This window comes from Anolis carolinensis, chromosome 3, assembly GCF_035594765.1.
Source record: "Anolis carolinensis isolate JA03-04 chromosome 3, rAnoCar3.1.pri, whole genome shotgun sequence".
In the NCBI taxonomy this organism is placed as follows: Eukaryota; Metazoa; Chordata; class Lepidosauria; order Squamata; family Dactyloidae; genus Anolis; species Anolis carolinensis.
In genome coordinates this window covers 201,179,088-201,251,176 of record NC_085843.1, presented here as the reverse complement: position 1 = coordinate 201,251,176, position 72,089 = coordinate 201,179,088, and the positions used below count along the sequence as shown (strand labels likewise).

At 40.0% G+C, this 72,089-nt stretch overlaps 1 protein-coding gene across 1 annotated transcript; it reads right to left on the bottom strand.

Moving 5' to 3' along the window:
* Positions 1 to 41,467: 41,467 nt before the first annotated feature.
* glrx3 (glutaredoxin 3) lies at positions 41,468 to 70,216 on the bottom strand. Its single transcript, XM_003218576.3, has 11 exons — positions 70,001 to 70,216; positions 65,886 to 65,994; positions 58,389 to 58,463; positions 57,687 to 57,888; positions 53,985 to 54,157; positions 52,473 to 52,534; positions 52,226 to 52,283; positions 50,891 to 50,943; positions 49,814 to 49,853; positions 49,638 to 49,730; positions 41,468 to 41,723 (listed from the first exon to the last, which is right to left on the bottom strand). The coding sequence occupies exons 1-11, from the start codon at positions 70,108 to 70,110 to the stop codon at positions 41,673 to 41,675; spliced, it is 1,026 nt and encodes a 341-aa protein (XP_003218624.1). The 5' UTR covers positions 70,111 to 70,216; the 3' UTR covers positions 41,468 to 41,672.
* Positions 70,217 to 72,089: the final 1,873 nt, after the last annotated feature.

Here is a 72,089-nt window from a genome sequence, read left to right as displayed (position 1 = left end):
TATCTAAGGTGGTTAATGTTCCTTACATTTCCCTACCAAGCTGAAAAGATACAGATCAGTTTTATGTGTACCTACCTACTCTAGAATAAATCAGTCAACTTCACTGACTGCAAACACTGTTCCATTTTATGCAACAGCTTCCCAGGTTTTTAGTGCCTTCTTATCACTCCTTGCAAACAATAACAGATGTTCATAGGCAAGATAGTAGCACAAAGTAACAGAATACAAGTGATTCAGGAAGAATAAAATTCAGGAGGACTGGTACACAATTATTTCAAGACCACTTTCAAACATTTAGAATTATTCATTGTTAAAACATTAACCTATTTATTCCTATTGTTGATGCTTGGGTTATGGTTTCCTAGAAACCAATAATAAAACACAATGTAGTTCCTTTCCATGCCTTACTCTAGAAATGATATAGTTCGATAATAAAACACGTGCTTCACTTACAAATATTCCATGTTCCTTATATTATCACCTGGTTGGAAAAGACTACTATCTGAAACCTTGGAAAGCTACCATCAATACTGACTTAGATGGATCAGCAATCTGATTTGGCAAGACACAGCAGGAACAAGATGCTGAGAAGATAGTTTTGTTAGTAGAAAAATCCAATATGTTTTGAACTTTATGTACTCTTGAGACTTTCTTCAGACAACAAATTAATACATAATATCAAATGATAAGTTTTGTGGGTTTCTTCTTAAAGTGAATTTGTATGTAAGTCAGAGTGGGTACATTTTTAAAGTGTAACTTCAGCCAAAAATAGATAGATAGATAGATAGATAGATAGATAGATAGATAGATAGATAGATAGACAGATAGACAGACAGACAGAAACACAGACAGACAAGCTTTGGAGATCACAGGAAAGGGCTAATTCCCCTGTGGTGTTTGTTTTGATGGATGTGTTCCAATTCAGGAGATTTCTCTTCACTTTCCGTCCTTGTGATAATTGGATTTTGAAAATTTTGGTTTGTTGTGGAAACAAGGATTAGTGAGAAAGCTTCAGCTGAGACACCTTTCCCCATGATAACTCTTCCAGGGATGAATTTTCCTTCCTCGCAAGCGTGACTCTTAGGGACAAGAGACAGGGCCTTCTCAGTAGTGGTCCCTCAGCTATTGAACTCCCTCCCTAGTGAAATTAGAGCAATCCCCGCTCTCCTGACATTCAGGAAGAAAGTAAAAAAGTGGCTATGTGACCAAGCTTTTGGACAGCAACACTCATAGTGCAATAAGATACTGAGGAATAGTGAACGGACCAATGGAACGACTACAGACTTGATTTTGGATGGCGTGATTTTAATAACTGTTTTTAAATCATATTGTTTATTGGTGGGGCTTAGTAAAAATGTTACTGTATTATCAATGTTTAATTTTATGCTTTATGTCTGCATGTTATTTTATGTTTATGTTTGAATTTGGTTAGGTTAATTTATAGTTATATGTTATTGTCTTCTCATTATCTTTTGGTTTTCACATGTATGTATAGCATTGAATTTTGCCTTTATAATGTTGGAAACTGCTTTGAGTTCCCTTGGGGGAGAAAAGTGGTATTTAAATGTAATAAATAAAATAAATAAATAAATTCCTAGGGATATATTTCTCTCACTTCCGGTTGTCTCACTCCCGTTCTTAACTATGAGTGGTTTTAAGTCAGATTTTTGTAACTCAAGGACTGCCTGTATCAGTAAAATTTAAAATCAAACATCATAAGTTTATCAACCACAACTCTTAAATAATTCACTGGATAAATGAAAAACATCTCAGCCAAAAGGTAGCCCCCTATCTACAGTCAGCCCTTCACATTCACTGAGATTAGGTATGCTGTATTCCCACAAATGTAGGGAAATGGGTGAATTTTTAAAATCCTATTCTTTTTATATGAAATAGCACCTCTCTAGGAATCTCTAGAGCTTCCAGCACAATTCCAATGTCTAGCAATGTAGAGAGTCCCCTAAATAACATTTTAATCAAAGCCATGAATAATCAAAACCTCAAAAGTCATACCTGTTAATGTGGGATTTGTGTATTGGTAGTGTTTAAATGAAATTTGTGTCTAGCATGTATTGCATGTATTGCATCATCCAGAGTATGCTATATTCTGTAAAGAGTTAATGACTGAGAAGCTGTGTTGACCTTGATGTGTCTGGGGAGTATCCAGACTCAAGTGTGTTTGTACATTACTGATTGCGTCAGTTGAGATCTTGCTCTGTTCTGAGTTTGTGTCTGCCTAGAGTGAAAGCCAAGCCTGTGTTCGTCTGCAATTCTGTTTTGTCTTGTAAAGTAAAACTTTGTATATACTTTTTAACATTGTTTCTGACGTCTCTTCGTTTCTGCGCTCCATTGACAACATACTACTGCTGCTACACTGCGAATTACTCTGACAATACCAACAAATATGAAGGGTCAAGCACCCAAGATATATTTCTATGAATTCCACGATTTTAAATACCAGTGAGCATTATTGTGATTAAAGGATCACATTGGGGTTTTTTTTTTAAAAAAATCACACTTTCAGAAATAGGATAAATGAGCTTTGAATATTTATTTATTCATGTATTTATTTAGCCATTCATACTGCAGCAGCCTATCTGCTGGAGGTGCCTAAGTGCTATATTAGCTGCATATATTTGTATCTTGAAAATTATGAGGAAAGGTTTTAAAAGAACATTTTCTTTGCCTACCAGAAGACTTCTTCAAATACTGCTAGGAACTTCATTCCTTTATCACTGTTCCTTACATATAATAAATCCCCTTTCCGGAATATATATTTCTGATATTGTATATTTTCCTCCTGGTTGCCACATCCTCAAATAATAAATTCATAATTGTGCAAATTTTATGTATTATTTTGATAAACATAGGTGACTTTTAGAAAGGCTTCCTAGGAAACACAGCACAAATCAGTCGTATGTAATGTTAAGCCTTAGGCTGAAGGATTTCTTTACTTGCATTGCAAAACACATATATACATTCACCTTGCCTGAAGACAGTTTCATCTCTATACAAATTAGTTTTGATACACTTCTGCTGACGATTATTCAAACAAGATGCAATGGTAAGAATCAGAAATGTATAGCAGCTGTAAGATTTAGCTTGGACTCCTAGTTCAATCTTGAAAACAACTTTATTTATTTATTTGCTTCCCTTATCCTGGGTTTGAAATCTCCTTCAGAAATCTTTGTATTCCCACTGACCTGAAAACATTTCCCCCTATTTCTCAGAAAATTGGAAGACATCATAAACCTGTCTGAAGAGGTTATCTCTACCACATAGCACTCAAGAGTGAAGCAGATTGGTCCTATGCATTTATCAAAAAAATTTCAAGGGGAACAAAAATAACTCTTTTATCACTGTTGTTTAAACTGTTTATACAGCACAGCTCAGAAGATGAAAACATCAACATTTCAGAAAGATGTGTTTTGTGGAAGAGTAGTGTTGAAATAGATCCAATTATGGACACAAAAGTCAGTAAAGGCATTGAGAAACTGGAATGTGTCCAGATCAAGACGTTAAAAGGTTTGGAAACCAAGCCCTTTAAGGAACAGCTGAAAGAACAGATTGTGTAGAATAGAAAATTGAAATGTGAAAGATAGCCATCTTTACATTTTTGAGGGAAAGCCCTATAAAATAGGGAGCAAGCTTGTTTTCTGCTGCTCTAGTGACCAGACCACAAACCAGTGGCTTCCAATTATAAGAAAATAGATTCTACTTAGATGTTAGGAAGAATTTCCTGATGATAATTGAACTGTTCAGTGATGGAACCTATGGGTTCTCCTTCTTTGGTACTCTTTTAGGAGTATTTTACTTGTGTATTTCCCCCAAGTAAACAGAGTTGGGTTAGATGGGCTTTGCAACCTTTTTCAGTTCTACGATTCTATTATTGTTTTTGTTTAATGAGTAAACTGCAACATACTGGAACTCGGATATCACTAGGGGAAATGACATAGGTAGAAGATTTAAATAAAATCTTCCATCTGTCATTCCTGGTGGTCACAGTGGCCTGCAGAAGTGGCAGCCAATCAGAAAGCTGCCATATACACACATACACACATATATACAAACACTGACTCTTATTATATACTAGCTTCGGAACCTGGCGATGCCCGGGTCATTTGAGAAAGGCATTGTTTGCCTTTGTTCCAAGTGTAGTGCAGATCCAATGTCAGCTGGGTTCAGTGGATGGGGATGAACTACAACTCCCATATGCAAGTCCCATCGTCCATGGTCCATCCCCCTCCAAACAGCACCAGGATGTAGAGTGGGTCATGGGGGCTCTGTGTGCCAAATATGGTCTTGATCAGTTATTGATGGGGGATGCAGTGCTCTCAGGAAGTGAGTGAAGATACTGCAAGTCCCATCATCTGTGGTCCAAACTCTTCCTAACCGCAGTGTAAAGTGGGCCACATTTGGATCTGTGTGCCAAGTTTGGTGTAGTTCCCTCATTCATGGGCATCTCAATGGTCTGTGGGAAGTGAATCGGGTAAAGGTGAATCCATGGTCCATCCTCCCCCAAAGTGCTACAGCATGAAAAGGGTGTCATTTGGGATATATGTGCCAGGTTTTGTTCAGTTCTGTCCTTCCTTGTAGTTGCAGTGATCTCAGGAAGTGAGTGAAGGTACTGCAGATCCAATCATCCATGGTACATCCTCCCCCAAACTGCACCAGGGTGTAAAGGGGGTCACGGGGGTTCTGCCTACCATGTTTGATCCAGTTACATCACAAGTGGGTGTAGTATTGGTCTGTGGGAGCCAAAGTGATTGAAAGTACTGCAAATCCTATCATCCATGGCCCATCATCCCCCAAATGGCACCAGGGTGTAAAGTGGGTCATGGGGCTTATGTGTGCCAAGTTTGGGCCAGTCAGTCCTTCCTAGTGGTCGCAGTGGCCTGTGAAAGTGACAGTCAATCAGAAAGCTGCTACATACACCGCCACATACACCGCCACACCACCACACTGCTGCATACAAACACTGACTTTTATTATATACTAATTTTTGGACCTGGCAGTGCCTGAGTCATTTGAGAAAGGCATTGTTTACTGTGTTCCAAATGTAGTCTCGATCCAATGTCAGCTGGGTTCAGTGAGTGTGGGTGAACTACAACTCCCATATGCAAGTCCCATAATCCATGGTCCACTCCCCTCCAAACAGCACCAGGATGTAGAGTAGGTCATGGGGGCTCTATGTGCCAAGTTTGGTCTTGATCAGTCATTGGTGGAAGTCACAGTGCTCTCAGGAAGTGAGTGAAGATATTGAAAGTAACAGTGATCTGTTGGATGCAAAGTGTTTGAAAGTACTGCAAATCCCATAATCCTTGATCCAGCTTCCCCCAAATTGCTGCAGCATGTAAAGTGTGTCATTTGGGATATGTGTGCCATGTCTGGTCCAATTCTGTCATTCGGGTCAATTGCAGTGGTGTCAGGAAGTGAGTGAAGGTACTGCAAGTCCCGTCATCCTAGGTATGTCCTGCTCCAATCTGCACCAGGATGTAAAGGGGGTCATGGTGATTATGTGTGCCAAGTTTGGTCCAGTTCCATCACTGGTGGGCATCACAGTGGTCTGTGGGAGTTGAAGCGATTGAAAGCACTGCAAATCCCATTGTCCATGGTCCATCCTCCCCAAACAGCACCAGGCTGTAAAGTGGGTCATGGGGGTTATGTGTGCCAAGTTTGGGCCAGGTTCGTCATTACTGTGGCCTGTGGAAGTGGCAGCCAATCAGAAAGCTGTCACATACATACAAACACTGACTTTTATTATATAGATAGATATAGATTATAGAGATATATAGAAGATATAGATAGATAGATAGATAGATAGATAGATAGATAGATAGATAGATAGATAGATAGATAGATAGATAGATAGATAGATATAGATACAGTGTTCCCTCGCTACTTTGCGGTTCGCTTATCGTGGCCTTGCTGTTTTGCAGTTTTTCCCCTCTCTTTGTCCTTCTCCCTCACACAGAAATGGCAGAGGCTCTGCTGAAACCGCCCAAGCTCCTCCTCCTCCTCCTTCTCCCTCGAAGCAGATGGCAAGGAGGGGATGGATGGATGGATGGATGGAAAGAGTTTTGCCAAAACACTTAAGACAAAATGTGGACACCACAACCGGCTCCAAAGTGAACCAGTCCACTGCCAAGATGGGTCACCACTGCCACCTCCTTTTCCCTAAGCTCAGCAGTGCAGGGAAAAGGGAACAGAGCAGGCCTGTGTCATATGCACACCATCACTGCAGTAGATGGCCACAGAGCTCTGATGGAACATCCTCTTTCTTCTCCCTGGTCTAGCAGGCTCCTTTGCTGATGTCAGCAAAAGAGCCTGGTGACATCCAGGAGCTCTTCCAGATTTCAATGACTGTCTGGCAGCATTGATAGGGACAGTAAAGGTACAGTGACAGTTGAGTGTGGCTGAACTGGTTTCCCTCTGCTACTGGTAGATGGACATGGAGTTTGTGGATGTCTGTGCAGCCAGTCCAGAGTACTGCTACTCTGGGATGACCCCAGATTTAGTGATAAGTCTAGTGTCACCCTTCTAAATCTGCTCTTCCCTCTCCTTCCCTGATGAGATGTATCAAGGAAGAATAAATGGGTACTGCATAATTCTGTGTATTTCAAAAACAGCTCTTATAAAGCAATTCTGCACCAGCAACTGTATGTATCTTTTAAGATTTCTTTTAATAAACCAACCTAAATCCAGTTGTTGGCCCCAGGTAAAGTAGATCCATTTAATCAAAACAATTTAACCTATGTTTCGACTTGTGAAGGTCTCAGTGGGCTTAATCTATTTAGCACTAATAATTAGATTTAGTTCCAAAAGCTGTGAGTGATTTCCTTTTTTAATTAATATATTGTGTAAATCATTATGTGAGTAATCTGTTAAATTCACACCCATTGGGTTACATACAATTCAACATGACAAAGCGGAAAATCGTCCTCAACTAGATGATATTATTTCCAGTATTTCCCAAATTAATTTTTAAAGGTCTTATTTCAAAATTACACAAATCATGCTTTCCTTGTGGTCACATATATTATTTTCTTGGGGAAAAAAACATGTGAAAGATAATGCTAGCTCTTGAGTCTTCTGTCTCTATGAGATGCGATCTTTACTCAAATCCAATTCTGCTCACAGACCATAAAAGCCCTCCAGCTCTGCTTTAGATCAGCTCCATCCTGCCATACTGTTATGCTCACTTCTATCAGGTATGCATGCCTTTAAGGAAAATCTCAGCCATGTCACTCCTTCCCTGCTGGTCACTGGGTTGAGATCTAAGAGGCATGTGGTACTAAATGACTGCACCACAAAGCTTTTCAAAATGTGTTTTTGCAGCATTCAGTCTCACATCAGTATGCTCAAGGATACCACTTAGATTTTAGTCAGCATAATACAGAAATGGAAGAAGCAGCCTGTTTGCAAAGGAGTAGAATAATGTCTTTGTCACCTAAGGCTTTGAAAAGAACCCTTTTGTTTACTGGATTGAAAGTGTTCCTGTTGCCCAAGTTTTCAAGATCACACCAGACATTCAGACCATTTTGTTTGGGGCACCTTTCGACTAGGTAGCTGTCTCTTCAAGTGCTCAAGTATAGTGCTGTATCACTCACCTCCATTATGGTATATCACTACAACAAAACATAGCCATAAAGCTTCTGCAGAGATGAAGGAAGTTCAAGGAAAGTTAGATGATGAAAGATAGTCTGTTGTTCAAGAAAGCCGCTCTTGCTGTTCCTAAGGGATTCACAACCATCTGGCTCACTATTAGTTTGATTCATAGAGGAAAACAGCAGCATAGCAACAGTTTGGAGGTTTCTACAGTACAAAAAAAGAACAGCAGAGAGAGGGTAGGAAAGAAATAAGCTATTTAATAAAGGTAAAGGTTTCCCTTGACATTATGTCTAGTCATGTCTGACTCTGGGGTTGGTGCTCATCTCCATTTCTAAGCCGAAGAGCCGGTGTTGTCTGTAGATACCTCCTAGGTCATGTGGCCAGTATGACTGCATGGAGTATCGTTACCTTCTCGCAGAAGCGGTACCTATTGATCTACTCACATTTGCATGTTTTCGAACTGCTAAGTTGGCAGAAGCTGGGGCTAATAGCAAGAGCTCACTCCGCTTGCCAGATTCAAACTGCCAACCTTTCAGTCATTAAGTTCAGCAGCTCAGTGATTTAATCCACTGCACCACTGGGGATTCCAAGCTATTTAATAGTGGATGTTAAAAGAGCTTCAATAAAGTGAACTTGTCCTGTATCTAAGGGAGATGAGAAATCCAATTATATTCTGCGTATATTATTATTTTATTATGACACAGCAAACAAGATAGATATGCCGTATTTCATATCACAAAATCACAAGTCGAACACTTCTCAAGTGTCTAGGACTGTGTGATGTATTTTCGGATGATGCGTGCAGATCCCAGCAGGGTGGCCTTTTGCAGTTGGCAGATCATAATTTTGTCAATGTCTATGGTTTCCAAATGCCGGCTGAGATCTTTTGGCACGGCACCCAATGTACCCATCACCACCGGGACCACCTGCACTGGTTTCTGCCAGAGTCTCTAAAGTCTATTATTATTTATTATTATTATTATTATTATTATAAGACAACTAATGGGCAGAGATGTTTTACACAAGTCACACTCTCTCATCCTTAAAGTAGATGATAAGGCATTGAAATGATTCAAAGCGCACACCTGCCAGAGCCTGCAGCCAAGTGTCTCTTACTCTAGACTAGAAACAGCAGGTAAGAACTTGAACCCTCCTTAAAGCATATGCAGGAAAGGGGAGGCTGGGTGGGCAGCCCCATCCATAATTGTCCGATTTTCAGTGCCTTTAACCGAAAACAGATATCTACCCTCCTGATTTCAGAAGGCTCCCAAAAATGGATTGGAGCCCCCAATGAAAGCCGGGACACAAAAATGGGGCAAAGTTTACCCTGAATGCACAACTCTACCGGAGACTGCAGTCATGAAATCAGAAGAAGATTAGGACCTGCCAGGGCAACTAGGAAGGAACTAGACAATAAAGTCTAAAGATATATAATTGAATATTAAAGTTAGATTGTACGGTTATGAAAGCTGGACAGTGAAGAAAAGCTGATAGGAAGAAAATAAAATCATTTGAAATGTATTGCTGGAGTTTTATTAATACTGTTAAAAAGATAAAGTAAGCCTAAACTCTTCCTAGAAGCCAAGAGGATTAAACTAAGTCTGTCATGAGAATATATGAGTCTCTAGAAAATACAATTATGAGAATACATGACTCCCTAGAAAAGACAATTATGCTTGATAAGGTAAAAGGCAGTAGGAAAAGAAGAAGAGTGAATTACATGTGGCTAGACTATATCAAAGAAGCGACACTGCTGAGTCTGCAATTCCTTAGCATGACGGTTAATAATACAGTGATTTGGAGGTCTTTCATTCATATTGACATAAGTTGAAGTCAACTTATGGCAGTTAACTACCCTATCACATTGAGAAGAGAAAGCATGGGTGACCATCCCTTTAAAGGAGAGAATCACCCCCTTTGGAATTGTGCTTCCCCATCAGACTCACAAGTGGAAACTTAAGAGCTGGCAATACATTCATCTTACATTCATCACAAGATCAGTATTACTTTTTTTTAATCAGGAGAAACAGCAGCATCTGAAAACCAAAAGATCCCTTGCCCTGCCCAAAGCGCCTTACATTAAAAGAGACTGACAACAGTTTAAAAACACTTCTTTTCATGGGATCCTATGGTTCTACCCCAAAGCGTATAGAGTGCAAGAGACAATATTCCAGGATAGAACTATTGCTTTCCATGAGATCCTATTGCTTTTCACTGAACCTCTCAGGGTACAAGAGGCATTGATCCAGGTTAAAACCATTGCTTTCCATGGGATCTTATGATCTGCATCAAACACCAGAGGAGACAAGAGGCAGGTTAAAATTATTGCTTTCCATGGGATCCTATTGATCTGCATGGAATCCCAGAAAATAGAAGAGGCAGTGATCCAGGTTAAAACATTGCTTTCCATGGAATCCTATTTATCTGCATTAAATACCAGAGGATACAAGAGAATACTGACAGTTGGGCAATGAAACAGGATAGGAAACTTTGATGGTTCCCATTACACCTGTTTTTCAGTTGTAATGATAATGAGTAAAGTGTGATAAAAGGACAGAATTCTAAACATGATTGCTGGCCTGTTTTCAGAGTTCCCTCCTTTCAGGACATTCAAGCCTCTTTTCAACACTGAAACATATGAGCTCCATGTCTCTCCATGCTTAAAATGAAACTGAAGTGTCCTATGAGGGGAAAATTTCTTAATGTGATGAGATTGATTGCCAGGGTTCCCTCCTTTCAGGACACATCTGCCTCTTTTCAACCATGCAGGGCTATGCTATGCATGACAGCCAAAGTAATTTAACTCATGTGATGAGCTAGGTGCCTCTCCATGCCTGAAAAGAAGCTAAAGTGTCCTACGACTGGGAAATTTCTCAATGTGATAAGGACCAAAAAAAACTCCTCCAACACTAGATGGTCTCCAACAAGGAAGATCTGACATCATAACTATTTCTCCTAATGTGACCACCAAAAATAACTACTTTTTATGCCAGGTAGCATTTAAGCCAAAGTTTTTCAGAGGTGCTGCAGACCAGGAAATGAGAAATAATGACTGCGGTGGTCTCCTAGTCACAGGGTTCATGGAGACAGGCAGCTGGAGAAACCTTCAAGACCCTGCCTCAGTGGCTGGTCTCAAAGCAGCCAACAACTACAAGAGTACTATAATAATCATGGATGATCATAAACATGAATCCTAATGATAGAGAATCATACGTTTGACTTAGTAAAGGTAAAGGTTTTCCCCTGACATTAAGTCCAGTCATGTCTGACTCTGGGGGTTGGTGCTCATCTCCATTTCTAAGCCGAAGAGCCGGCGTTGTCCGTAGACATCTCCAAGGTCATGTGGCCGGCATGACTGCATGGAGCGCCGTTACCTTCCCGCCGGAGCGGTACCTATTGATCTACTCACATCGGCATGTTTTCAAACTGCTAGGTTGGCAGAAGCTGGAGCTAACAGTGGGCGCTCACGCCGCTCCTGGGATTTGAACTGGGACCTTTCAGTCTGCAAGTTCAGCAGCTCAATGCTTTAACACACTTCGCCACCGAACAGGATTCTAGCTATTGCTGTTTTCCTTCACGTTATTTCTGACCTATGGTGACACTAAAGCAAACCTATAACAGTGTTTTCTTGGCAAGATTTATTTATCAAGATTTATTTATCCATAGACCACCAGTGGTCCCGCAGCCTCATAGTTACTACACCATTGTGATGAGAGTGACTGGTCTCATGAAACTCTCTTATAATGCCAAGGCAATGGGGATGTCGGGAGGGGAGAGGCTGACTACCCATGAAAGGTAGGACAACAAGCCTCCTGACTGCTTCTGCTTCTCCTCCTCCTTCCTTGAGCGAAGCTGTTCCATGTGGCGCCTGGAAGCGGGGGCGCCTTGGCATTCCTGGGGTTATTTGTGGTGCTGATTCAGAAAATTGCACTGAATGGACCACATCCACTCTAGATTATTAAATATAATTTTCTGTGGAGGGCAGATAGCGACTCCTGGATGACGTATGTTCTGAATCAGAACCTAGAGCGGATGTGGTCTGTCCAATGCAATTTTCTGAATCAGCACCCCAAATAACCAAACCAAATCCAAAGTTGACCAAAAACTGATTCACAACCCTTTTGGTACTAATGTTGGACAATGATCCCTGGTCAAAAAAAAAAGTTGAGAACCACTGATCAAGAAGTTTGTCATTGCCTTTCTCTAAGGCTGAGAGATTGTGACTTGCCCAAGATCTTCCAGTAGGTTCCTTGGCCAAGCAGCAATTGAACCCTGATCTCCCAAAGTGCTATCCCCATGCTCAAACCACTACAACAAATGAATAGCAAAAGGTGACTTTAATTCAAGTTTTCGATGCTACTAGTCCTCAGCTAATATGCTACTAATTCCCAGGTAATATTACTGGAGAATGAAGCGAATTTCACCAAGCACCTGAAACAATATATGCCTGTTCAACAAAATGTTTGGAAGGCATCCCAAAGACAGGATTTCAGCATAGGGAAGATTCTGTCCTGATTAGTGACCTATCATTAAATTTATTAATCTATTATTCAGATAGTTACTAACACGTTCTCAGAGCAAGTCACTAAGTAAAAATACAACAGGAAGGCCCATATTCTGTGTTTGGAATTGGTAAGAAGGGGAATGCTCACAAATGTGCATGTAGACACACACAAACATAGAAATTCTTAATTCTCTCTTTCTGCTATTCTCTTTTTTCTCTTTCCTTCCCTACCTTCTACCTATATTTGTCTCAGGGACACCTTCAAAAAATCGTATCACTGTTCATGTGTTGGGTAGTAATTTGTGGTGTCAAATTGCATAGAGGGAAGCTAACATTTTTCTCCTCAGTTAAAATCTCTTCCCCTATGTCCCCATTTTAAAAACTAAAAAACGTAACTGCCATGCAAGGGGAAAGTTCTAGGTCAGGTTACAACACACCTGGTGAAGTTTAGCCTTTTCCATCTGTAAGCATGATTCATATTTATTGCATCAGAACACAATGAGCTAGTGGTGTGAGCTTGTGGCTGTGCAACAGGAATAACTGCTCTGGTCTAGTCACAAGATAAAAAGAACAGCTTGTGTTTATTGTTCCAGGACATTCCTGCAAAGATAGTTAAAGAAGCTCATAAAGCTGTATTCCATTTGTTCAAACCTGCTGAGGCAAGCATTATTGACATTCCATATGTGCCTGCCGCTCTTTAACTGAAAAAGCAGGAAGAAGGAAGAGGGGGAATATAAGAAAATACAGGAGTCTTTTCCAGAACTAAATATAAATTGCTAAATTTATATTTAGTTCTGGAAAAGACTCCTGTCTTTCCCATCCTACCCAATGGTGTTACCCTCTGTTAAGGTGACACATGCATGCTATAACTTTATTTATTTTATTTATTTACAGTATTTATATTCCGCCCTTCTCACCCCAAAGGGGACTCAGAGCGGATTACAATGAACACATATATGGCAAATATTCAATGCCAACAGACAAACAACATATATAGACAGACACAGAGGCATTTAACCTTTTTTTTTCAGCTTCACGATTCCGGCCACAGGGGGAGCTGTTGCTTCACTGTCCACTAGTGGCTGTACTTCCTTATTCCCTTCCTCGTGTTTTGCTGGCAATTTTTATGATGTTGTAAATTAGTTAAATTAGCCTCCCACATAAAGCGTACCTAAATTTCCCTACTTGACAGATGCAACTGTCTTTCGGGGCTGCATAGGTCAACAGCAAGCCGGGCTATTTAATGGTCGGGGGCTTAACCCGACCCGGGCTTCGAACTCTTGACCTCTCGGTCAGTAGTGATTTATTGCAGCTGGTTACTAGCTAACTGCGCCACAGCCCAGCCCTACATCCCTTCATCCTAGAACTGGCTCTCCAAAAATTCCCCTATGCAATTTACTACAAGAAACTAGGCTCTTAAAGAGCTTAATGTGTATAGAAGGCAAGTTCTGAGAATGGGATGAGTAAGGACTTCAATGGGTCAAGGATTTCCCAATCCTAGTATAGATATAACTTCTAGATGGCCCCATTGTATGGTTTATGATGAGACAGGTTAGGATGAGACATTATTGCTGATGATGAGCTCTATGGATGAAAAGGTTCACACTAAGATGTTTATTCTCCTGAATTCTTCAATTTAAGAAAATGCAAACCTAAGACTTGCTTGCACACAAAGCAATGAATACATGGCCACAATTTCACCTTTGTAACAAATGAAATGTATCAAAATGTAACGTTATTTTGCTATTGAAAATATCTTCCAGAGACATGCTCAAAAGTAGACATCAGTCATTATGACTCCCCAGAATTTTGATTGGTATCTCTTCCTCTAGGACCACATCTGTATGAGTCATATTGCTCTATTGGATATCTGCCCTGAAGTAGCCCCAAATCAAACACATAACTGCTGAATCCAGGGCTGGTCGACCTCCTCCTCCTTGCTGGTTATGTAGTCAGGCACCCCATTCTGATACTGACAGGTGATTGCAGTGAGCTCTATAGTTGGTAGGGAGCAGCCACAGCCATTTGCTTTCCTTGTGTCAGAGTCTGCAGCCTTTCTTCTAATGTGTGGTCAGAGGGAGAGATGCAAGTCGTAGTCTGTCCAAGGAAAAGGGGCAAGCAAAGCAAATTCCAGAAGGTCAAATACACAGAGTGTCATCGAAAAGTCCAAGTCCGAAATCCAAAGAGTGTGGTCTGAGTTTCATAGTATGAGGGTCACCAATAAGATTACCAGCTGTAGCACTAAAACAACTACTCTGTTTCCCCCAAAATAAGACGTGGTATTAAATTAATTTTTGCTCCAAAAGTTGCATTAGGGCTTGTTTTCAGGGGCAGTGATATTTTTCCAAATTGACTTTTTCAATGAACTATATCTAGGGCTTAGATATAGTTCATTTAAAAAATGAACTATATCTAAGAACCCCGGTGGCGAAGTGTGCTAAAGCACTGAGCTGCTGAACTTGCAGACCAAAAGGCCCCAGGTTCAAATCCCGGGAGCGGAGTGAGCACCCACTGTTAGCTCCAGCTTCTGCCAACCTAGCAGTTTGAAAACATGCCAATGTGAGTAGTTCAATAGGTACCGCTCCAGCTGGTAGGTAATGGCGCTCCATGCAGTCATGCCGGCCACATGACCTTGGAGGTGTCTACGGACAATGCCGGCTCTTCGGCTAAGAAATAGAGATGAGCACCAACCCCCAGAGTCAAACATGACTGGACTTAACATCAGGGGAAACCGTTACTTTTACCTTATCTAGGGCTTATTTTTGAAATATTGCTTATATTTTGAGCATCCTCAGAAATGCTAAAAAGGTCATGATAGGTCTTATTTTCAGGGTAGGTCTTATTTTGGGGAAAACAGGGTATTGCTTCCAGCAAAGAGCTGTTACAAACAGCAGACCTTTATGCTGCTTCTGAAAAGACCTTACAGCTGCAAGATCCTCTTTTGAGCCAGCCAACTGGACCTTCACAGCTGGATGGAATCAACCCAAAGCTGAAGCTGGGTAAAGAGAGTTAACTCCTGCTCTTTCTCTGGAAGAGGCTCATCCTGCCCAGACAAAGGTGGCTCCATTCCTGAAGGCTCCTGCTCTGCAGTAGCAATCTCTACAGTCTTGCGATGGTGATAAGGAGGAGGGTTTTCTCCCAGAAGCAGAATTCTGCTTCTGGGAGAAAACCTTCCACCTTATCATCATCATCATCTTGCCCCAAGGTCCTGACATCCTCCACTAGCCAGCACAGATAAAGGGTGATATCCCCACCCCCATCACCCTTCTCCTGACCACATATTTGCCCTATATCTTTATCATAGAATCATAGAGTTGGTAGAGACCTCGTGGGCCATCCAGTCCAACCCCCTGCCAAGAAGCAGGAAAACCGCATTCAAAGCACCCCCGATAGATAGCCATCCAGCCTCTGCTTAAAAGCCTCCAAAGAAGGAGGCTCCACCACACTCCGGGTCAGAGAGTTCCACTGCCAGACAGCTCTCACATTGAGGAAGCTCTTCCTAATATTCAGGTGGATTCTCCTTTCCTGTAGTTTCAAGCCGTTGTTCTGCGTCCTAGTTTTCAGGGCAGCAGAAAACAAGCTTGCTCCCTCCTCCCTGTGACTTCGCCTCACATATTTACACATGGGTATCATGTCTCCTCTCAGCCTTCTCTTCTGAAAGCTAAACATGCTCAGCTCTTTAAGCCGCTCCTCATAGGGCTTGTTCTGCCGACTCGTGAACATTTTAGTTGCCCTCCTCTGGACACATTCCAGTTTGTCAACATCTTCCTTCAATTGTGGTGCCCAGAATTGGACACAGTATTCCAGGTGTGGTCTGACCAAGGCAGAGTAGAGAGGTAGCTATGTGCACAATTTCTTTAATTTCTGTATAATATTTACATTGGCTTTGCCTCTTTCTATCCATTCTATATGTCTTCCATTTTAATTTCTTCTGCTTTATCCTTCTGTGTATCCTCCCAAATGGGGAAGAGGGATATTAACAATGAAAATGTTATCAAAGAGAAGGATGTATTTAAAAAAAGAAGGTGCAGACAAAAAATGTTACATGAAGTATGAGCATCAATGGAAACTAAGTGTAAGCAAAATGTCACAACAGCAATAAAAATATTGTGAAGACAAAAATAGATAAAAGGTGATACAGTAGAGTCTCACTTATCCAACATAAACGGGCCGGCAGAATGTTGGATAAGCAAATATGTTGGATAATAAGGAGGCATTAAGGAAAAGCCTATTAAACATCAAATTAGGTTATGATTTTACAAATTAAGCACCAAAACATCATGTTATACAACAAATTTAACAGAAAAAGTAGTTCAATACGCAGTAATGCTATGTAGTAATTACTGTATTTACGAATTTAGCACCAAAATATCACGATGTATTGAAAACATTGACTACAAAACCGCGTTGGATAATCCAGAACGTTGGATAAGTGAGTGTTGGATAAATGAGACTCTACTGTATTAGCATCACCTGTTATACATTGGATTACACCAAAAAAGATCCAATCCAGCTGTCCAAACTGATGCAAAGCTCCAGAACAAAATCAGGTTAAGACAAGAAAACCTTGGATGCTCACTGGAAGTCCCTGTGACAACTTAATGTACCACAGTTTTTAATATTATAATTTGTGAGTGCAGTATTAATTTTTTTCCAGTTGCTTGAGAGTTACTGACATTTGAATTCCAGTTAACTGAGAGTCTAATGTACCTTTTCACTGTAAATTCAAGACAATGTCACCATTACGAAATAGATAATTCATAATGACACAAGGGAACATCTCTTCTCTCATCATCTATTTTCTCATCTACAACAAACTAACCCCTGTGCAAAATGCCAAGCACAGAAGAAACAGGCAATAAAGATAATGTCATTCTAGATAATACAACAGTGCAAGCCCTATTTCCACTACACTTCTGCTCTTCCCAAAGCAAATCCTAGAGTGTAAAACATGCAGTCTTTTGCCATTTGTACTGGTCAGAGTTCCAAAAAGCATAAACTGCCCCAGAGATTAACCCCTTGGCCTTGTTAACAGCCTTTGACTGATTGCTCAGCTGCTTAGAATATGATTAAATTTTCTGAGAGTTTCTATCAGCATATTGAAGTAATGTCAATTTAAATACTAACAGAAGGCTGCTTAGTGGCTTATTCTAGCATGTGTCGACACACTGCATCAGGAGAACCTGATCTGATATGGAACAGAGCAAGCAGGGTAGAAAATTATTTATGAATTTTTTGTAACAGCCAAAAGATATTTTTGCTCTGTATTGCAAAGCATTTGCATGTTGACTTTCTGCATCTGGACTATGTAATAGAGTCTTATGGAGAATGGCTCCCTAAATATTTAAAAAAATGTCATTTCAAGTTTGGGAAGGGCAAGCAAGAATCAAAATAAGGTTCAAACATGATGCTCCTCTTCTATTAGTGGGTTTAAACATGTTGTACCATTGTGTTGTCGAAGGCTTTCATGGCCAGGATCACAGGGTTGTTGTATGTCTTTCGGGCTGTGTGGCCATGTTCCAGAAGCATTCTCTCCTGACGTTTCGCCCACATCTATGGCAGGCATCCTCAGAGGTTGTGAGGATGCCTGCCATAGATGTGGGCGAAACGTCAGGAGAGAATGCTTCTGGAACATGGCCACACAGCCTGAAAGACATACAACAACCATGTTGTACCATTGTTTCTGCCAATGGTTTTATCTAGCATTGCACTTCCACTTGTAGACTACTTCCTACATGAATTCTCCCTACTTTATGTTCAAATTCTATTCTAGAATGCTAGTGGAAAAAGTAGATTTGGGATGGCAGGTAAATAACAGAAAGGAAACTTCTCTGAGTCTGTGCAAAAATGAGGAGCAGTCCCACATCATTTGTTTTATGACTGTACATGCTGCACAAGTTGGGCTACTATGTTCTGATGGTGGAAGTAGCAGCCACCATTATATAAGTATGGCTTTCTTTACAGATGTGGGAGGGATTGATACCTTGAGAGAATCATGAAAAAACAGAATATTTACCTATGGTTTATGCAATCCAGTTATGACTATCTTCATAGTTATTGTCAATTGGATCAAAATCCATATACCCGATTCGGAAAAAATCTTACACACTGACATACAAGATTTTTGATCCATTGGACTGTAAACACCACAGGGCATCCCCATTAATCTGGTGCTCAGCCACTAAGTAGGTAACCTTTAAGGTAGATGCAGTTTGAGATAACAGCTTCTCCATTACTTTACAAGTATCTGTTGCAAAACATAACTTTGATTAAGGTAAAGGATTTTCTTTTGGATATAAGAAACGAAAAAACATCAGGCAAGGTAGCAAAGGTTACTATGTTTTAAAAGCTCAAGCATTTCATCATGACAAGGAAATGTGGTGCTACTTGACATAGCAAAGGTTTCCTTAGCGTCAATATTAACTGTTTCATCTCAGCCAGAGTTTGGCTGTTTTGTAAAATGTCTGACCAAGGGCTCTTTCAGCTATGAGTCATCTGATTCTTACAAACAGTGGAAGAGCTCCAGTATGAAATCAGTTCCATGTTTCTGAGCTTTCCTGGTGAAATCTTATTTTTTCCACAAGAAAAATCGACCTTTTCTAAAACGGACACCTAAAATAATAACTTGTTAATTATTTATTTATTTATTTATTTATTTACAATATTTATATTCCTCCCTTCTCACCCCAAAGGGGACTCAGGGCAGATTACAATGAACACATATATGGCAAACATTCAATGCCAACAGACAAACAACATATATAGACAGACACAGAGGCATTTAACTTTCTTTCTAGCTTCACGATTCTGGCCACAGGGGGAGCTGTTGCTTCACTGTCCACTAGTGGCTGTACTTCCTTATTCCCTTCCTCGTGTTTTGCTGGCAGTTTTATGATGTTGTAAATTAGTTAAATTAGCCTCCCGCATAAAGCATACCTAAATTTCCCTACTTGACAGATGCAACTGTCTTTTGGGGCTGCATAGGTCAACAGCAAGCCAGGCTATTTAATGGTTGGGGGCTTAACCCGACCCAGGCTTCGAACTCATGACCTCTCGGTCAGGAGTGATTTATTGCAGCTGGTTACTAGCCAGCTGCGCCACAGCCCGGCCCAATGTTAATGTTAATGCTTGCACATTGATGGCACCATGCTCATACACCTGCCTACATCATTCTCAGTATCCAACTGTCACTTCCTCCAGTGCTGGGATGAGTGAGACAATTATCAAAGCAAGTAAATGCTTACTTACAAAACTATGTATTCTAGACATCGTAGAATAGTGTCTCCCAAACATTGGTTTTTCATATATTTTAGTCTTCAGCTCCCAGAATTCCTTATTGTTGGCCAAGTCTTTAACTTCTAGGAGTTTGAGTCCTTAACACTTGGAGGACCAACCTTTGGGAAGCATTGCCCTATAAGCTGCCCTGCTGTCCATGAGTAAGATGGAGGATCAGATCTATCTAACAGTCATTTTCTGTGGGTGAAATGCAGGGCATGTGCCATCTTACTCATGGGCAACAAAATGCCTAGATCAATATGCTTGTATTTTCAGTCTAGTTCTAGGATACAGAAAAATGGACAAAAGTTATTTCACCAAGTGGCCTGATCAAATTATGATGGGAAAGAAAGTAGAAATGGGTTAACATGTTTATTTAATAATGATTAAGATAGAAAATCTATTCCAATTAACTGTACGTTGAATTGGGGGAGGGGGGTATATTTGAAACACTCAAGTCCTCTGGGAGTGTCTACTCCAGCCAGTTAGAACTTGACTGGCATCCATCACCCAGAGGACCTTTTCATCATCTGCCCCAAAACTGTGGAATGACCTGCCAGAAGAAATTCTACAGCTAAATGAGCTGTCAGAATTTAAAACACAATTGAAGACTTGGTTGTTGTATGTTTTCCGGGCTATATGGCCATGTTCCAGAAGTATTCTCTCCTTCTGGAACATGGCCATACAGCCCAGAAAACATACAACAACCCTGTGATCCCAGCCATGAAAGCCTTCGACAACAAATTGAAGACTTATCTCTTCCAGCAGGCCTATCCAGTCAGTTTTTAACTATGAATTTTAAATTCATATTCTATGTCTATTATGTTTTAATCTTTGTTTTATGTAGCTTAATGTGTGTCTTTAGTAGAAACATGTTTAATAGGTGCTTTTATGGAATGTCTTTTATTATGATAACGTATTTTAGCAATATTGTGCCCCATCTCAAGCCATAAAGAGAGGTGGGTAATACATAAAGTTGTTATTGTTATTATTATTATTATTATTATTATTATTATTATTATTATTATTATTTACATTAGTATTTCAGTTTACATTACTATACTCAAAGTATTACTACATAAAGGTAAAAAAAAACCCATCTGTTATTTTATGCCATCATCACATAGCACTGTTTTGAGCTCCAGAAAGGAAACAGTAGTGTGTAGTTTTGAAAATTCCATTTCTTATCCATCCTTTTACTGCCTTATAATCTCCTTATCCTCTTGCTTTCATTAGCTCACTGGAGGAACTTTTAACAATCTTCAGAGTGATAACCAGCAAAAAAAAAAAATCCCAAAATTAAGAGGGTAATTTTTCTGGGACAGAAGAGAAGTCTCGGTGCAGAGTCCACTGCAGGAGGACACCTTGGTTATAGAGAAGAACATCAAGCCCTTTCCATGCTGCTCTTACCTTTTATGATGTAAATCATGAGGACAAACAAATAAAGTAAAAAGGGTTTTTATAGGCACAGTCTGCATCACGAAACATAAACACAAGACTGACTACCTCATCAGATGGGCAAAATTGCCCGTCATACAATGCTTCTTCACCGGCTCCCACAACATAGATCTACTTCTGATGGGGTTCCATGGTACAAGTGAAGAGGGAGTGTTATAAGCCACCACGGTGACGATATAGGATTTTCTTGAATAAAGAATGCTCAGAGTTCTTTTTTATAGGTACCCCAAAGACAAAAGAGTTGATTATGACAGTCCACAAACAAAAGTAACTACCAATACTTCTGGAGACAGCCTGAAAAATAGAGTGGCAAGAAGTCATTTTGGCACAGAAATATATGCAGGAAGTGTAGGGCAAACAGTACTATGAGCCAACATATTGTGGCAGTATAGTGAAAAAGCTTTGCTAAATCTAGGTAGATTGCAGAGAATATAAGAGCATGCCTGATAATACAGTGAAATAGCCTCCACCAAACACAGACAGACACACGGCAAGCCAACTCAGGAACATCTATAAGCACAGACTGTCATAAAGGAGATAAAAGCCACCCTCTCTATGCCAATCAAGGGAAGCAACATGAAGAATTGAGGCTAGAACTCCAGAAAGTGTATGAAAAGAAAGGCTTGTGTTTATCATCACTAAATATGATCATTTGTGGCAAATGAGATTACACACTCCTGAACAGGCACCAAAAATCTTAATGGAGGTTGGGAGGAGGAGAGGAAAAAGCAGAGGAAAAAAGAAAGAGTAACGGCATCTCTTACAGCCATGCCATCTTCATGCACATCTTCATGCCATCTTCATGCCATCTTCATGCATCCATCCTTCATGCAGTGAAGCATAGGAAATAGGGAATCCATATCATAAAAAGGGGATCAAACTGCACAGCAATAAATCTTCATGCAAGATTAATAATCCTGGAGTGAAATAACATGGGTAATAAGAACAAGGAATGCACCAGGACACTACCAGAAGTAATGAGCATCATTTGGGTGAAAGCAATATAAACTGTGCAAAATAGCACCTATAAGGATTCTCCCAGCATTAAAGCGGTACTATCCTGTGCTGTGTAGATACACTGAGTGTTTTATAATAATCAATTCCAGTTGTAGTAAGAGCACAGGATAGACATGGAAAAAACAACAACAAACCGGGATGGATCCAGAACTAAATGAAAATGAATTTTCTCTAAGACAGGATATAATCTGGATCCATCTCACTTTCTTCATTCCAGTTCCTATTCTGTAAAGTGGGAGTTGTGATAATAATAACTCACTGGTTTATGCTAAGGACAAAAAAATAAAAGTCGCAAAGCATTTTCTTTGCTGTTGAAATGTTTGTTATTAATATATAGCTAGTATTTTAAATTATGAGTTCATATAAGCCTGTGAAAGCACTTGGTGGTATAATTCTTTTGTTAGATGTTTATTTATGGAGGATATGGTTTGTGGCATTATTTTTTTCCCTCTGAGAACAGTCATTCTTTATGTCAGGATCACTATTCACTGGGGAAACTTTCTTTCTCCACTGTTTTCCTTCCCAAAATGAAAAAATATATTCACTCTGACAGCTCAAACTAGAGCGCAAAAGCCCCATCTAGTGTTGCTCATATTTATTCCAAACTCGATATAAGCAGTGCAGGCAAGTTTAGAATAATTGCTGGGAAAAATGCCATCCATTTTTAATGTCAGACATAGTAATCATCGGATTCCTTACTGCACTGTGTTATATGACAGCTGAGAGACACCATCCCCTCCTGAATGAACATCCTTAAAATCAAAAGCAATTAAACCATGAAAATATATTGGGATAAATGCACTATCACTTTTTATTACTATTTCTTAACATTAATTTGGAAGCAACTGAATGTCTAACACTTCATTATAGAACTTGCCACATTCTGTATATCTATATAGAAAGATGGGTTAGGAAAGATCTTGAAAAAATGCAATATTCTCTACTGGATACAGGAAAAATAATTATCTCTTTCCAGTGTTAAAGTTTGGGTGAGGATTATTACTTATGTAACAAAGAGGCATAACAGGGAAGTCTTAGATGTCTCTGAAGGGAAATCTACTATTTGTAAAATTATGAGCTCAACAAAGACCAAGAACATGTAGTGGTCACAAAAGCCAGACTGAGCACCTGGATGGGAAAGAAATAGAAACCAAGGAAAGAGCAGGGAATTGGGTGGAGCAGCTGGGATTCAGGGATGTAAACCAGCATTGGTGGGACTTATTCTATTCTCTCCTTGCCTTCCCCTTTTCTGTCTGCTTCATGTCTTTTTCAGATTGTAAGCCTAAGGGCAATTTTTAAGCCATTGTGGCTTAAGGATAGGATATAAATAAAATATATATTTACACACCACTTACATACCACTTTCAAGCATGCAAAGCAAAGAGTTGGGCAGAGGTATCAAAGGAATGCAAACACAGGAATAATAAGAAATGTGTGAAAAAAGTGGTGTCTCTGCAATGGAAGAACTTTGGGAACTAGAGGAAAAATTCAATTGTAGAGGCAGAAGTCTTACTGACTCCAGCAATCAGTTCATTTTAGCTACAGATCCTGGAGTGAAGTAAGATTCGAGTTCCAAGTCCATGTTCTTCTTTATGGGATGGAAGTCTTGCTCTTTTCCATCAGAATCACAAGACTTTAAAACACGTTAATTTGTTGAAAGTCTGATTTCTCCTCTGTCTGTTCTATATATGTAGTTAGTTCCCAACTGCACAGTATGAGTGTCCAGACTTTGTAAGGACAGGAAATAATATTTGACTAAATCAACATGACCCTACTGGTAACATCTAAAAAAGTATCAATTTATCATGGTCAGTGACAGGCTAGAAAATTAGACTTCAAGTGTAGGAGGCTCTCTATATGTCCCACTAGTTCTTGTGTGCCAAATTCCAATGTGCAAAACATTGGCATGAAAATTATGAATCATTATAAACAATGCCACATATGGAATAATCCCTACACAAAGTTAATCCTTATTCACTTTAATTTTAACATCAGGATGGACAACTAGTGACCCGCAATATGAAATTGTGCCCTTGTATTCCAACCCTGGGAGGAAGATAAAAAAAGGAATAATTGCAACTCCCATTGTGTCATCTAAACCCTGGAGTATTAACATTTGCCATAGCTGTTCCTCCAACAAGTTATGATGTTGTCAGACCCAAGGCAGCGGAGCACCAAGAACCATACACGGAGGCCAATATCTATCTAATATCTTTATTAAGTAAATATATAAAAGTAATAAAAACAAGTGAAGAATATAGTTCAGAAGCAGACCTTTCAAATGAGGTCAAATATAGTCCAAAAATGTATTGTCCAATAAATGATATTAGAGTTCAAAGTTTTAATCCAATAACCGAAACACACACTATTGCCAAGCAATAGTGAGGGGAAATGCCAGAGTCTTCGAAGTCCAAAGTAGCTTGACAACAAGGCTGGATACAATCTTGATTCTTTAAACAAGCTCCGTGACTAGGAACAAGGCAAACAGTGATTCTATGAACAAGGTCCGTGGTTTTAAAAACAAGGCAAGGCAAATCTTGAATACTTGATCCGGAAAGCAAGGAACTGGGGTTGTGGACTTCATGAAGTCCACACAAGGCTGAAACACGAACTTACTCCTGAAGCTGCTCTGTTGACTCCGCAACAATTCTACCATGCCAGGCACCTATATTGGGGTCTCGTTTTCCCGCCAACAACCTCTTTCCCTAGAGAACGGGAAACGAAACCCAACTTTGTCCAGATGCAAGACTCCTTAGAATTTCCCAAGGGAAGCAGGTCTAATCAGCCTGTTGTTTGGCTGCAATCCGTAAACTCCTGCGATTCTGTTCCCTCACTCCTCTGTCTGCAGAATAGGACTGTCTCCTAGGGAACGGGGGCGAGGAATGCCCAAGGTCTGTTTTACTGAGTTCTTGGGTACAAACATCAACATCCGGCAGGTGAAAAGATTCCGGCTCTTGTTGAACCGGCGAAAACCCCATGTTTTCGTCTTCATCTGCCACGATGTCACTAGGAACAGGACTACAAGGCCCATGAGGCATCACAGATGTGTTCCTATGTATTTATTTTCACTTATGAGAAGGGGGTACAATTAAACATATTTCTGTGATGTGAATATTATATTTTGAAAGAAGAGAAGGAATAGGAAGGAGGAGGAGGAGGATACATTTGTTGACCAATTGGTTAGTAGAACAAAAAATGTTATCACCATTCAAAAAAAACCTCAAAAACCAGTCAGATTATTTTGACACTTAAAATAGAAAATCTCACAAACTCATCCCTAACATTACAAATAAATTACAATTATTATTATTATTATTATTATTATTATTATTATTATTATTATTAACAATAATAAGTATTAATAATAATGGGTAAAGATAAAAGTTTCCCTTGATGTTAAGTCCAGTCGTGTCTGACTCTGGGGGGTTTGTGCTCATCTCCAATTCTAAGCCGAAGAGCCAGCGTTGTCCGTAGACACCTCCAAGGTCATGTGGCCGGCATGACTGCATGGAGCACCATTAATAATAATACCCCATTTTATCTCCCCAAAGGGAACTCAAAGCAGCTTGACATAAAAGCATTAGCACAGAATTTAAAATATACAACTATACAAAAATTAAAACAGAATTAAACACAGATTAAACAAAGTTAAACAGTTAGAAACCACAATTGATACCCCAAATCTGCTATCTGAAATAATTGTTTCCATATACCACATGGTTTAGTCCATATGGCCTCAGTCTGAGCTGCTCACTGACTCCAGCTAAGAAGTTTTCTGCCTACTTTTAAACTGCAATAGATTTTTTAAAAACTTTTTTATTCTAGAAGTCACCTTTGAGTATTTTTATTGGTACAGTATGAACAGTTTAAATAAATATTTTCTTCACAATAATAGTGCCTCAATGTTACTCATACCCAGCACTTTTAACTTACATGCAATGACAGCCTCAATGTTACTCATACCCTGCCCTTTTAACATACATGCAGTGACAGCCATGACATCCTGATGTCATTATCCCCCTCTCTCACACGCACGCATACACAAAACACACAAGCACATTGCCAGCTGAAACCCTGCAGCATTCTCACTTCCTTGAGTTACTTTTTCTCCTCTAGCGTATTGGATAAAAGAGCAACAAATGCCTGCAGCTACAAGCTCCCCAGGTTCTCTCAGAGTCTGAAGCCAATGGCATATTAGGCTGCAGTAGGATGCAAACAACCATTTTATGCTTGAAGAACTGTGAGCATCAGAAACGGAAGAGAGGAATGCAGTACTAGTTACTCAAGGAAGCTTGTTTGTGGCCCAATGAAGAAAGAACCTACATGCCAGTGACAAGGAACTTGTAGTCCTTTATCCAAGTACAGCGGTAAATAATCCTAATCATGGCTTAGGGCTGATGGGAGTTGCAGTTCAACAACACCAGTTATTATTGCAGTCTAACAAAGGCTTCAAATTTCCAACCTTTAAGGGAGGCAATTAATATGAAAATATCAAGGACTAAAATGTGGAATGTTCCTGCTGTTGATCTGTACTTGCTTCCACTTAATTTCCTTTCCAATGTATGGTTGTGGAAACTGAACAATGAAAAAAAGCTGACAGGCAGTGAATCATCTGGATTTTGGCACTGAAGAGAGTACCACGGACCTCCAAAAAAGACAAATAACTGAATCAAAGCCCAATCCAACTGGAATTCTATCTAAAAACCAAATGACTAAACTGAAATTATTGTATTCTGGCTATATCACAGTTTGGCATGAGATTTGGAACAGATTATCATTCTTGGTAATGTGGAATGCAATAGAAAGAGGGTAAGATCACATTACAGGTGTATAGATTTGATCAAGGAAGCCACAGTCCAGAGTTTTCAAGACTTTAGTGGGACTGTTAGTAACAGTTTTCTCAATCACCAAATAATCACAAATCAAAGCCAATGTGATAGCAATTAATGGCAAAATCCTCTTGCTCACTACATCTGAAGCTCAATCTAGTTTGTGTTCTGTTGCTATATACAACTACTTACTGGTTAGCTGGGCACAGTTAGGGGATACAATCACACTTTTCTTTCTCTTTAAAATCTTGTCCTTGGGCTGGGAAGACATAGGTATTTATAATCCATGTGTGGGAATCAAACTATAGGTTGGGTGCATCCAAAATAGAGAACAATCAAAACACATAGATAGACAGATAGATAGATAGATAGATAGATAGATAGATAGATAGTTTCCTCAATTAAAATTATATATGAGAGATCACCATTATCACATCCAGTTCTACAAAGTCATTTCATTAGCTGCTTACCCCCGCCTCCAGCATAAGATGAAGTTGGCAATGTATTGACTAGGTAGCTCTCAAGCAGACATTGTCAATCAGCTTCCAAAGCATCACGGTATGACCAAAATAGGAAAGATAAGAAGTCAACTGAAAGGCATGAAATAATGAGTGTCTGTGTGATTTTTTAATATTTAAAAAGAACACAATTTATATAGTTTATACAGCCAACAATAGGATATACACATTAGATAACACACAGGAATGTAGTTTAAAATATCTATTACCATAAAGATGTGACGCTCAATATAATACTCTGTCAATGTAGACATTTTCTACTATTAAATTCTATTTCAATTTATATTATCATTGCTTTTTTTAAAAAAAATTTCCAACAAAAATAGAAATATTTTAATGCAGTTACACAGACACAGAACAAATTTGATCAACATGCCATTATGTATCTAGTTTAGCCTTCATTCAGAAATTAGTATTGTCTTGTTTAACATTAATGGATGCAGACTAGATCTAAAGTAATCTGACCAGGAATTTTTCTCTGCCAGTCTCCATGCTGAGCAAGCATCTATCTGTCTTGTCCTCACAACTGGTAAAAAACAAATAAAATGATATCAAACAACACTACGTTTGATATTGTCCATGTCCATTCCTTCCTTCAGGTTCCTGTGTTATCGGGTAAGATTTTCAAACAAAAGCAAATCCCACATTCCCCTATTTGTGGTTGTCATTACTGACCATCAAGTTAACTTTGATTTATAGCAACCTTATGGATGACTTTCAAGAGCCCTAGTAATCTCTTTAAAAAAAAAAAAGATCTTGACATCCTTTCTCCACTCTCCCTATCATAGACATAGGCCCCTCCCACCCACCCTATATCCCAGGATCTAATCCCAGATTATCTGTTTTAAACTGGATTAAGTGAGTCTCCACTGCCAGATAACCTGGGATAAACAGATAATCTGGGATCAGATCCTGGAATATAGGGGCAGTGTGGAAGGGGCCATATACAAAATACTTCCCTGTCAAAGCTGCCAAACCTCTTACTAATCATTTATCCTCTACTTAATTATCTATTTTTATTAATAACTAGCTGTGCCCGGCCACGCGTTGCTGTGGCGAAGTCTGGTGGTATGGGAAATAAAGTATTGAGGAATTGGTGGTTGTTAAGGTCAAGGGTAAAGGTTTTCCCCTGACATTAAGTCCAGTCGTGTCTTACTCTGGAGGTTGGTGCTCATCTCCATTTCTAAGCCGAAGAGCCGGCGTTGTCTGTAGACTCCCCCAAGGTCATGTGGGATGACTGCATGGAGCGGCATTACCTTCCCGCTGGAGCAGTACCTGTTGATGCACTCACATTTGCATGTTTTCGAACTTCTGGGTTGGCAGGAGCTGGGGCTAACAGTGGGGGCTCTCTCCGCTCCCCCAATTCAAACCTGTGGCCTTTCGGTCCAGAAGTTCAGCAGCTCAGTGCTTTAACACGCTGCGCCATCAGGGGATATTATGTCCTAAAGGTTGTGAATATACAATATTTCTGACTGGTTTTTTTTGTTTGTTGGAGGCAAGTATGAATGCTGCAATTAGGAAAAATGATTAGGATGTAATGGCCTTGCAGCTTTAAAGCCTGGCTGTTTCCTCCCTGAGTGAATTTTTTGTTGGGAGGTGTTAGCTGGCCCTGATTGTTTCCTGTCTGGAATTCCCTTGTTTTCAGAGTGGTGTTGTTTGCGATATTTTATGTGCTTCTACTGTCTGTGGCCCTGAGAAAACAGGATTTGCCAGACTTTGATGATGGGAATACTTTGTTGGGAGGTGTTAGCTGGTCCTGATTGTTTCCTGTGTGGAATTCCCCTGTTTATTTACTGTCCTGGTTTTAGAGATTATATTGTTCTGCATTATTCTATCCCAGTAATTATTTCATATTAAAGAAGAATCTCACTTATCCAACATTCGCTTATACAATGTTCTGGATTATCCAACACAGTCTGCCTTTTCATAATCAATGTTTTTGTAGTCAGTGTTTTAAATTCATTGTGATATTTTAGTGGTAAATTTGTAAATACAGTACAGTAGAGTCTCACTTATCCAACATAAACGGGCCGGCAGAACGTTGGATAAGCGAATATGTTGGATAATGAGGAATTAAGGATAACCCTATTAAACATCAAATTAAGTTATGATTTTACTAATTAAGCACCAAAACATCATGTTAGACAACAAATTTGTCAGAAAAAGTAGTTCAGTACACAGTAATGCTATATAGTAATTACTGTATTTATGAATTTAGCGCCAAAATATCACGATATATTGAAAGCATTGACTACAAAAATGCGTTGGATAATCCAGAATGTTGGATAAGTGAGACTCTACTGTAAATGCTACATAGCATTACTGCGCATGGAACTACTTTTTCTGTCAAATTTGTTGTATAATATGATGTTTTGGTGCTTAATTTGTATAACGATTACCTAATTTGATGTTTAATTGGCTTTTCCTGAATCCCTTATTATCCAACATATTCACTTATCCTGCCGGCCTGTTTACGTTGGATAAGTGAGACTCTACTGTATATTTCTAATCTTATATTATCTGCTCAGAACTGGATTATATGAGGCTCCTTCTTCACAGCTGTATAAAATGCACACTGAAGTGGATTATATGGTAGTGCGGAGTCAAGATAATCCAGTGCAAAGCAGATAATATAAGATTATAAATGGGTTATATAGCTGTGTGGAAGGGCCTTGAGTCTACACTGCCATATAATCCAGTGCAAATTAGATAATCTGTGGAAGAAGTCTAAGTGAGGCCTAAATCTGCCTGTCCCCTAACTGAAACCTGGCTGTCCCTTGGTTGCTAGGCAACCAAGTGGGCAGAGATTAGCCCTCTAAACTGGCAGCAATTGGATAAAAAAAAATATTGCTCTCCCTCTAATTAGGACTTTATTTTTCTTTTCTTTTTGTTGTATCAACCTTGAGGCGTGGATGATGGGTTGTGTTGTCAAATTTTGAGGTTGGGGGGCCTGTACTTTTGTTGTTTTGTGAATTGCTGTGATGCCATCACTCTTTTATATATATATAGATTGCCATATCTTCCCCTAGTTCTTTATATAAAATATCACCTAATCTAATGGTTGTTTGAATCTGGTGTTATCCTGACACATATCATTAATAAATGGTTTCCATAAAAAAATTCACTTTTATTTCTCCTCTCTCTAATCTTACTTCATATGTTAATTTTTCAGAGAAAGCTATGGCCTGTATTCTATTTAACTAATGCTTCCATACTTCTACTTTCGCCAAACCTGCAGAACATACCGAAAATGATATAAGGTCTTTATTCGATAGATTCCCATTTTCATTTTTGAATAAGGAATTAAGCAGTATTCTTTTGCTTATCAATTAAGACCTCTTCACAAAACGTTTGTGTTTTTGGACATAACAGCCACTCATGGTTTCAGTCTCTTAACATGTCACATCCTCAAGAGCCCTGATCATCAACTATCCTCTTCAGGTCTTGCACTGGATTTACGCTGCCTTAAAAAGTGCAGTTCAATGCAGTTAAATTCCATTATATGACAACGTAGATACGGCTTTTCAGGCCAGGGCTGTGGCTTCTTTGATTGATACAATCCACCTGTAATGTGATTTCTCTCTTTTCATAGTGCCTTGCACATTACCAAGCATTGTCATCTATCTTCTGTTAGAGATTCCCCTATAAAAATGCTCTAAACTGAAGGAAGAATTTTTTTTCATTTTCTTGTAAATTTTAATAATGTAATGTGATAAAATTATGATGCAGAATTTTTGGGATGGCCTGTGAAAAGATGTTAAACAAGGTCACGTCCAGGTTCGATACAATTGATTGGTATATGATCTCTTTTTTTATCTGAGACCTTCAACCAAAACACATGTCTGATATCTTCACCACAGATGTAATGTTTGTGTTGACACATCCTCTCCAGCTTACTTTAAGAGAATCTCTATTGACGTGAGCTAATCAAGTTGGAATGAGACGCTATCTATAAATCAATACTCCATATCAGAAAGAAGAGGGAAAGGTAATGCTTGGATTACCTTCCAGGATACAAACTGATCAATGGATTAACACTTGACTGATATCTCAATAAGAAATGCAAACAACAAAAACATAGCTTGCTGTTTCAGTTTCTTCTGGAAACATAATACTATAATATGCTTGTATAAGGTATCTCCTCTACACACACATCTTCCATTCAAGAGCTGAAAGTGTAACCCTAGGAAATGAAAGCTGAAACACCCACCTATGCTTTAAAATATTCTATTTCTGAAAGTATTTGCCTTAACATTAATAGTACAAATCGCTTGGAGATAGCATTTTCAGCATTGCTTAGTAGGTAGTGCTTAGAGAAATCATTCTGGGAATGAAAAGTTTCCACATATACACACTATTCTGAGACATAAGGATGAACGTATCTCCCAGATGAGTTTAAGATCATCTGGGGAAGACCTGCTCTCGATCCCACCTCCTTCGCAAGTACAATTGGTGGGGACGAGAGACAGGGCCTTCTCCATAGTGGCCCCCCGGCTCTGAAACTCTCTCCCCAGGGAGATTAGGCAGGCCCCTGCCCTCCTTATTTTTCGGAAGAGCCTGAAAACTTGGCTCTTCCAACAGGATTTTGGTGACTGATTTCCTTAGTTTGAGATTGCCCTGTTTGTCCATTCTATTTTTAATAGCATTTTTACTCCTTGCCGTATATAGTCTTTAGGTGTATGCCTCCTCCAGCACCTTAATGGGATAATAGTCGCTGCTACCTACCTCTTTCCTAATATGTTCTGTATAAAACTATTTGCACTTTTCTGGCCCACTACCCTTTTTAGGAGCCAACCCAGGTTTTTATCAAAGTGTGCTTATTGTTTATTGGTATATGTGATTTTATCTGTTTATGATTGCTGAGTTTTTATTGCTGAGTTTTATATTGCTTATTGCCTGGGCTTGGCCCCATGTAAGCCGCCCCGATTCCCCTCAGGGAGATGGGGTGGGATATAAAAATAAAATTATTGTTATTATTATTATTATTATTATTATTATTATTATTATTATTATTATATCAGCCCGCTCTTCCCTGGCCTTTAGAAAGAGAATAAAAACCTGGCTTTGGGAGCAGGCTTTTGATAAATAGCACAGTGCAATAATATTACCTGGAAATCGTGTAATAGAATTACACCTTGTCTTTCAATGACCTCTCTTATATTGGAATGTATTTTAATTATGTTTTTGTGTCTGTATCCATTTTTAATAATTCTATTTCATGTTTGTGTTTTCTGCCCAAGGCACTGCACAAGTACTGTTTGTAAGCTGCCTTGAGTCCCCCTCGGGGTAGAGAAAGGCGGGATATACATATGGTAAATAAATAAATTATTGTGATGACATAGGAGTGGGTTCTAGTAACATTAAAATGGCAATGTTACAAAGGTTCAGCTGCTGATGTTTAATATTGCTTAAATATTACCAGTGTTTCTGTAATACTGCGAATGCTTCAATGAAGGTGAATGGGACTGAGATAAAGTGGGGGGGGGGGGGGAGAGATTCAAGTGGTAGATGAAAAGAAGAACATGAGAAGAGATGAAAGGATAAATATTTCAAAGAGAAAATGAGAAAAACAGAGGGGAAAGCTACCCAACAAGAGAACACCTGAAGTGAAGCTGTTCTGCCAATGGACAAAAATAAATCAAGGGGACAATAGCAAAGTAGTCTGAGACATCCACAGTAGATGGAAGGGAATGGGCCATTCCCACTAAGCTACTCAGCTCTAAAACATTTCAAATACCATAAAGACATTTAAAAAATGTGTGAGGCACAGAGACCACAAAGAACTAAAATTCATTCCCTGTCCTCTTTGAACCGAAACGTATTCTTTAGAGCAAGACTCCTTAAACCTTTTCCACTCCCAATCCCTTTTTGATCAAGATTTTTTTCCCGTGACCCCAGGTATATAGGTCTATAAAATAGGTATAAAATTAAACATTTACTGATAAGAAATCAGTATTTGCAAAGGATGGCTAAACAGGCTGATTTTCTTTTTTGTGGAGTACAGAGGAAGCATTTACTGTAAACTGCATATTGTTGCTAACAGATTTGTCTAAATGGGTGGCATTCAGGAAATTCTCACTGTTGTCAGTTTTTTCATGACTCCAACACTGTGCTAAGAGGGCCCCATATGGAGTCGGTCTCCATAGTTTAAGAAACAGTGCTTAGAGGACTAGTCATGCACTCAGGTCATTTTAGATTGAGGGCCCATCCAGACAGTATCTTTATCCCAGGAGCTTCCGCAGCAAATTGGAGGGTGGCCAGATGCCATTCCCTCAAAACAAGGAAGCGCTACAAACTGCAAAAAATGCAAGATTTTCAGGTGCGGGAATATCCCAGTTCTGAGCAGAAAATCCGCATCTTCAAATGTCTGTATGTCCCTGCAATTGGAAAACATGGGATTTTAAAATCTGGGTTTGTTCCCGGGCTTTAGATGTTTGTTCCTGATTGGTCCGTTCCTAAAAAGAAGGTGATAGTTGAATAGAAGGCAAAAACAAGAGAAACTTTGTCCTTCACGTGTTTAATGAAGTTTGTGGCTGAAAAATGAAGTTCCTGGGGTGAAACAAGTACTTTCACAGCAAGAAGTACACAATGTAACAGGAACAGACATTTTTAACCAAGGAACATCACCCTGCTGTTCCACGCCACAAGTTCATGACAAACCCCACCTGGACAGATGGCCAGGCAGCCTCTAAAAAGTGTCAATAATGACAAAGTTCTGTTCCTGGCTTGAAAATGTGTGTTCCTGTTTGATTGTGTAGTGCTGACTTGGACGGAAGTGGTCCTACCCCATTAACTTTGTTTGTGTGGCAGAAACTTCATTAAACAGGTAACGGTAAAGGTTTTCCCCTGATGTTAAGTCCAGTCGTGACCGACTCTGGAGGTTGGTGCTCATCTCCATTTTTAAGACGGAGAGCCGGTGTTGTCCATAGACACCTCCAAGGTCATGTGGCTGGCATGACTGCATGGAGTGCCGTTACCTTCCCGCCAGAGCAGTACCTATTGATCTACTCATATTTGCATGTTTTCGAACTGCTAGGTTGGCAGGAGCTGGGGCTAACAGCGGGCACTCATTCCGCTCCCAGGATTTGAACCTGGGACCTTTTGTTCCGCAAGTTCATCAGCTCAGTGCTTTAACACACCGTGCCACCAGGGGCCCCTTTCATTAAACAAGTTGAGGGCAAAGTTTTTCTGGCCAGTACAAAGATTGGAACTTTGCAGCGATTTGCATATCCACATATCCGTCTCTTGAGTTTAAAGCGGATATCCTGTAGCAGCCATCTTGGGAGCCTTTAAATCCCATAACAAAGCATCAAGTGGGGACGATGGAGGCAGAAATCCTGAGACCAACAGGTCTCTATGTGGACCTCTTCTGAAGTCCTGGGATTTTTGTCCCTCATTAAAGCCCGTGATTTAGTGCTGTCTGGAAGCGCCTTGAAACGTCTTACAGGAGGCTTCATTCATTAGGTCAGGATGGCAAAATGTGATCCAAATATCTCAGGTGATCCCTCACATTTTTGTTGAGGTCTATGACCCCCTCAGAGTCCCACTGATGGTGATGATGATAATGGCCAGATAGCAAAATTATATCCTTCAACTTTTCCCAGGTGAAATCTGGGATATGTGTGACCAAGGGCGGAAAAGATGGCAAAAGTTATGAATACGGAAGGTCATAAAAGTTAAGAGAGTTTGCAGCAGTTTCCTTTTGCCTAAGCCTACTGGGATGGGTGATACTCCACTCCCTTTTCTCCTCTCTTCCATGATGAGTTAATTGACTGCAATCTACTTAGGGGAAAGTGGAAGAAGAGAGGAAACTGGGACATTTGAAAAGCAACTGAAAAAGTGGTGTGAGAAAGGATTAGTTGGGTCTCTCTCTGCCAAACTGGAACAGTTGTATATAAATGTCTTGAATTGTTCCTGCTCTGCTGAATTATTTTTTCAGAAGCAAAGAGCATTTAAACACTTTCTTCTTAACTTTTAACTAGCAAACATGCACTTTACTGGCAACATAGAGAATTCAAACTAATTAAGAGAGGCAAGTGCCAGCTGTTGAAGAGTTATAGAGACATATAATGACAGAGGTATAGGCAGCCAATGCAAATTAGAAACCCCAACAAGCTACTCTGTGAGATTAATCTGCTACTCCCTAAGAGAATTTTAACCTTTTTCAATAGGATCAAGGTAATGGTGGCAGGGAACTGCAAATTACAGCAGTATCATCTGCTTTGCAGACAACTAATCTTTGATATATAAAATAATAATTCTTTACAAGTTTCTGATAAAATAAACATTTTGGAAATAATATTAAAGAATGAAATGAACCCATGCTAAAGAAAGGAAAAATCTCAATAATCAGTGTGATCTGAGGCACCATCAACACTGATCATCTAATGCAGTTTAAAGCCCACAAAAGCATGTGAAAGAAAGCCCTTAATGTATATCAGTGCTTTGTGGCTTCTGTAATAACCATCCAGGCCTCAAACTGGTTCCAGGATTTCCTGTGTAATCTGCGCAGTGAAACCACTTTCTTCAATTCTGGTTTGAAACTGCATTAAACAGTCGGTGTAGACAGAACCTGAGTTTTTAAAAAGACAAGAATAAAGGGGAAATGTTGAAACAGTTTGGCAGCCATATGTACCAGATATCTGAAAAATAAATGAGACAAGAAATGTGTCCATGTGGGAGTCAATGGGTAATGTAAAAATAACATCTCTTAATGTGGGAACATTCTCAAGAAATATCTCCCTTTGCTTGGCAAGTTACTGTTATGATCACAGTAAATGAAGACATCAAGCTTTAAAGCAGAAATGCGTGATTTTATCTCATCCTTGCAAAAGGACCACATTTGAGCACAAACAGTCCAATGCTGACATCCTGTGGTGAAAGAAGTTTGTACAGCCTTTTGGTTATTTTGATGCTTCTTCTGGAAAGTTGGTGTGTACTACCCTCTTGTGGAAACAGGACATCATTGTACATCAGCTAACAAATGCAAGTAAAGTGAGACAGTTGCTATTGCTATTGTAAATTGTTATCATATCAAAACACTGCTTAAAAACCTCCAGAGAAAGAGACTCGCCATGCTCCAAGGCAGCATATTCCATTTCCAGACAACTCTTATGATTGGGAAGTTCTTCCTAATGTCCAAATTGAATCTTTTTTCCCTGCAATCTGAATCAATTGCTCTCTGTCCTAGTCTTTAGAGCAGCAGAAAGCAAGCTTCTTCCATATGAGAGCCTTTAAAATATTTAAACATGGCCATCATATCCCCTCTCGGTCTTCTTTTCTCCAAGCCAACATACCCAGCTCTCTTGGCCATTCCTCATAGGGCGTCATTTCCAAATCTTTGACCATTTAAATTGTCCTTCTTTGAACACATTCTTTCTTGTCAATATCCTTCTTGAACCACAGTTATAGTTAGATCTGGACATGGTATTCCAAGTCAGGTTTCACCAAAGCAGAAGAGAGTGGGACCAGGACTTCCCTATTGATGCAGCCTAGAATTGCATTGGCTTTTTCAGCTGCTGCATCACATTGTTGACTCATTAGTGGTATGGTAAATGTTAGACACATAATGCTGCTCTCGCTACATTTCTCAGAAAATGTGTGGGTTCCTACATTTCGATGGAAATTGTCTATTGATCTGTCAGTAACTACACAAACAGTTGGAGAAACAACTGTGAAACATTGCTCAAGAGAACCATTAACCATTGTTAGACTTTTCAGCCTAAGTGTATCTGGAGGATGAGTGCTATGTTCAGATGTTTCTCATTATTCACATCCATCTCAGTTGCCCTTAAGAGGTATCTTTCCTGATCGGTTGCCAAACACACTACACTGTATGAATGAAAAATGATTATGCAAAACCAGGTTTCCCCAAACATAGCTGATATCCTAAATATCTCCTCTAAATGTGATTAAGCTAGTATGGTGCAACAACAAGTAGTTTTATTTATATGTTAACCTATACAAATAACTCAAAAGAGCTATATAAAGTTTTAGGTGACCTAAATACCCTAAAGTGTCCAGGCCTATCTGATTTTGGAAACAAAGCAGGATCGGTCTTGGTTAATACCTGGTTGGGAGGTTGCCAATAAATACCTGGTGCTGTTGGCTACATTTCAGAGGAAGGAACTGGCAAAACCATGTCTAAGTATTTCTTGTCTAAGAAATCCCTTGAAAGGTTCATGGGATGTATTATTTACTAGCTTGGGGACCTGTTGGTGTCCAGGTTATTAGAAGGCATTGCTTGTTTTGGGATATTAGGTAATATTACTGAAGTTTGGTCCAGATCTGTCATTGGCTGGGTTCAGTGTTGTCTGGATAAGGGTGAACTACAACTCCCAGATTCCCAGGGCAATCACCTCCACACCCTGCCAGTATTCACAGTAGGCTATGTTGGGTCTGTGTGCCAAGTTTGGTCCAGGTCTGACGTCAGGTGGGTTCAGTGCTTTCTGGATGCAGGTGAACTATAACTTCCAAAATCAAGGTCCATTCCCACTAAACCCAGCAGTATGTTCAGTTGGTCATGGGGCTTCTCTGTGCCAAGTTTGGTCCCAGTCCATTGTTGATGGGGGTCACAGTATCAGTGAAGGTACTGCAAGTCCCATTATCCATGGCAAGTTTGGTCCAGATCCATCATTGGTTGGGCTAACAGTGCTCTCTGGATGTAGGTCAAGTACAACTCTTGTAAATCATTGTGAATTCTCCCCAAACCTCTTGTTTAGTTGCTGATCAATTCCTCTGTTAACTGTGTGCCATAGGAAAGGCTAGGAAAGGGTTGAGGTAGAGGCAGGGTCATGCAAGGGACCATGGGATGTCCATTCTGGAGGAAAAACAGAACATCTAGGGCGAAATTGTCCCCACATGAAAGCATTCCCTTGGGTGGGGAGCAGAATGGTGTTTGTGGAGGACACTGGCAGGGTTTGGGCTACATGTTCTGGGCGCTCACTATAACCTGCATGTCAGTGGAGGAAGGACCATTGGTGTCTTCTGCTCAGTGGGAACGATAGCTGTTTGTGTAGGTGGGGAGGCTGTCTGTGTAAGTGGACACCTCCTCCACATACGTATTTTTCACTTTTATTATGTGTATAGATAAATAAATCCACAAGTAGCATTTCAATTGTCAAAATTGATGAGATGCAATATCAGATAAAGTAAGCTTTACCCATTTTGAAGCCCACAAATTATTAAACACATTTATGGCAGTTGCTCATAGTTTCTTTTCATCATATAGAATTATAACAACTTGCTCCATCATATTTATCTCTTGTGCTACAGCTTTCTACCAGAACATTCTAAGTATTACACCAAACATATATCCCAGGATTCTCCAGGATGCAGCCACTGCAGTTAAGGTGGCATTAACGTGATAGAAGTGTAGACACATAATGGGTGTCTGCATTAGTGATTAATCCACTTGTTTCCATCTGAGTTTTTAGTGAGTTACTTACTGTGCTTAAAACTATTTGAATAGATATGATTCAGTACCTTGAATAGCATTCAGCATCGTGGGATTTAACAACTCTCTGACAATCCAGATCAGCTCCGCCAGACGGTTCTTTGCGGACACAATATTGGCCGCAAAGTAAGCTTTCTTTGTGGCTTCTATTGCCGCGGCGTATGTCCTTAGATTGGCCCATAAACGTGTTGTCTGATTCGCTGCGCTCTAACCGCCACACGCACTCTAATTCACTCTTCTTTCACTTCATCGCTGCCAGCTCCTAGTTGAACCAAGGAGCAGGTTTAGCTCGGTTACTCAAGAGGAGATGTTCCAGTGTCTATTGCCCTAGTCATGTCCCCATTCCAGAGAGAGACCAGAACATCGACAGGATCACCTACTGAGGAGGGGGGGAAATCCCCAAGAGTCACCAGGAATCCTTCTGGATCCATATGCCTCCTGAGGTGAACCATTTTAATAGGTCCTCCACCCCTGCAGAGGTTGGGGGTGCAGGAAGCCTAAACCTGATCAGGTGATGCTCGGTCCATGGCACCGGAGCGATGGTCAGCTCCTCTACACCACCACTTTCCATCCTTGGCAGAAAAACAGGTCCAGTATGTGTCCAGCTCTGTGGGTAGGGCCTGTTACTAGTTGGGACAGCCCCATGGTTGCCATGGAGACCATGAAGTCCTGAACTGCTCCTAAGAGGTTAGTCTCGGCATGGACATTGAAGTCCCCCAGCACTATAAGCCACTGGGACTCCAATGCAAGGCCCGAGACCAGCCCGACTAGCTCAGGCAGGGAGACTGTAGTGCAGTGGGGTGGATGGTACACTAACAGAATCCCTAATATGTCCTGGTTGCCTGGTTACCCTCAAGTGAACACATTCAAACATGGTAGATTGCAGGATGGAGTGCCTGGTCAGGAATCCTTATAGACCACTGCGACCCTGCCTCCCTGCTCTCCACATCTTGGTTGGTACTGCACGGAGTAACCTGGCGGGCAGAGCTGGGTAAGATTAACCCGTCCAGTCTCATCTAGCCAGGTCTCCGTTATACACGCCAGGTCTGCATGTTCTTCCAGGATTAAATCTTGGATAAAAGATGTCTTCCCATTTACAGACCTAGCATTAAACAGCACCACCTTTAATTTGGAGGGACCACCATCCTGGTTACTCAAATTAACTGTCAGATCATTTTGGAACTATCAGTATTCTTTCAGGAGCCCTAGGCCAAATTGGATATTTAGGTCTCTTTCCCATATCTTCCTCTCCCTGATACCACCTCTATAGGGGCCCTCTGCCCACCGGAACACCCCCCTTCCCTATCACGCTTTCCTCCGCGCTCCTCTTCCCATGGTCCAAACGCGATGTTACTTGGTTTGATGGTTTTTCCTTGGTAATTGGCTTTCTTTCCCACCCATTTCCTCCCCCACCCTCACAACCTCCAGCCTCCCCCAGCCCCTTCCAATAATACAAAGTGCAAATGCAACTGTAAAGTTCAAAGGGTGCAGGAGCAGCATGGGTATAGGGACTCGATTTAACTAAAGTGCAAAGCAGGCTATGAGGTATTATAATTGATGGGTGAGTTCATTAGTTTCATAAAGTGCCAACACAGGACCAATTAAGATAGAATTAAATAAATTAATCACAAGGGACCAGGTTTAGCAGCATGTAACATTAGTTATAGCAGCAATATTCAAAGTTGTTGGTCAGTATTCAAAGTAGGACAGACTCACAGTTCAGGTGTAACCTTAATAGTTGTTATGATGATGTTAGGTCGGGGGGGGGGGGGCAAAAGGAAAGGTCTTTCAGTATCTCTGCGGTTTGTTGGTATTTATCAACCGCGGCCTAACAAGGAGGTTCTCACAACAATGAAGAAGACAGTTAGGCCCCAACAGCCTAATGAGTCAGTACCCGTGGACTCACGGGAAGACTCTCCTTGCAGTATTCTTTTGCTCCTAAGCTCTGCTCCCCAGCTGTTTGGAGCAGGTCATGTGGATGCAGTTCTGATATCAGGAATATTCCAACTACTTTTTTGATGTGTGATGAAAGATAGGCCAGTCTACCACCCATTTTGGATACAGAAAAGTTGATTTTCTTTTTTACTTCACAGCATTTTAAAATCTTAATATAAAATTTAGTAATATTCATAAATACATGAAGCTGTCATATAGCTGCTCGTAGAAACAGAAAAACTTTAACATTGGTATCGTTTGCCAAGAAATTTATCTAGATCCCCTCATGTGGCAGGCAAAGCTCATACAAATATTTGACTTTAATCTTAAATAAGTGCAACAGTTACACAAGATGTATTTCATCCTTCTGCTTGAAAAACACATTTGAATATTCAGAGAACAAGACCCACAGTGGCTTCTGGTCAGGATGGCAAAAACAGTCAGCCCTCCACATTTGTTGAATTGATTACCCATTGATTAGACTAAAGTGTTCAATCTTAACACTAACACCGGCATGGAGGATCATGCATTTTATTGAGTATACAATATGCTTAATAAATTATTCGCTTAATAAATTATGTCTGTATTCTCACTGAAAGTCAATTCCAGTCAAACACATTTGTTCCTGAATCTATTATCTATATAAAAACTGCCGTAATTGTGATGCTGCTTTACCTCAGCATCTCCTTCTAGCACTGGCTCTGATTCCAAGTTCATCTATGTATGTCTGGAACATCTGACAGGAAAGACCAGAAGTCAACAAAAGCCCTTACTTTATAACAAAAATATTTAATCAATAATGTCTAAGTCAACTACAGACCTCTTGTAAATACAAGGAAAAATAGAAGTACACGAGGACATAACACAATTTTGAAATCAAGCTTTAATTCCTTTTGAAGATGGTCATAACCTTATACTGAGGTGAAAACCTACATTTCCATACAGCTCTAGAATGACCTTGTGAAATATGAAGTCAGAATCCTGCATTATATTTTTTCCATCATGAATTTCAGTCATGAATTTTTCCAGTACATAATAATAATAATAATACTGTGATGTGCTCCTTTGCATTAATTTTCCCCTTTCAGAATAGATGACAATTCACCGTTTTCCTTTAATTCCTAGGAAAAGAAGAAATAGAGGAATCAGAGAGCAATGTCATAATAACAACTCTATTTAGCTAGTTATTCAACAGCTTGGATAAAGGAAGGCAGTCCAAAAGTTTGCACTGTTGTTTTGCGTTTAGTTTATTATCTACCAGAGTGAGGGGAAAGGAAATATAAATTCTACTAACAATCAGATTGCCATCTACAGACATGTCAACTGGAAGCCTGTCATAGTCCAAAAAGGTGTCTACAGAGCCTGCTCAGGTCAGAGGGAAAAATATGAATCTACTTTACACCAGGGATATATTACAAGACTACGATTCTACTTTAATAGCCTTGTCAATATCCCAGAATCCTGGGATATTTAGTATTCTCAAGCAAAGAGCACGAATGCCTCACTGAACTGCAACTTCCAGGATTCCACAAGATGCAACTATGGCAGTTAAAAGTGCAATAGTAGTGCTATAATTGTGTAAAGTAAAAGGGCCCTTACTCTAAAGCAGAAAGCATGTGAAGGTCCTATCAACATTTCCCTTTCATTTTCAGATCTCTTTGATGCTTTAATTTCTATGAACTATAGATCCATCTTGTAGTACAGCTGAAATCATTTAAAAAACAGGCTTCATAAATAGCTCTATGTTCTGAAACTTGGGAGATAAGGAATACAACCTTTGTATCTGCAGGAAATACAGTCTAAGACCTTCTGGATACCTGAAATCATGGACAATAGAGAACTCTATACTTGAGTTGGAAACATACTATAAAATCACACTGGAGGACCAAGAGGCCCAGAAATACTTCCAGTTGTACTGTACACTGTAGTGTTTGTAAAACCAGTATCCTTTCGACAGGATATTACACCACATTTCCTCATTTTACTAAATGACAATTTTACATTTTACGTTGTAGTCTTAATAGTATAAATTACACTATGTAACACGATTTTTGGTCCTGGGTTAAAAATGTCATTTTCTAATTGGGTCTGTCATAAAGCCATGGAAAAAGTTTATTAAACTACAAAATTTTTGTTTTTGCAGGACATCCTGCAGCACATTTAGCAATAATTTTTCAATAAATCTCTCAGAGTCTCAAGCAATTCAACAAAATTTGTGGCAGCCACAAAAACGAAGTTTCTGGAGTAGAACAACTACTTTCAAAGTAAGTACTGCACAATTAAACAGGAAATAACACTTTCAAAACATGAACATAAAATAGCGTTATTTTATTGTCTTTGAAATTTTATATTTATATGTTATTATCTTGATATTGTTTTTAATTAGCATTGTTTTATATTTATTGTTAGCCACCTAGAGTCGCTGTATCAGGATGACAGGATAAAAATAAAGTTCATTAATATACCTTTTAAAAAAAATCACAATGAGCCCTAGAATATTTCAGGAAAGCTCTGGTGCCTCATTAAGCTGCAAGCTTCAGGACTCTGAAGGATGTTGCAATGGCAGTGAAAGTGGTGTAACTATGCTACAATTGTGTAGTCTGAAAGGGTCCCAGGTCAGATTATCTGTCAATCTATAGTCTACTCTCAATAACAGAAGCCCTCCAGGTTCAACCTCCTCCATTACCCAATAGCATGATTTTTAATAGAAATGTCAAGGACTGAAACATCACTTTTCTGCTTGCAAAGCATTTTTTTTTTGACCATACAGATGGTCCTTCAACTAGTGAAGAGGGGAAAGGTTTGGAGAAGGTCATTGTTGTTCCCGGTTCCAGTGGGATACAACCCAACAGATGTCTCAGAATGGGAATGAAAAAGGGCTAGAAGTGTTGGCCCTAAATGAGGCAATGTGAGGTAGTCCATCCAAACAATCGTTGCTGAATGGTATTTTATTTCGTTGTCAAAAGCAATGCATAATCGTTAGCAGTGGTCTTGATAAAGACCTTTGGTATTCATCCATTTGCGAAAGGATAAAACATATTTAAAATGTTAAAAATGTTTTAAAGCAATGCTTTTGGGTTGGAAAGACTAGCTGTTTATAAGAAACGTTGCCCAGGGGACACCCAACTGGATTTACTGGATGCTGAAGGGTGAAGAGCAACATCGATATGTCAGAAATCAGAGTTATGGATGCCAATCATCTATTCCAAGCTCCAAGTGCTAGCCTTCTGATGACACAGAATAAAAGTTCCCTATCTTGGGCCTCAAAATATTGCTGAACCACATCTCCAAAAATATCTGAATCTTGTGCCAAAAGGGGCTGGTTCAAGACTTGGAACTACTGCCTTAAATAATGCACCAGCTTCTCCATATGAAATTTGGATTTGGGGAGGAGAGGTTATCTTGTTTTTTTGCCCCAGGGTACAGACTGCATTTGCCAAATGTGTGTGTTAAATCACTGGTCACTGTCAGCCATAGAAGAGGAGAATCTCTATACAATTAGTTCAGTTCCAGGATGGGCAATTGAACTAAATTGTCATAGCTCCAGGTGGTCATGCTGCCACACAAGGCAAAACTAATCTGACATCACTTCCAGTTTTCATCTTGTGTGATGACCCATGGGCAATGTAGTCCCATTCCTGGCACTGTGGTGACAGATGAAGAGGAAAACTTGGGTTTTTCACCGTTCCAGCCAGAATTGGAACTTTCCCAGCCAGATTTGGAAACCTTGCACCTGCAAGAGATTTGTCTTCCAGAAGTCTGTCAAACAAGCCCCGAGCCACAATCTCCTACGTTTTCTCGCCATGCTTTTTGTAAACAACAGAGGGGAGTTCAACAGGCGTCTCGCAGGAGTGCTAGGATAGCTGCTAAGCATTCAGCTGATTAAGCCTGCTTTCCATGGGAAACTTTAAGGAGTCATGCATCTGGAGAATAGCTTTCGTTTCTGGTTCTCCAGGGAACTGCTCTTTGGTGGGAAAACTAGATCCTATTTAGGTGCTTTGCCCACAAAGGGATCTTGCGGAGTCAATTCGTCAGCAACTGGAGTAGGTTGTGTGTGGACAGCGCTACTCCGCTTCTAAGCCTTCGTTCCTGTTTCCAAGCCTACGTTCCCGTTCCAGCCTTGTTTACCTCCGCGGACCTTGCCTTGCTTCCTAGGACTCAGCCTTGTTTTCCAGGACTCTGCCTTGCCTTGTTTTCCGGATTTTGCCAAGTATTCCACGGATCTCGTTCTTGCTCCTCGTCCTTGTTGCCTTGTATCAAGCCCTGTTTCAAGTTACTCCCTAGCCTCGCTCAAGTTCCATGGACTAAAGGACCTTGTCATCTCCCCTCACTTTGCCTGGCAAAGTGAGTGTTTCGGTTATTGGATTACAACTTTGGACCTTAATATTTCATATTGGACATTGTTTCTTTGGACTAATTTTGACCTTTCCTGAAAGGTCTATTTCTGGACTATTTCATACACTTGCTTTTATTAACTTTATATATTCCTTCAATAAAGATATTAGATAGAATCTGGCCTCGGTGTATGGTTATTGGTGCTCTGCAGCCTGGGTCGTGACAGTTTGACTCCGCCTCCCTAAGCATCAATTAACCTAGGCCAGAATGTCTACCGGAACCGTGCCGGGTGGCCAGCCACTCAGCTACACCATCGACAAGGACGAAGTGGACCGCATCCGTGACAAGCTCAATGCGCAGGATGGGGAAATCAGGGGTTTGAAGGAGCGCGGAATCCGTCTCCCGGCCATGGCGTTGCCAACCAAGTTCTCCGGAGAAGCTTCTAAGGTTCATGTTTTCCATCGCCAATGCCAGGCTTATCTAGAGGCCCGTGCTGCCGAGTTTCCCCAAGAAGACATCAAGGTGGCGTGGATTTACAGTCTCCTAGACGGGCCAGCGGCCAACTGGGCGACGGCACTGTTCGACCAAGTCTCCCCACATCTAAGATCAGCGCAACACTTCTTGGACCACCTTAAGGCGACTTGGGGGATCGAGGATAATTTGGAGGCAGCCGGCCACAAACTCCGGCGCCTCTCCCAAGGAGACAGACCCTTGTCCCAGTACATAGCCGAGTTCCGAGTGCTGGCCCATAACACCGGCTGGAACGATGTAGCCCTCAGAGGACAATTTCGGGAGGGTCTCAACATCGAGATGCTGGAGGAAATCTCCAAGGTGGATCCTCCACACTCTCTTGAAGCACTCATTGATCAATGTTTACGAGCTGAAGTCATGCTTGCCAACAGAAAGCAATGGATTCGAGGCCAGAGCGGTAGGGCTGGAGCGAAACCTCCTGCTCCCACCGGCGTCCAGCCGCGTCCTGTGTGGAGACCCCCGCCACCAGCCCCATACCCCCGAGGAAGCGAGGAGGTGCCAATGCAGTTGGGCAACGTGCGACCCAGACTAGATGCCGCCGAGAAGGCCCGCCGCCAACGCCTAAATCTCTGTTGGTACTGCGGAAACGGGGGCCACTTTGCCAGAGAGTGTCCAGCCAAAGGGAAGCCCGCCGCTCGTCTGGCGACGGCGTCCTCCACGGAGACGAAGACATCTGAGGCGGCTGGCGCGCAGCCGGCGGGGAAAGCCGGCGACCGGGCGTAGAGAGGCTCGCCAGCCCGGTCAAAAACCCCACTCAAGAGCCGCCAACCGGGGTCCTATTTCTCCTAGTGGTCACCTTGTGGTCAGTGAAAAAAGGACCCGTCATGGTCCATGCCATGATAGACTCAGGAGCCACAAACAATTTCATTGATAGAGAGTATGCCGACTCTCTGGGATTACAATATCATGACTTCAAGAACGCCCGGGTGGTGCAAGCCATCGATGGCCGCCCCCTCAAGACAGGTCCAGTAAGCCAGTGGTCGGAACCCACCAGAATGTGGATAAGGGAACACATGGAAGAGATTTCCTTCTTTGTTACCGAGGTTCCCCATTTCCCTGTGATTTTGGGAATTCCATGGCTGACACTCCACGACCCAAGCATCTCCTGGTCCAACAGAGAACTGCAGTTTGCTTCAAAATATTGCCAAAACCATTGCCTAGTAGCCAAGGTCTGCCATGCCACAGACGCTGAACCCATTATCACCTTGCCCAAGAAGTACTCAGAATATTGGGATGTATTCAATGAAAAAGAAGCCGAGAGACTACCCCCACATAGACCTTATGACTGTGCCATTGACTTGGTGGAGGGGGCCCCGATCCCGCGAGGACACCTCTACTCCCTGACTGAACCAGAGCAAGAAGCTCTCAGGGAGTTCTTAGAGACAAACCTCCGCAAGGGGTTTATTAGACCCTCTCAATCCCCAGCCGCTTCCCCAGTGATGTTCGTGAAAAAGAAGTCAGGGGACCTACGCTTGGTGGTGGACTATAGAGCATTGAACAATATCACTAAGCGAAACCGGTATCCCCTGCCTTTGATCTCGGACCTCTTAGACCGGCTTCGAGGGGCTAAGGTTTACACCAAGCTGGATCTTCGAGGAGCTTATAATCTAGTTCGCATCAGGGAAGGGGACGAGTGGAAGACTGCCTTCCAGACTAAATTCGGTTTATTCGAAACCCTGGTCATGAATTTCGGTTTATGTGGAGCTCCCGCAACGTTTCAACATTGCAGCCTGGGTCGTGACATCTTGGCATATTTAAATCATGTTTCAAGGGGTAAGGAGAGCAATGGATTTGCACCATTTTATGGCAGATAAAATTCCTCCATATAACCTGTTTTGCCTTGCTAAATATTTTGGGGAAGAAGGAAGGTTGACAGCGTAATGGATCAACTAGTTCACTCAATGTTTGGGTTCATTCATACACTGAATCTTATTGAAGTCAACACAGCAAGAGAGACTAGGTAGGTCAACAATAGATAAATGCTATTTAACTGGACAAGATTAGATTTATAAGAAGCAATGTCTCATTAACAGTAATAAAAAAAACAGATGCTACCTGGCACACACACAAATAGACTAAAATGTGAACTTTTAGTGCTATGTGATCAATTTCGCCTTACTCAGAGCTCTCTAAAATGCATAGCCTTGCACCCCAAGCATAAATTCAACAAGAAAAAGATTAATGTACACACACACACAAAATTGCTAATTTGTCCACTCTTTAAAACTATACGGGTCATAAAAATAATCCTTGAGTACAGTACTCCACCAGAGACATTTTTTTTAAAAAAAATGGGTACATGGGCTAAGTAACATCAACTTATTTTTAAAACCTAATGAGATTTATTGATTCTGTCTTCCCAGAAGTTATAACGCCTATGGTATTGGCTATAAAACATTCAAGACAAAAATAGGCTCTGGAGTATTTGTTATTAGGAGCCTGGGTTTGTTCTTTTGCACAAAGACACACAAATATCAGGAGATGTAGGAACAAATGCATATCTCGTTTTGTTTCTTTGGGGCCATTTCCAAAAGGAAAAAGAGGGGGGAGTACACAATAAAATGTGTTTGCACTGACCCATACCTTCCTTCAGGAATGAGGCAGTTTACTAGGCAAAATGTCATTGCCTTATTTGAGAGGAAACAATGTCAAAAAGCAAGCGCTAAGAATCAAATGGAAGCTGTAAATGCACCCACGGGAGAGAGGGGGTAGTTCTTACAGGACTACTGTCAAGAAAGCACATTTCAGTGCTACATTAGCAGGCACTGTAGTTGCACATCGAAGATATATGGCTCCTTCAACCAATAAACCGAGCTATTAACAGAACAGAAAATCCTACAAACTCATTCAATTTCATTTTTAAACAAAAAAAGAAATCAGAAAAAGGTTTTGCACGTTAACAATATTTTGTTAAACTACATTATTGAATTAAACTTAATTACACAATGGTTTAATGCAGAGCACAGAGAAATAAGAAGATGATGAGAACAAGGAAGGTACAGAAGTAGTTATATAGAAAACTAATGACAAATGTTTAAGCAGACATTAATATTTATATTTTGATTTTAGCAATTATGTTAGCAATGAACAGTACAAAGGTACGAAAATGAAAGCAGGCCCAGCAGGCAATATCTCTCTACCTAGGAAGGAATACCTCCAATATGTACCCTGTAACAATTCTTTGACTTTTTCTGTCCTTATTTCCAATCATGAATCAGAGATAATTGGCTATCAAAAGCCCTGGAAGGCTTTCCATGAACAAAAATTATTGATTTGGAATCTGGGAAAGTTTCACATTGGTTAAGATTTATATCTTGTCCACCTTACACTATTTGAACCTACGGGGTGCCCTAAAGCCCAAAGATATACTACAATGGCGATAGGAATGGAGGCCAATTTTTCTCCCAGTTCAATGCTTACAGTGATCAAAAAATGAGATTCCATCACATCTGGTTTGCTTTTAGACGAGTGAAAAACAAGACAAAATCCCACATTTTGAGGGTATTTTGAGGGTTTTAAAAAAAAAGTTTAGGGGAAATAATTGAACGGAAAACAATGTGGGGGATCTGGTGGCTTTATGGTCAGCAGTGCTTAGGTTTATGTCTTGGGAGGCTGTGCCTTAAACTGGAATTGGGCTCCAGAAAAAAGGGTTCTGAACCCCCAAGATATATAAAAGAATTACACTGAAATCATACACAAAAAGGTTAAATGCTTGCCAGAATAAAATGTTTTGACTATATGGCAAAAGAACACTGATTATAAAGCCAAGCAATTTCTTGAGGAAAGATTTTCCATGATGTTGATAAAATCTTCATTTTGAGTCATTGTATCTCACCCTGGACAAAATAAAGCTATTAAGAAAGAGACTAGTTTCCTCAGATACCTAGACCAGTGGTTGTCAACCTGAGTCCCCAAATATTTTTGGCTTTCAACTCCCAGAAATCCTAACAGCTGGTAAACTGGCTGGGATTTCTGGGAGTTGTAGGCTAAAACACTTGGGGACCCACAGATTGAGAACCACTGATCTAGAAAAAACATATTCAGAGATTTGCAAGGTAATCAAAACATTTTGAAGAATACAGATCACAACTAGAATTATGAACTTAGTACAACAAATATCAATGTGGACCAGAATAAGCATACTTCTTGCCTGATAGTTCTTCCCTTACCTTAACAATATCCAGGCCTCCAATTAGTTCTCCTTTCACATACAACTGTGGGTAGGTTGGCCAATTTGAATATTTTTTTAACCCTTGCCGAACCTGAAAGACAGCACTCCAAGTCAGTATTCCACATTAGATTTGTGAAAACTGACTCATAAGAGAGGGGTAAGTGAATAAATTACCTCTTCGTCCTCCAATATATCAAAAGTGTCATAATCAACACTAAAAACAAACACAGAAAAAGATTTTAAAAAGCAGAACATTATTAAAGATAGTAGTATTCAGTTATCATATTTTTATCAATGTAGAAGACAGTGCATATATTCTCAAAACAGGAGATGTATAAGAGAATGAGCAATGGATGTCAACAGGTTCTATGACACCCCACTGGAAGAGAGAAAACAAACAGAAAAAGATGGAGGGATTTATATAAATCTACACAGACAAATAGATTTCAATGCAAGAACAAGTTTCCTTGTGATTTATGGGGTAAGATTTATGCCCTACATGCCTCTTTAGTCATAAGCCAAGCAGACCTACTGAAATACACATACTACCAAGAAGCTATTCAACACTGAGAGCACCTATAGAATCAATCACCCATTGTCAGGAGGAGAAAGGACAGCCCAAAAATGTGCAGCTGGGAAGTTCCACAATATTTATTTATTTATTTATTATTCAAGCTTATATGCTGCCACTCCCCTAGGGCTCGGGGCGGCTTACAAGAACAGGCTAAAATCTAATAATTTAAAAACATCTTTTAAAACATATTAAAAACATCCTAAAAACATCTTTTAAAAACATTCAAGAGTGTGGTGGTGTGACTTTTTTCAACTATACTGTCCAGCTCTCTGAAGAAACATACTGGATGGGAGTTCTCTGGGCCATCTCTTTTTCTCTAAAAAAGAGTATCCTTTCTTTCCAATCTCTACCCCATGCTCTGTTTGCTGAAGAAACAAAATTGACTATATTTATCATGTTACAAATACACAGCCCAATGGAAGTACAATTCCATTGTATCCGGTAACTGCTAATAAGGCCCAGGAGAACAAAAACCCATAGTAGATACCAACCTTGATAAAAAGACAAAAAAGGGAAAATAACAGGTGGAAAACAGATGGAAATAGAGAAAAGGGGAGAACCAAGTGTTACAGGGATTGAAAAGCTATGAAGAAACTGGGTGGATTAATTAAGTTGTCCACTGAGCAAATATGTTATCATTTCAGAACAGATGTGCTTAAGACAGAAAAAATACATACCCACTATTGTTTAGAATTTCTATAATTTGCTTGCTGAACCCACACTTTGCCGTCTACAATAGGAAAAGGAAAAACAATTCAGTGATGTTCCCCTGCATAGTGTATGGGGGAGATCAACATATGGTGGACCCATACACATTCTGAACACAATTTCAGATTTTCCTTCTGCCCCAACCCCATAGGGAACCTAAGAAGTTCCATGCATTTGATCTGCATCTGCTTTATATTCAACAACCACTTGAAAAAGATTTTGCTGCAGGAATCTATATTAATTTTATATAAGTATCAACACACTTCTCCCCAGCTGTCAACATTATGGAAGTAGTTGCCAGTCCACAACTAGTATAGCTTGGTTCACAAATGAACTTTCTGTGTACATAACCATATGCCCCAGTAACATGAATTATGTCATCTTCAGATGTCTTCCCTCAAGGAGCTCTTGCCACTTCATCTTTCTCACTCCCTAACTCAGAAAACAGCCTTCTTATTTGCATAAGAATATTATATATTTCAGCTAAGGTGAGAGGGGGGCAGCATAACAAGAGATACCTAATTTCTGGGACATTCTGCCCCAAAAGGTCTTTTTAATGTCAACATGGATATCTTTTCAACTCTAGACAAATACATCTTTATACCAGCAGCATTTTAGTGTCTCATTGTATTGTGCTGTAATGTTCATTGATTGGCTCCAGATTTGGCTGCACAGCATTGGAAATTTTCCATCATCTCCTTCCAATGCCCACATGCCATTGGGCCTCTTTTTTACTATTGTGTGAGGAAGTACTGGATATCTCCTTATGCAAATTGGGAAAAGCAGATCTGCTGGAACAACCTATCCCAGACTCCCCAGTTATGCTGGTGTAAACCACAAGAAAATTCTATGCCTTCTAAGCGTAAATGCATGTATTTCAGGACAATTCTACTCAATAACCTCAAGGTTCTGAAACTTCTTTCCGAAACCCTACTTTTCATCCTCTCCTTCTAATGATCATATACAACTGAGCCTCCTCTACGTTCCATGGCAGAACCACCAACTGCCTGCAAATGCTTCAGAGAATCAATCAGGAAACTGTCTGAATAATGCAAGCTTCAGAACAAAAAATATCTCACCTTATCAACTAAGTCAGGTGCAGCTTCTTCTAACAGGTCTGTTCTAGCATAGAAGGCAGACCCTGAATCCAACTCCTTCTATCTTATTCTCTTTTTATAAACAGCCATGGAAACTTTGTTGAAGGGTAATATATAAAACTTTTAAATAAACAAAGCAAGAGATCTACCATCTGTCAATTACTAAATCTACGTGATAGACAAATAAAACACATCCAAGACTCTTACCTGTTTATTTCCTTTCATAAATAACATGACAGAAGCTTTGTTTATCAGGTCTTTAAGCCTACAGCAGGAAAGAGAAAATATGGATAAGGCAGAGTTTATAACAGAACGTAAGTCAAAAATACTTTTTAGCAATATATAAAACCAAAGAGCAACCATTTAAATATTAAAACAAAATATATAATTCAGTAAGGAACTAAATACAATTTTTCACTCTGTGCTAGACCAATAAAAACACGATGCTCCATACCTGTCCTCTAATTTGTGTGCCTTGGGGCAGACTGTATTCAATTCTCCAGAAGCCTCAAGCTCCTGAAAATATAATCATTTTGTATTCATTAGGAAAGTATTGTTACACACACACACATATATAATAAAAATGAACATCTGTATGTATGTATGTGGTAGAGGTGTCTACTTACACAGACAGGCTCCCACCTCCACAAACAACTACAACTCCCAGCATTCAGGAGACACCAATGGCCCTCCCTCCACTGACATACAGCCACCACCCAAGGAATGCTTTCATTTGGGGACAATTTCATCCTAGATTCCTCCACCATAGGCAGGCATCTGAGGGTTCTCCATTGGTGTGGAATTTGCATTACCTCACCCACTGCTTCTCCCATAATCCTTTCCTACCCTTTCCTATGATACACAACTAACAGAGAGGAATTCATCAGCAACTGAACAGCCTGGAGGGATTTAGGGGACCAACTCAACAGGATGCAAGTTGTAGTTCACCCTGCATCAAGTCAGAGCACTGTCACCCCCTTAGATAATGGACCTGTACCACATTTGACACACACAACAAAATATACTGGAGGGATTTGGGAGGAATTCACCTAAATTTATAGCCGTTGGGGGTACTAGGATTGTAGGTACTAGGCACTCCACCAAAGATGGACCTGGACCCAACTTGACACACAGAACCCTCATGACCAACAAAAAATACTGGAGGTCTTTGGAGGGATTTATAGGAATTGTAGTTCACCTACATCCAGAGTGCACTATGAACCCAAACAACGATGAATCTGAACCAAACTTGGCATGCACACCCAATATGCCCAAGTTTGAATACTGGTGGGTTTTGAAAGGAACTGGCCTAGACATTTTGGAGTTGTAGGTACTGGGATGTCTAGTTCACCGGGAATCAAAGAGCACTCTGGACCCGACCAATGATGGCCCTGGACCTAACTTAGCACAGAGAACCCGCAAAACCAACAAAAATGCAGGAAGACTTGGATGAAAATTCACCTTGATTTACGAGAATTATAGTTACCTACATCCATAGAGCACTGTGAACGCAAACAACAATGGATCTGCACCAAATTTGGTACGCATACCCAATATGCCCACATTTGAACACTGGTGGATTTGGGGTGGAATTGGCCTTGACATTTGGAAGTTGTAAGTACTGGAATTTATAGTTTACCTGCAATCAAAGATCACTCCAAAGCCCACCGATGATGGACTGGGACCAAACTTGGCACAGAGAACCCCCGTGACCAAATGAATATACTGCAGGGTGCTGTGGGGAATTAACCTTCATTTTGGGAATTATAGTTCACCTACATCCACAGAAACCTGGGAATTGTAGTTCACCCACACCAAACTGAGAATATCCAAAAACAACCAACAATGCCTTTTTCAAATAACACGAGCATCGCCGGGTCCCCAAGCTATTTTATATTCATTAGGAAAGTATCTTTCATTCATATATACATAGAGAGAGAGCGCGCGCACAAATCTTTTTCCTCACCTTGACAATATCCAAGCCACCTATAAGTTCTCCAGCAACATATAACTGTGGATAGGTGGGCCAATTGGAGTATGCTTTCAATCCTTGACGTACTTCTTCATCAGAAAATATATCAAAGCTGCTAAACACAACATTGTGTTTGTTAAGAATTTCTATAATTTGTCTGCTGAAGCCTAGAAGGAGGTGGGATTGTATAGGGAAGAGAAAAACATATTATAATTAGGCTGATCATACAGGACAACTGTGCAAATTTAACATACCATCTAAAATAAAATAATGCAAGCAAGTCAGTGTAATATGAGTTTAAATGACAATCTGTTATCCTCTACCACAGAGGATGGGGAAATGTATCTCGAGGACCATATGCAACACCATCCAAGCCCCAGGGACATACCAAGTCTACTCCCAAAGAAGCCAGAAGTAATAGTTTAAAAGTTGCCCTATAATTTTCCAATCCACCAAAAACAGCTTTAACACACAGGGATGTGCCTAGTTATGGTAATCTGGCACCCCTGCCCCTGAATCCATACAACACATAAACCCAAACTGGCTAGCTTTGGACAGAAAATAAAACCAGAAATAATATAACATACTTTCTGGTACACCAATATGGCCTGGCTGTGGGTCAAATACTGACCCTTCTAACTCGCCCCTACAGTTACCCGCCACTGTTCTATGGTCTTACAATTCTCTCTTCAAAATTAAAAAAGGATAGAAGCCTTCCATAAGAGGAGAAGGAGAGTGCTTAGTGTGCATGAAAACAGACACCTGATAATATCTGAGGCCCATCTTCAAAAGGTTCGACAAAAATGATTCACGGTGAGATTTTAAAAGTTTAACAAGTGTACACACAAAAGAAGTGTTACATGATTTCTGTCTGGCAAATTCGCCCATTACTTTTGATTTGTACTGTAGCTTGAGGTCTCCATGATCTGCATTTTGAGCCATGAGCAAATAGCATTTATTTATATGGCATCCAAGTTGCTTTTCTTCCCACAATGAAGCATTAAGTTCTTGTACAGCCTCGAGTGAAACAAGAATCCTGGATTTTTTTCCCTCCTCCTCCCATTCATCTGGGAGTTCATTAGTAAACAGCTACGGGCTGATTGCTGATGGTTATTCTGCTGCCAATATATTAACTCATTTCTACTGTAAGAGGCTGTGAGAGAGAGAACAAGAGCGTACACACTTTATTTTAGCTGTGGGCAACTACATGCAGACGAAAAAGATTGATTGGTGGTGTTTCATTTTTAAGGGTTAAAGCAGCAAACTGGAAATGTTATGCTTAGGGATAAAGTGCCAACACTGCTTTATTCCCATAACAAAAAGATTTAGGCTGACTTTTTGAACAAATACCATCTGAGCAATACAAAAGCTAATGAAAGCACCACTGAAGTGCACATATGAGTACAGGCCCCGCTAAGAGTAATGTAGATGCTAGCTGCACAGTGAGAGAAAGCTAAGTACAATTATAATACTAATGATGTAAGCAAGCAACAAACCTGCGAACATGGAGCCTAGGGGATAGACCTCATTTAACATTATTATGAATTGGCTTTCCATAGGAAGTGGCGGAATATAGGACATAACAAGGGTTTCTGATTCCATACCAAGATCCAATTACACTCTGTTACAATTGACAATCTGCTATTATTAGTATGAAAATTAGCCTGGATACCATCCATCAGGAACTTCTTCTGTACAAGCAGCACTGAGCAGAAACTCCCAGCTGACCTCTCTGGGCGCAAAGCTGATTTGCAACACAGATATTCCAAGCAAACTCAGCTTTGCTAGAAGGCCTAAGAGAAAGAGGATAGTGAAGGCCACTGATGATAAGGGCTACTTCCTTCCCCAAGGCAAGAAGGGCAATATCAGGTCCCCTGACACAACTGGGCTGCAAGTCCTATCAGCCCTGGCCAGGGGAAGGATGCCAGGAGTTGCAGTTCAACATCTGGAGGGCTTTAAGTTGCCGCAAGGACACAGTTAACCATCTAAGGTGGCAAGCTGCCTTGAGTCCTGCCTTTCAAAAGGACCATTCAGTAGCCTGTGAAAAATAAAGGCCAAAGAACTTGGAGTTTTTCTATTTGTATCTGCGGAATCTGAGGTGCTGTATACAGAACACTAGACAATGTGTGTGCCTGATGAGCTAACAGCCACATAAAAGTCCTCTGACAGTTCTTTATTTCTTTGGTCTATTTTCAATGAGCCAAGAGATACGATGGCTGGGCAGCAAGATATACTGCAACCTTACTATTCTCTGTATTCATTATGATCCACCCACATCAATGACATGAAAGCCACACTAGCTGTGTATCTTGCCATTCACCTATTATGATTAGCAATTGCCCTTAAAAGACAACCAAAGTAGAAAACTGCACTGCCTCAATGATCCTTCCCTATCAACACATAAATTCCTGCTCTGGAGAACCATACGTGGGAGACTTGTCCATCACTACACAGTTTTAAAAACACATTAGCAAGGCTACAGATTTCCTTCCACAATAGAAAAAAGGGTGTTAGGCTTGCAGGATCTACTGTCTTCTAGAAGAACTTGATGCAAAACTGTGCCTCAGAAGCAATATTAAGTCCAAGAATAACAGCCTTAATTCACGATTGGCAACCTTTTTAGTAATCCTGTGTTAGACAATGGTATGTGTGACAAAGCAATGCACATCTACAGTAAATCACCCAGGCCATGTCCAACTGCTTGTGGAGTTGTGCAGGGCTGCACTTCAAGCAAGCAGTTATACAAAGAAGTTACACAAAGACTCTACCGCTGCTTGTGCAACGAAAGTTTAGACTGGATGTCACCCTTGTGCTAACTTCAAAAATGTGAAAATTCTAGTATGATGCCAGCACCGTGACAGCTGGATATAGTTCCCAGAGATCCCTCAGCAGTTTTCATTCCAACACATGACCTCCCTATCTTGCTTACTCAACTGAGCTTCTACAATGAGCTTGTTTCATGTGCACACCTTCTGAGCATTCACTCAGTATAGTTCATTCACTTAAGACAAATCATGATGTAGTCAATTAATTACAAACATTTCCAAAAAGAGAAAGAAAAAATGAAAATAGTAAGTAAAAGCAATTAACTAATTCAGACATTCAAAGCTTTTGGACCATCTTGGTTATCCTGTGTCCTCTAATGAAATGATCAATTTACTAGATTCACTAAAGAAAAGTCATTGTTTGTTTGTTACTGATAAATGGTAACTAGAGGCCAATATGAAATGCTATATGAGAGTTCTGTAAACAAGCTGCTAATGAACTGGTGTTTCTGCCAGAAGCCAAAATATATCCTTAGCCTTTGTTTCTTGTTGGATTCACTCTACAACAATCCCATTATTATTGCTCAGCAGTAAACCGTATTCACCTTGAGAAGCATACAACACCTGGAAAATTACAAAATACCGGAAGGAAAGCATCCTGAAATAAGTTACGTTTCCTTTCCCCACCAATCAGTATACACAGCTGGACACTTTTGGGCAGAGCCGCCTCATGCTAGTTTTGAGTTTTGGGACTAAAAATTCAACAATATCTGAGGTCTCAAGGCATCAGTTTATACATTAGAGCCTAAGACAAGGCTCCGTTTGGGCTAAATGAAGGATCAAAACCAAAAACTTAAAGCATAAGATACACAATTTCTCCTGGGACCTTTCTGTTTTGCTGCATTAAACAGTAATCCAAAACAATTCTTACCACAACGCGGTTCCTGAGGCGTTCCCTTCATAAACAGCATGCAAGGTGCAGCATTGGTCAATTTCTTGAGTCGGGCATTGAGATCCTCTTTAGAAGTGTCATTGGAGCTAGTTGGGACAGTCACACTAGATGCATGGCGCTGGACTTTTTTGGTCAGTTCTGGTGCATGAGCACCATCTAATTGGTCAATTTTTTGAGAATTCTGCCAACAGAGGAAAGCAATCTTCGTAAACATTATGAACTCCGCAGAAGCTGAAACATCTCTTCACCACATATAAACATGATATTTTTGGGTTTCAATCTAAATCAGAATAGCAACCACAGGAAAGATCCACTTAATGTTTTAACCATTTCAATTGGATGAGCAAAAAAAGACAGTACACACAGCAGATAGAATGGTGTAATAATTGAATTCTGTTAACATTTGCTATAAAAAGCATACCTGAAGATGTTATTTCAAACAAATCACTACAAGAAACTTATGAGCCAATCTATAATAATTTCCATATCACTATTCAACTGTGAACTGATCAGATTTAGTTTAAGGAACAATCTGATATTATGCATACATTTCTCTATCTGTCCTAGATAACATATACTATAGCTTTATATTCATCTAATATTATTCATCCCCCCCCCAAAAAAAACTATTTCACCAGTAATGAGAACAATGGAATATACCCTTGTAAACATCCACCTTACCTTAAAAAACAAAAATGTTGGAACAGAAGTAATTTCATATTTTTCAGATACTTCTGGAACTGCTTCAGCTTCCAGCTTTAAAAAACACAAACACAGAGCAGTCATGAAATATGGTTTTATTTTCATGGTTTAGAATATGCTCAGTGATCCTGTCTACAGTGTTCTTTTAGTTATGTTAAATGTTTAAAAAGGATTTCAGTGCAAAAGTTTGTGACACATTTGCATTTAAATGAAACTCACAGGGCAGGCTGTCATCCACTGAGCCTGCAGTGTCAAAACAGGTTCAGAGGTTTTTATTTTGTTGCACATTTCAAAAGATGCCTGGAGGCTGTGAATAAAATTCTTGGTGCACTAGTGACCTAGTAAATTTTCAATCATATGCAGCTACTACTATATTGAAATCCATAAATCACTGACCCCAGTTATGTCATGATTACAGTGCTTATTTTCTGCCCACAGCAATTCTTGCTGTTTGCTCTATTGACTAATTTCAAGAGGCAGTACATCATGACTGACATTTGCAGCCTTCTGCAAATTATGAAGCAAAAAAGGAGTATTTCTTCAATAAACTATTGATGCCTGCAAAATTTCAGTTTTTAACTCCTGCAAGACCGGTAGTATATAACTGATCCACAAACACAAACAAGCCATCAAATATGAAAATACAAAAGATGTGAATATGTTTCATTTAAAATAACATAAATAGGAGACCTGAAATATTCCTTCATACTTGTACATGAGCAATAACAAGTCTGAATGTGTGGTGGGAAAAGGTAGCTTGATGTTTTAACATATTAATTCTGGTGTTAATTTCTGTTGCTACTATGTGTCCATCTTGCTGCAGTGAATACCCCATGTTTTGGTGACTAACATGAATGCTGATGCCGTGAATAAATTTGGCAGGTACTCCCAAAAAAGTATATAACTCCCAAAAATGTTACAAATTCTAAAACATAGGTATACCAGTAAATACAGATAACTGTATTAATGTAAATCATATTTGCTTGTACACACCTATGCTTTAGAATTCACTTTTTTTGGAGCTGTCAACATCCAGATGAGATGTTTTGATTTAAACTGAGTCTACCAGATAAACATTTTGGCTTACAACTGGGAAAAAGTTAAATGTACTGTTTGAACATTAGAAATAGGGGCACATGTACATAATAACAAAAACTATAAGATACTAAAATGAAAAAGGTATTCGCAGAAATAAATCACATTGCCAACTTTCACTTGACACTCAATATTTATCACCATAGGTTATTGGGCGCTGTTCTGAGTTTAAATTGTTGTTTTATATGCTATTGGTTTTACTTTTGTATTATACTATGTGTTTATTTTATGTGTTGTTTTAGGCAATTTGTATCAAATATAAGCCGCTCTGAGTCCTTTTGGGGAGATAGAGGCGGAGCACCAAAATAAAATTATTATTATTAATAATATACAGTACAATATTAATACAAAGAGTATTATGCAAACATCGGCAGTATCACCAACAGAATATACGGAAGATGTAATCACAATGTGTTAGAAACAATCACATCCCCAGAATAATTGGGGGGGAAACAAATCCTGTTTATAAGTGTTTTAAAAAAGCCTTAATAACTAACATTTATTTAAACATAAACTATATTTGGCCCAGCAAAATGCAGATAATGCTAAATAGTGGCATATTTAATGTTTACCCCTTTTTGATATAAAACAAGTTAGCCATTTTATGATAAAACAGGCTCTGAATTTTGGATATAATAAACAGATGAAAAACAATAAGGAAAGATATCAAAGGGGTTGAAATGTACTTTATTTTATTATCTTTAAGAGATATTTTATGCAATAATACTTGGTATATAACCCCCCAAATTTGTCCAGAATGTATAAATTTGTTTTAAATTTTATGTTGGAAATGCGAATAACATGTGGAGGCATCTCATCCTGAGCTATTTTTATTGAGCTTGATGGATGGAAATGAAATATGGATGGTAATTATGGTATCTGACCACAGCAGTATGACTATTACATGTACAAAATCGAAGTAGCACAAAAAACGACTAGCTGTTCAAACTGATTTTTTCCCCCGGGTCAGGAGCGACTTGAGAAACTGCAAGTCGCTTCTGGTATGAGAGAATTGGCAGTCTGCAAGGACATTACCCAGGGGAGAACCGGATGTCTGATGTTTTACCATCCTTGTGGGAGGCTTCTCTCATGTCCCTGTGTGAGGAGCTGAAGCTGACAGAGGAAGCTCATCCATGCTCTCCCCAGATTCAAACTGGCAACCTTAGGTCAGCAACCCAACCTTCAAGTCAGCAGTCCTGCTGGCACAAGGTTTCAACCCACTGCGCCACTGGGAGCTCCTGTTAAAAATTAATGATTTAAGTGGAACTGACATATTATCCTCTTTGATAGGAGAAAAACCATTAGTGACATTTTAAAAAGACTGCAAACCTTGGTTGTCTTTTTGCAGAGAAAAGAAAAGTATATGCTACCTTACATTTTATCAATGTATAGGTTTGAATCAAGAGCTAAGTGTTGCACAGTGGTTTCAGCACTGGATTACAATTCCCCATTTGACCACGAAATCCACTGAGTGACCTCGTTCTAGTCACATTCCTCAGTCTTAGGGGAAAGCATCGGCAAACCCTTTTAAACAAATCGTGCCGGTAACAATCTTGAAGGCACACAACAGCAAACAACAAAATCTGAATTAGAGGAAGAAGTATATTTTTCAATTAAACAAATTGTGCCAAGAAAACTCAGTGATAGGTTTGCCTTCGGGTCGTCATGAGTCGGTAACAATCTCGAAAGCACACAAGAGCAAACAACGAAATTTGAATTAGAGGACAAAGTATATGGTTCAATTAGGTGAAGACCAATAACTGTTGTAAAGAAAGCCAGAAGTCACTGTTAAGTTTTCTTCATTGTGCTGTTACTGTATTCTTTTTTCCTTCCTTCCTTTTTATTGACTATGGATAACTTTTAATGTACCTGAAAACTTAAAATAAAAAAATTACATTTATAGATTCAAGAATATCTTGCTCTGTTTTGCTTGACCCCTACCAGTTTTTATATTTCTGAATTCACCAAATCCAGCTTGAACAAACTTTAACACCATCAGGAAGGTGAACCTAAGGATTAAAACAAGGAAAGGCCACTCCCAGATACTGCTGAATAATAACTCCCATCATTAAGAATAGTGGATCAGGCTCCTGTGACTGTAGTCCAATATATAGACAGCCATGGAGTTACTAAATGGAAAGGATCTCATGAGGTCTTTCCCTGCCATATAATTCAGGCACTTCACTGTGCATTCAGAGATCAGTATTTGAAAGTTCTCTGTATCAAAATAGCAAACTTTTAGCTAGGTACTTATTATTTTGCATTCTAGCAGGCTTTCTTCAGCATCTCATTTGCCCCATTTAAAGATGGACTGTGGCATGATTAAGTGTTTTGCATATCTATGTATTATTAATATTGTTTAATGTATTTTTAAATGATAATTCCTCTCACTACAAGAACAGCTTGTAAAGAAAACCAGACATTACAAGATGGCACAGAAGACTGTGTGACGCTATCCAGCAATATCTATAAGGCAAATGAGGCCAATCAGCAATCTTTTTCTCCTTCCAAGTTATCATTCATTTTAGCATAAGTGATGCTGCAGGATCATGTTTCTTCTATCCTCATCATAATTCATTCAAAAACCTCATCAATTTTCTGTTAATCGCTGCCATTAGTATGCAAACAGATGGATTTTATAATTAATTTGACTTCAGGCAATACAGTTATAGATAGTAACCCAATGTCATATTACTCAACTACAAGTAACAGTAGTATTATAAAATTAACTCTGTTGTATACCATCCATCAAGACCAAAACTGTTTGACTAAAACACTACACTCAGTTACAGATATTCTTAGATGAAAGGCCACCAAGGAATACCAATGATTTCGAGGCAAGGTAAAGGGAAGAAATCCTGTCTAGAAAATCATTTTCAGTTAAAATTCAGAATTCTAGCTAAATGGACAAATGTGTAAGAAGCTTCTTACGGTTTGTACATAAACAAAGAACACCAACAATGCTCCAACAAATGTACTGCTTCTGCCACTAAAATATTGTTATCACAGTAAAAGTAACCCACTGAGACAAAAAAACCAAATGCAGTTTCTCCACAGCGGACATCTCCCTGAATCACTTTTGAATCTGTGCAATAGCTCTTTTAGCTTTATTATACGTTCAAAATTATAAATTATAAATGGTATGTTATTTTTGCTTTCCTAAATGCATTTGCAAGATACAATTTTCCTTTCAACCCACTTTCTGACTGCACCTAAGTCCTCATGCCATCAGATAAGTGAGAACTTCTCATACATTTGGTTGCTAATGCCTTTGCACTCATTAAGAACATTGAGATTTCCACTGGCATGACAAGAACTACAGTCGACCCATCACATTTGTGGGTTTAACATTAGCAGATTTGATTTTTTAAAATTAAAATCTTAGATCTAGGAAGTTGATCACCTCTTTAGTAATTTTGAGGATCTCCTATGCAATTTTGTGGTCAGCTTTCTGCAGAAATTGACCATAAAATCATGGAGGAACTAGAAATTCCTAGAAAGGTTTTCTCTCAGGTAGAAATATAGTCATTTTTATTCACAGTTTTTCATTTTCACAGAGGTCTTGTGCCCCTAGATCCCGCAAATCAGGAGGGCTAATTATATATGTTTATGTGAAATCCCAACCTCAAATACAATAGAATTTTCCGTAGGATTAAAGCATACTTCACGGTAGGCTTGTGCATTATGGCTGAACCTCAAGCGGCTTCTGCTGGCCAAATACTGGTAGGTCCCCATAACTGTTTTTGCATGCCTCCTGAAAATGGGTGCGTAGCCGGATGGCCATTTTTGAGAGGCAGCTGAAAAATGCAGCTAGATCGAGCCCATTGGCAGCAATGGGGGAGGCTCCGTGAGCTCCCCTTCCCATAATTTTTAAGGCTATTGGGATGAAAATGACTGCTTCTTTGTACTACTGGCAAATGGCACCAGTCAGCCAATACTTATTATTATAATTTTACAAGAAAATTCAGTAGGCAGAGACGAGCAGCACAGAGAGATATAAAGAGAGAACTAGTTTGCAAAGGAAGATGATAGGTAACTACGTCGTTGGTTTCTGAGAATAAGGGTCTTCTTTTTGTTTTAATAATAATTATTATCTTTTAGAAGTATTTTCTGAAGGAGAGGAGGGGAGGAAAAAAGGAAGCTAAAGGGTGACTCAAAGCTCTCAGAGCCACCCAAATATTTCTTAAGAAAAGCACACCAAAAGAGCAAACAAAAAGAGATGCTCTTTCTTTCTCCCAAGTCCCCAAACGGGTGAGCGCTGCACACCCCACCCACCCGTCCCACACGTTCCCAACTCCCAGTCACTAGCCCCACTAAATAAAAATAATCAAGAAAATAAAGCAAAATCAAAAACATTCCAGGCCAAGCCAAGCCAAAAAATCAAGCTGAGGGGCAGCAAGGCAAGGCAATCGGACTGAAGCACAAGGACACAACTGAGAGCAATGGAAACACGTGCCCCTTTTAAATAGACGCAGCTTGCATAAGACACGTCACAGTGTTCTTCCACTCCAATTGGCCCAACAAGCAGGGCATGCACCGGCATCCTCTTTGCGTGCCACATGCTCTCAAAAAGGAGATGAGGAGCTCATGGTTCCGTTATGGACTGGAAACTGTTACTGCCATCCAACCAAGCTGAAGAAGCTGGATTGGCTGAAGGAAAACGGCTGCAATGAATTCACACACAAGCCTACTTTACAACTCACTCAACACAAGCTAATATATCTGTTTCCTGAGAGTTCAAAACTGCATTTAAAATAAACAAAATTTTATTAAAGTTGTTGATAATGTGAATATTACACTATGTAACATGATTTTTGTTCCTTTGTTATAAATGTCATTCCTAATTGGTCCTATCATAAAAACATGGGAAAGGTTTATTAAAGCGCAATAACTTTGTTTTTGCGGGATACCCTGCAATACATTTTGCTATAGTTTTTCAATAAATATCTTAAGATTCTCAATCAATTCAACATAGTTTGTGGCAGCTACTCAGAGTCCCTATTTTCATGAAACTCCTGTTCAAGAATACAACTACTTTCAAAGTAGGTACCACACAACTAAACAGGGAATAACCCTTCCAAACCAGGAACAGAAAACGTTTCAAATTGTGTGACACAGTATTATCATCATTATCATTAACTTTATTTCTATCCTCTCTTTCTCCCCCTAGGGACTCAAGACAGCTAACATGACATTTTTCAGCACATTTGCCTTGCCTGTCTCTTGCCCACTTTAGTTCTGTTAGCAATATATGTAAATATTCTTACACTAATACTAACCCCCAAAATGTTATATCAAGGCAGCTACCACACATAATTATGGTATGAATATCAAAAGGTATATCAGCCTTTAGCAGCCAAATAAAACACATTAAATAAGGAATAAGTAAAAGATCTATTTGCCTAACCAGCAGGATCATTACATCAAATCAAGTAAACAGAAAAGAACTTTTAAAAGAGCATTATCACTGTCTTAATCTCAAATCCCTTGGATAAAAAGATCAGGATTTACCCAAATTAAGAAATGTGCAACATGCTGAAAAGGCAGTGGAATGTACTTTGGAATTGAGAGGTCAACCAACTAAAAGGAGAGGAATGTAGAAAGCTATTAAAATGCTAATAAATGCTTGGCAATCAAAATTGCAGATAATTATTTCAAGTCAATATTTAGACTACTATCTCAGAGTCCCTATTTTCATGAAACTCCTGTTCAAGACTACAATATTACTATTTTTCTCATAACCATTCCTGTTCATTTTCTAGGGCAATCAAAACACATAGCAGGAAAACAAGGAGGTTTCCTATATCTGCTACGTATCTTGGTGCTTTCAGCTCCCCCATCATCCAAACCAACTCTACAATCTATTTTCCAGCTCAAATTTACTATTTTTTTCACCTGACATGAAGCTGGATTATGGACTGCAGGGACAGGCAGGCAGATGGGTTGCAGGCACATTCTTACATTTATCCATCCAAAAAGGTGTTTTTATAAAGGCAGGTATTAGAAATAAGCTATGACAACCACACAAAACTTTTGGAAAATGCCCCCTACATACTTACTTGTCAAAAGAGATCGCCTCCTACTGACTTTAATGGAAGGCATTTATAAAAACACAATCCTGCTGAACACTCAACTAGTATTTTCATTTCATTTTGTTTTAAATGGAAGATGTTCACCTTCACTAAATCATATTAACATATAACACCACCAAAGAGAGAGGATAAGACCTTAACTGCAAAGTTTGAAAAGTCCCAAGTTGCTCAGGTTCAAGAGTTTGAGCAATTTGGGTTAAAACAGTGATATTTTTAGTTTTCTTCCACATGTATACATCCAGCAATCAGGTTTGGAAAAAAAACATTACATTATTTCAGTTAAACTTGCCTTTACAAAAGTAACTCGCGGATGCTCCTTTGCTAGTTCTGCCATGACAGTATTCATTTGAACACACTGAGGAGCCCATGGGGCCCAGAAATGAACCACCACTAGAAATCTATGACAAAAACAGGAGAAAAATAAATCATTGTACAATAAAAGCAACTGTATGATTTTGGGAATAGGATATTTTTCTGCCCTAGAGCATTGGAATCATTCTTTGCCAAAACACACACTAGAGGGCTTAATGGACCAATGTTTCAATTAAATATATAAGCAAATGCTGACTCTCCCAATGCAATGCCTTCAACATTATTCACTGTTGCTCCTTTCAAAAATCACAAGAGCCAAAGGATCAGGAGGTATAAAGTGAAAGATGCATCTCACTTGAAAACACTCACAAAGACTTTCCACCCAAGATTTGTCTATGTGCCATAGCAGAAACTATAAGCTAAATATGTCAATTCACTCTATCTCCCACAATATTGTTTTGCATGTCTATTCAATAGAGGATACTGGAGTCTTACTTCTCTAGTTCTGAATACAGACTACTGATATAGAATCATAAAAGTTGTAACTAATTTAGTCACATGATGAGAAGACAGGGAAGCTTGGAGAAGATAATGATGCTGGGGAAAATGGAAGGAAAAAGGAAGAGGGGCCAACCAAGGGTAAGATGGATGGTATCCTTGAGGTGACTGATTTAACCTTGAAGGAGCTGGGGGTACGGCTGACAGAGAGCTCTGGCGTGGGCTGGTCCATGAGGTCACAAAGAGTCAGAAGAGACTGAATGAATAAACACAACAACTAATTTTTTAGATACCAACACACATTGCTATTTAATTTTTTCCTGGAGGACAAGGAAGGGAACGTAATATTTGATCTGTCTCCCAAACCAGTCTTCCATTTCAAATCCAGCAACACATAAATGTTGCTTGCATTTTCTCTTTTGTGGTTTCTTGTTAACTATATTTGAAAGATGTTTGGGAAGGAACCCAAGCCAAGCATAGCAGCTTAGATTAATTTTTTATTCTATTGAAGTCAACTACAAGATTCCTATCACACCATCTTTAATGCTCTCGCCCTCCACCTTTGTTTGAATAAAAAATCATGCTTTTGCTGTGTGAGATGTGCTTGGGGCCTAACACCCTACTCAACAAGGTCAGCACTTAACATAAAGATTTCCTTATTCAGCAATACTGAAACAGATCCAACAAAACAACCTATGCATTTTATGAGATGCCCTTTCAAGTTTGGTTCAATCTGGGAGTTTCAAGGAAACAGATTCTACAGGGACATGGGGAACCAGACCAAATATCTGATTAAATCTCATGATTTTCACTAAATACCAAGTAAGCTGCAACTATAGGAACAACCAAGGCAAGAATGGTGCTTCCCAACACACCCCAATAGGGCCCAGCTGACTGTAGCAATGGGAAACAGCTGAAAAGTAGTTTTAGGTCCTACAGAAAGCAACAAACCCTAACAACTAAAATATCATCTTTCAGAAGTGTTCTTAGAATTCTCTCCCAACTTATATTTAAACAATATCTAGCAAACCTCCTAAGAAAGGGAAGCTTATTCCAAAGAACCACAGCAGTATCAGAAGACAAAGCCAGTGCGATGGTGTGGTTTGAACTCTGGACTCTGGAGACCAATTTCAATTCCCTGCTTGGCCATGGAAATCCAAAGGATAGCCTTGGGCATAACATACTCTCTCAGTCCCAGAAAGCCATGTGACAGTTCACCTTAGTGTTGTTGGAAGTGACTTGAAGGACCACAACAACAACTCAATTAAGGATTTTTAATGGATCCAGGCATATTTACACTGACCATGGATTGACTGAAATAAATCACTAACCTAAGTCCATTTAAATGGTTCTACTTTAAGTACAACCCATTTGGATCCAATCCAATTTGAAGAAGTGGGGAGCCTGAAGCTTTGTCCTTTTTCCCTCCTCAACACTTAAGACTCAAAATGAGCAGCGTTTCTTCCACTACAAGTAAACTCTCACAAAACTACTCCAACTCCACTCCTCCTTTCTTACTTATGGCCATTATTTTTGTCCTCTGCTGCTTTACAAGCAGGAGAAAATATAATAATCTAAGAATCAACCAAAGAGAGCTACCAAGGAGAGCAAAAAAATGCTGCACATCTTGCTTATCTGCAAAGGGGAATCTGGAATTCCTTTCTTTAAAAAGAAGCAATTCTAATGACTACAATACAGAATTTTAAAGGTCTTGCTGTGTCCTTGCATAGAAGTCTTTCACCATGTTCTACAACAGTGGTCTTCCAGATGTTTTGGAATTCAATTCCATGAAGCCCCCCAGCAGGCTTGGCCAAGTCAGGAATTCTAGGCGCTGATGTCCAAAATATCTGAAGAAGCAACATTTGGGAACCACTGCTCTACAGAGTTGAATACTGCCTCAGATAAATAAAGAGGCTAAACCGTATGCCTCCATCCTTCTCAGAAACAGTCCATAAATTACTGACATCAGTAGACTCAAGCTTTTGTGCAATTTTTACCTGCAATATTTTAGCTTACAGGGGAAATGGTACATTTATTCATTTGTGGCAGGAATCTATGTAGATTTCTCAGACTGACATGGTATTTTTAAGCATTTCAGTGCTTCCCAATCTCTGGTCTTCCAAGCATTTTGGACTTCAGCTCCCAGAATCCCTGGTCATTGGTCAAGGCTGTTGAGGCTTCTGGAAACTGAAGTCCAGAAACCTAAAGAAATAGAATTTGGGAATCACTGAGGCTGGATATACACTGCCATATAATCCAGTTAAAGCAGATAATCTAGATTCAGAAACTGAATTATATGTCAGTGTAGATGAGGCCTGAAACAGCTCTTGCACAATGGTAGTACAGTAGAGTCTCACTTATCCAAGCTAAACGGGCCGGCAGAAGCTTGGATAAGCAAATATCTTGGATAATAAGGAGGGATCAAGGAAAAGCCTATTAAACATCAAATTAGGTTATGATTTTACAAATTAAGCACCAAAACATCATGTTATACAACAAATTTGACAGAAAAATAGTTCAATACGCAGTAATGTTATGTTGTAATTACTGTATTTATGACTTTAGCACCAAAATATCACGATATATTGAAAACATTGACTGCAAAAATGGCTTGGATTATCCAGAGGCTTGGATAAGCGAGGCTTGGATAAGTGAGACTCTACTGTATGCAGAGTGGCTCCAATCAACTTTTAGATAATATGTACATCGGCTTTTCTTTTCTTCCAGAAAATAAACTCTCCTCCCCAAATTCAATGAGAAGTATCAAATTTCACAGTGCTTATAACCCCTTATAGAGGACAAATAAGTAGAAGAATAATCTCTTTAGGAAATCTAAGTAGCTCTTTACAAAAAGAGTTGTAGATCCCACAGGCATCTTCAAGGGTGAGTGGGAAGGGAAAGAGAAAGAATCAGTCAAAAAGCCCCGTCTGTTTCCTCTGGCTGAGCATCACCCCTTAGAAAACATTTATGACCTTGGAGGTGTCTACGGACAACGCCGGCTCTTCGGCTTAGAAATGGAGATGAGCACCAACCTCCAGAGTCGGACACAACTGGATTTAATGTCAGGGGAAAACCTTTACCTTTACATACATACATACGGCTTGCTGTGAGTTTTCTGGGCTGTATAGCCATGTTCCAGAAGCATTCTCTCAGACGTTTCACCCACATCTATGGCAGGCATCCTCAAAGGTTGTGAGGTTTGTTAGAAACAAGGTAAGTGGGGTTTTTGGATCTATGGAAGGTCTGGGGTGGGAGAAAGAACTCTTGCCTGTTTGAAGCAAGATTAGCATTGAATGGCCTTGCAGCTTCAGAACTTGGCTGCTTCCTGCCCGGGGGGAATCCTTTGTTTGGGGGGGGGGGGGGGTGATTAGCTGGCCCTGATTGTTTTTTGTCTGGAATTCCATCAACTTGCATAGTTTTGTGGATTTCTCTTCAGCCCACGGAGAAAGGGGGAAGGAAAGCCCTTCTTTTACCCCCAAAGCCTGCAAAGCCTGCCCTCCTCCCCGCCATGTTTACTTGGGAGGAAGCTCTAGCCCAACAGAGGAAAGAGAGCGCATGCGCAGTGCCGCTCACCTACTTACTTTCCTCACTTACCTGCCCGGTTGCTGCAATAGGTCATGGAACTGTACCGCCGAAGTCGCTTCCACCAGGGATCCGGCACTGCTTCCTCCTCCTCCTCCTCCTCCTCCTCCTCTTTCGGCCATGGCTAGTGTTACTCTCCGCACCGCCGCCAAGACGGGAAGTAGGAGGCGCTAAGGACGCTGCCAGACTCCTAGGCTATCGCCGGCACGCTACGCATGCGCTGTAGTTTCGCTTCTCTCCCCCCCCCCTCCCATTCTGAATCTCGCTCTTACTCTCGAGAACGGAGGGTGAAAGATCGCGCATGCGCACTGCATAAAATGAAGCCCCGTCTTCCTTGGGAGCCCTAGGTTGAGCCCAGTGCTTCCTTGTCTTGTTGGAAGGGACAACCTTCTTCAAGCCTGCTGTAAAAAAACAACACATGATATTATTTTCTTTCTCAGGGATGACTAATTTCACCGGTTGCTTGCCTGCACTTCTAGGTTCTTCTGCAACTGAACAACATTTTTAACAACTCGGGCTACTTGGACATAATGTAAGCATGTGAACCTTTGGTGATAGGAAATCCAATTCAAATTTTAAGTTTGCTCTTTGTACAAAGTGCATGGCAGCAACAACTTGAGGATATATAGGAAGTATTCAGCTGAGCTTGAATTAAATTGGTCATACGTATATCATATTCATATATCTGTGGGATGGGGTGAGCTCCCATTGTTAGCCCCAGCTTCTGCCAACCTAGCAGTTCGAAAACATACAAATGTGAGTAGATCAATAGGTACTGTTCCAGCGGGAAGGTAACAGCGCTTAATCCAGTCATACTGGCCACATGACCTAGGAGACAGCTATGGACAATGCCAGCTTAGAAATGAGGATGAGTTCCACCACCCAAAGTCAGATTCGACTAGATTTAATGTCAAGGGGAAATCTTTGCCTTTACTTATGTCAGGTATGGGCAAACCTTTTTGCCTTGGGGTTGCGTTTTGGGCCCGGGGGTGGGCCAGGAGGAAGGACAGTTGGGCACACGATGGGTGGGGTGGGCCCAGGAGGGAGATGACCTGGGAGAGGGGGTGAGGTAGGGTCTGGGTCATCTTTAGATTTGTTTGCTAACATGTTGCAAGTTGAACGTCGCTTCTGGTTGTGAAGGAATCTGCCATCTACAAAGATGTTGCCCAGGGGACGCCCAGATGTGTCACGATCCTGCGTGGAGGCTTCTCTCATGTCTCCGGCATTGCACCACCTGACATCCGCCGGGAAGTAGCAGCTAACAATGAAAGGACCAAGGCATTGATATCTCCGGCCCATCCCCTATTCGGATATCAGCCAGCACACCAATCCCTTAAATCAAGAAATAGCTTTCTAAGATCTACAGAGACACTCGTAAGAACACCTCAGCAAGCGAGAATCCAAAAGTTGCAGGCTAAAACCCAGAACCTTAATCAGTGGCTGACGCCGGATGAGAGACACCCCCTGGGCACACAGAAGACTGGGCAACTTGGGGAGAGGAGGAAGATATAAATAAAGCATTATTATTATTATTATTTATTTAGTAATGTTTATCTGGTCCTGTTGCTTACTGTTTCCTGTATGTATGTTCTGGTATGCAGCTTCCTTTACTCCAGAGGTTCTCAACCTGTTGGTCTCCAGATGTTTTGGCCTTCCAACTTCCAGAAATCCTAACAGCTGGTAAACTGGCTGAGATTTCTGGGAGTTGTGGGCCAAAACACCTAGGACCCGCAGGTTGAGAACTGCTGCTTTACGCTATGGTTTCTGAGAAATTACAAAAAGAGCGGCAGACCAAATAATAATCATCATCATCATCTTTATTTGTATTCCGCCCTATCTCTCCACAAAAAATGGCAAACATTCAGTGCTATAGTACATTCATAAATACAAGTACAAATAACAAACCAGATCCCAAAATAAACCAACATCTAAGTCAAAATTATATTATACAACCAGAAATTAAATAATAACATAACCTGTCAATTAATTTACATCTAACATAAAAAATAACACACACTATCGTCTCTCTCCTTTTGACTATTTGACCTGTTGATTGCTGTTTTGTTATAAGAGAGATATCCTGGCCAGATGGCACAAAGAA

Bases quoted from the DNA above. Each gene is read 5' to 3' on its own strand.
- glrx3 (XM_003218576.3), bottom strand. From the start codon at position 70,110: ATGGCCGAAAGAGGAGGAGGAGGAGGAGGAGGAGGAGGAAGCAGTGCC. The intron at 54,158-57,686 runs GTAAGAATTGTT...ACCTCCTTCTAG, and splicing joins GCCTCAGGAACCGCGTTGTG to GCTTCAGCAGACAAATTATA. The intron at 49,731-49,813 runs GTAATTTATTCA...GCTGTCTTTCAG, and splicing joins ATATATTGGAGGACGAAGAG to GTTCGGCAAGGGTTAAAAAA.